This window comes from Plecotus auritus (genome assembly GCF_963455305.1).
Source record: "Plecotus auritus genome assembly, chromosome: 5".
Lineage (NCBI taxonomy): Eukaryota > Metazoa > Chordata > Mammalia > Chiroptera > Vespertilionidae > Plecotus > Plecotus auritus.
Window position 1 is genome coordinate 116,730,008 of NC_137776.1, and position 72,089 is coordinate 116,802,096.

The 72,089-nt window shown below is 41.8% G+C and overlaps 1 pseudogene across 1 annotated transcript; it reads right to left on the reverse strand.

The window, feature by feature from the left end:
* Nucleotides 1–5,211: 5,211 nt before the first annotated feature.
* LOC308248302 (glycine cleavage system H protein, mitochondrial-like) lies at nucleotides 5,212–5,674 on the reverse strand (annotated as a pseudogene). Its single transcript has 2 exons — nucleotides 5,646–5,674; nucleotides 5,212–5,542 (listed from the first exon to the last, which is right to left on the reverse strand). The product of its transcript is annotated as a glycine cleavage system H protein, mitochondrial-like (transcript).
* Nucleotides 5,675–72,089: the final 66,415 nt, after the last annotated feature.

Below are 72,089 nucleotides of genomic sequence, written 5' to 3' on the forward strand. Positions count from 1 at the left end.
AGGCATTTCAATCTTAGTATTGTTGGTCTGCCTGTTTGATGATGTAGGGGAGATGATTATTCTGTGACAACCTGAGTAAGAGGCTAAAACGTCATGTCTCCATCCTCTGGCAGTCACCTCTACCTTTGAGCTATCCTGGGAAGGCTCACACAAGGAGAATCAACACTTGCACGCTTCACTCCAGCACTGGTTCCTGCCTTCCTGGTAATGATGAGGTCTTGATCTTGACAGGTTCTTCTTTCAGGTCCATCTGACCTGTCACTCGATGGAATGAGTTAGAAGAGCAGGCAAAGCCCTCACTAACTAGGAACTGAGAGGGCACCAGTAGGTAGTGCCTTCATCATGGAAGTGGTGTCCAAGCATGCAGGATGGGGTCACTGAGGTCATTGTCCAGAGTGACCAGCCAGGGTCAGAGCAGTGATTTCACAGGTGCTCTTACCTCGATGTCTTCCTCTTCCTTGTGGGGCTCACTGGCTTTAAGGAAGTTTGTGGTGGAATTTTCCTTTTTTCAAGGAGGTAAATGTGTGATAGTCCCCTCCTAAAATGACTTGATATATTGTAGGCCACACCACCCATCATCATCTACCTCAACTGATGCAGTCTGTATCACTGGGTCTTTTCTTTTTGGTGTGTAACTAGGAAGGATGTGCAGAGGCCATAATTTGAGAAGCAAGTCAGAAAGATGAATTCCTCTTCTCCTTTGGGTTTGGATTTTGGGTATAGGCCGAATTCCCTAGTCAGCATAGGAACCTTCTCCCTATCTCAAAGTTTCTCAAGCAGGGAATAGCTAGTCTTTGAGATCAATTGGCCTCATATTTTTTGAGTGTCTATTATGTGTCAGGTACTATGTTTGGGCATTTTATTTGTGGAATTAACCTCCGGTGATCCTCATCATGCTTTAATTGCAAAGAATATTGGGGAGATGGTGCATTCTCTTCCATTCTCTGTGTTCAGTCTCCCATTATGGTGGTCTCCACCCTAGGAGCCTGGAACACTCTCCTTGGCACTACAGATATAATCACGAGGAACATTTCAATAGGCCCTTCAATGTGCTTTATTCTGGATGAAAGACAACCTCTTTCTCCCCTACCTCTCCCTTCTCCAACCATCAATTGTAGACCACCTGTTTTAATTCAGACATTTTTAATGCTCTTTGGGAGTGCTTCAGCCCTTCTTAGCATTTGTTTTTAAATGACTACTGCCCCTGTGTAGTTATGTTCCTCATTATCTAGCATAGAATTATCCTTTTTCTTGCCCATTCTCACCTATTACCTTTACCCTGGGATCCTCCAAGGCATCTACTCACAAACCAGTCTCCAGTGAAGCACTTTTCTCTCAAGAGAATACTGACCCCCTGAACTCTTAAGGCCAGTGCCCCATATCCATCTGTCCTCTGTAATGGTCTCCTATAAAAACTTAAGTTTTGATCAGGAAACATGAAGCTGCCAGAGCCCGTTAGTGATATTCACATTGTCCCTATTCCCCAACCACTTCTTGGGCTCTTCACTACCCTACTTCAATCTTCAGGACTTCCTACCAATGGGTCTTGATTTTTATCTTCTGAAACGTGAAGGACTGGATTTGATTATTAAATATTTCCCTGTTTGCTTCCTGGGTGGTCCCTGGCCATAATGGAATTTAAGGAAGCAGCCTAACAGCACCTTAGTTTCTGCTTGGTGCACACTATTGTACTGGCTGTGAATGTTAGGCACAAGCCCCTGATGTGTTCATTGCTGGAAAAGGGCCCTCAAGGAGCAGGTCTTGGAGGGTTTGTAAAGCTCTATAAATGCTCAGGCACAGTTAGTCTTTCTGAAGGACAACAATGGTCACCCTTATGGCCCTCTACATCACACTTTGAATGCCAAGATTTCCCCACTTCACCCTTTTCTTAGAAAACTTGGTCCAGCCCCCTGGTCCGAAGGTGTCTTAACTATTCCTTGTTGGCTTATGACTCAGCATCGTTTTTTTTCTGAGGCACTTCCTCTTGGCAGAGCTCTGTGAGCAGTGACATGAATGGCTTCTGGGAAGTCTCCTCACATGAGGGTCCACTTGTCCTTGTGGCTGGTGTGTTTTTGACTTTCAGACAATTATTTTGTAATGATCTACCTCCAACAAGGATGATTTTTACTTGACACACACATTTAGCAGTTTTCATGGGAATAAAATGAGGGGGAAATTCTCAAAGTTCATTCTATTCTGAAGGTTACCAGAACTGATCAAAGATTCTGTCTGCCCTCATGGGCTAATCCTGAGGATGCTGTGACTCAAATGAAGAAAACGAATTTTCCATATTTTGGGGGGAAGTTCCCTTTTACGAATGGTATACCTTCCATGAAGAACATTTGCATGCTCTAAACCATTGCTGAATATATACTTGGATAACTTCTTGGCATTAGGAAAGAAAGGCTTTTGACTTCCTCTCTCTACCTTCCCTCTAGTCCTTTGAGCTACATTGTGTGTGTCACGGTTCAGATGCTCTTCCCCTTCACTCTTGCCTCCGGAGTTTAGAGGGAATTAGAATCAAATTTATTTAGGAGCATTTATGCAGCCACTACTCTGGCTAGAAGATAGAGTGCCAGTGGGGTAGAGTTCAAATATGCATAGGAAATTGCCCATATTCGAGAACTTAGAAGCTGCAACATAAATGTTTTCAGGCTTCTGACAGTCCTTTCTTCCAGACTTTGTTGTAGGTCCTTGTTTCTGCTCAGTGGCTTTAGTTGCCGCAGAGCTGTTCGAAGTTCTCATCTCAACTTTCGCACTTTTCCTGGGTTGCCATAGGCACAACCTTGATGCTTCTATACACTTTGTGCTCAGTATCCTTGGGTCTTCTTTTTTTCTTCAGGTTGGGGTTTGATATTTTTTAATGTTTAAAGTGTGTAGTCATGTGTTCTTTTATTATAAGAGTAATATATTACCCTTTTGGAGAGATCAGAACATACAGATAAGCAAGGAATAAAATAAAATACTGACACCTATGTTTATGTTTTTCTAAACCTTTGTCCCCTCTCTTTAATGGTATTTCTCCAGAATTTTAGTGCACATCAACTACTGTTTGGTAGAAATGTAATCACAGCCATTTATCCAACCATTATCATTCGTCCTGGAAGGTACCTTGGGCATCTCACTTAAACTATCTGTGTTCAGTGTCTTGCTCCATTCACTCTCAGCTCAGCATTACCAAAGTCCTATATCAGGGACATCGCCATCTAATCAGCTCTTTAAGTCTGAGCCACCTGAGTGCAGTCTGAGAGTCAGACTGATAGCCTCTGCTCCAATGAGGCTATCAAGTTTTGCCAATTCTATGTCACAAACTTCTCTGGGGTTTACTCGGCATCCCATTGTCATTGCCTTATTTTAAGCCTTCACTAAATCTCACCTGGATGACCTTGACTCCAGCCCCTACTCTAAGCTACCCAGTTTTCACACCCTGTCAGAGTCATTTTTCTAAGGTGCAGAGATAATCCAGATAGTCCTCTGCTTAGAACCCTTCACAGGCTCCCCATTGTTTACAGGATAAAAATCCAGACTCCTTAGCAAAGCCTTTAATGATGTGACTCCTGCATCACTCTCCTTTCTTACCTCTTGTTCCGTCACTCCTCTTTCCGTGAACTTTGGACCCACACTTACCACACCATGTCTCCAGATTTTTGTGCCTTCTCTTCCCTTTCAGAAGGCACTTTTTACCTTTGTCCATCCTAGGCTAACGTCCATGTGCCCTTCTGCAGTCACTGTCCCTCCGCTACCCAGACCCCTTCTTGGTCTATCATTTATGTGATTATCTCCTTCACCGGGCTTGTAGCCCATTCTGCTGGAGGTGGCAAAATGACTTAGTGATTCACTCAGTAAAAGAAACAGACCAGGTTATTTTAGCCATTGCTAGCAAAAGCAGGAGGCTCCCCCACAGAGTGAACATAGGGCCCTGCATCACCAGAATGCAGGTGCATGGCCATCACCCTTTTCTAGGTATCCTCAGACTGTGTACCCCGTGGGCTTTATGACCTTAGGAAAAGCCACTGCCTTGTTCCAAAAAGAATTTAAAGTGTCACACAGAGATGAGGTACTATAACAGAATGATGTATGCATGAAACTTAAAAAAGAATATTTACAGAACTTGTGCCAAAGGGGAAACAAAGGTTATAATAACCTGAAGCCAAAAGATACCGCTAGGTAGAATGAATACCGCTGCCTCATTATAGGTTTACTTGAGGGAAGCCACATACAGGGGTGGGCAAAAATAAGTTTACAGTTGTTTGTATGGAAAAAGGCATGCTGGTTATGATTATTATAATAGCTTTATGAACTCAGAAGAATGTCACGTGGCACAGTACACTTAGGTACAATCTCGTAAGTGCTCAAATTGGTGGCCTTTATTATTTATATGTGTTTGGAGTCTGCTTGCTATATTCAAGCACACTTCAGCACGGAGTTCTTTGTCATCAATTTCTTTTTTTTAATGAAGAGGTCGAATGTTTTTATTATTAAACTTTTTTTATTTTCCTGCATGGCTGCTGCTTCGCTGTATAAAAACAGCACCAGCAAACTCAGTATATTGCAAAATTAAGGTAGTATTGTTTGTCATCTGACACCAACAACTAAGAAACTTTTCTCCACTGCCAGTTATTTCCAATGGAAAGATCATTAAGTATTTTGACCCAAATCCAGAGACTGATGTAAGCAAGGTGCAATGTTATATAAGGCTCAAGATAACAATGTTACCCTTGAGATACCTAATTTTTATAACTAGATTTTGCCACAGATAACTTCAGGAATTCTCGATACTATAACTGTAGTCTAGCTTCAAAATCATAGGGTGTTGTGAAGAAGACGCGTGTTGCATTTATCTGCAATCATTAAGAAGTCAAGGGGCATTTTCTTCCAATAGCATTGATGCAGTTTCTTTTTCCATTGGTATTACTAAAAGTTGCTATTTCAAATCTTCTATCCAGCCTTGGCCAGTGTGCTCAGTGGTTGGAGCACCAGCCTGCACACTCGATACCCGGTCAAGGGCACATACCTTGGTTGCAGGTTCATTCCCATGTGTGGGAGGCATTCAATCGATGTCTCTCTCATATCAATGTTTCTCTTTCTAAAAAAAAAAAAAATTAATGGGTTAACAACAACAACAAAAATTCTTCTATCCACCACTAATTTAAGATAAATAACTATGCTCAGTCAAGCTGTTTCATACTTTAGTATTTAGGGGTTCCATTTTCACTCCTCAATAGATTTTATGTATTTCTCATATGCCTCTTCACTCATTGGTGCATCTAATTCCGAGGGGTTACTCAGTGTCATCTTGATCAGCCAACCATCTTCCCAACAAGATTTGTTGACAACTCCTGGATTTTCTGCAAGAGCTTCATTAATTTCAGTAACTTCTCCTGATAGAGGAGAATAGAGTTCACTTGCAGCTTTCACACTTTCCAAAGCACCAAACTCATCTTGTTTGTTCAATGTTGTCCCAACTTCAGGCAGACGGCACTAAGTAACATCTCCCAAAGTTTCCTGTGCAAAATTGCTGACTCCCACTATTCTAATACCACTGCCGTGAATTTACCCATGGAAGGCACACTGGGGCCAGTGTGCAATGTCGACAGCATCTGCCCTCAGGTCTCAGGGCCTCAGTGCCCGAGGCGGGCACGTACGTGGTGTGCAGGCTGCAGGCCACAGCCATCACACTCAGCACCACTCAGAGCACCATGTTCGCAGGAACGCGACTCTCATCAGTGTCCTGGCTTGCTTTTCCAATGCAGTGAATCACATGGTGGTAGGCACTACTGTCCCACCGCAGCCCTGGGAGCAGCACAGCCATCCCTGGGACTGAGACCCTTTAGGAAGTGTCTGAGATGTTAATCTTGATCAAGTTTCATATATGTCAGTTAGATGGCGCTGGGCCTGGTGGGAGAAGTTGAAGGGATTTGTCCTGGGTCTTCAAAATCTTTTAGGTGCTTGGGTGTTTCCTGTTGAGTGGGTGGCTTTCCCATGCTCTGCAGTCTCCTATGCCTAGACTGGAGCTATTCTTGGACTTGTATTCTGTCCTGGTTGCAAAATCTCTGCCTCAATTGTCTTCTGAGTCTGAGTCCTCTTTCCCATGACCTGGTTTTGGCCATCTTGCAGGGGACATAGAAATTAGAGCCAAACTTGGAGTGGATTTCATTTATTCAACAATCCACTCCATGCCAGTGACTGACATATATACCAAAGATGGCATAAAGGGTACATGTGGGAAGAAAATCCTTCTGAGTAGGCATTTGCCCGAGTAGCTGTGTATACACATATCTTTCTCTGTGGTAACTTCATTCTAGTTTTTTCATAGTATAAAGATAGAAACCAAACCCCCAAAGGCAGTTCTGATCCATTAGTTGGATGTTTATGATTATAAAGGAAATTGCAGGTCTCTGGGATTCCAGACCCAGTATGTGAACCAGCTGGCCCTCAAGGCAGGTAGACGGGTTCCACTGGTGGGTGGTACAGATATTGGGGGAACTCATGGAGCCTCCTGCTGATGGACCTCCCTCCTTGCTCTGTCTAGGGCTTTTGGGCCTACGTGGAGGGTTTCATCTTGCTCCTGGTGCCTTTGTTTCTTGCTCACAAAGTAGGCAGCTCCCTGATCTGTGGAATGAAGATGGAAACAGTGACTTTGGTTCTTATAAAAGAGGACCTCACTGAGGGTTTGCTTCTCTCCAGGATGAGCTGGTATTTTCACCCTTTGTGAGGGCAGTGGGTAGTCTGAATGGAGATGTTTCAATCCTGGCATGACTGGTATGGCTGTTGGTGAAGGCATGGTGACTAAAGTGGCACCCCCTCCATTTCAGAGCACCCCCTTCTCTATTTTGGCTCAAGTACTTGGCAGTGACATGTTGTGAAGACTCTCCCAGTTATAATAGGCACTTGCAGAGCAAGGGCGATGGGACAGATACAGGTCACCAAGGCAGAAAGCCCACATGCCTAGCAACCAGCAAAACTGGAAAACAAGGACCTCCTCCCCAGAATGACCTTTCTTCCTGTAGGATATGGTTGGTTATGCAGATTAAACCCCCCAACCTTTCATATTGCTGGTCATGTGGCTCGGGCCATCTCCTGACTTTTCCTCCCCTGGCATATTGCTAGTCATGTAGTGCCGAGAACCAATTCCAGCATGTATTAATTACAAGAGTTTTACCAAAAGGTTGATGAAGTTTGGGGAGCTCAACAGGGTTGAGTCACATGTAGTTTACCTGTTGGAAACGGCTACAGGGCACTTCCCCCAAACCTGAATGGGATTGTTAGCTGCCAGATAGCTCCTGCCATGATGGCCACATGGCTTGTCACTCCCCTGGGGGCCACCATCTTGAAACAGCAAAGGCCCACCCATCCCTTGGAATAAGCCAATGTCTTTGTAAGCAATTTAAGTCTTCTAAGAAAGTTACTGAGACCTCCCATGATCCCTCTGTATATGCAAATTAGCCAAAAGGGATACTCTTTAAAAATTATAAATTTAATAAAAAGGATAAATTTAAAAATTTTGAAATCTCTTCACTAATATTTACAGGGTAAACCATAGATTGTTATTAAAATATTAAATCTGATTGGTACTAGTAGTCACCATAACCTTAAGAGAAGTTGTTTCATGTGACATAGCCTGGCAATATCTGCCAGCATTAAACAGCAGCCCTGTAGGTTGCTTAGTAAAAAAAAAGACAAAGAGTTTTAAGTAAAACTCTCTGTAGCCTGAAAATCATTTTGGAAGGAAGTAGAGAGATTTTTTCTTCAAACATCTGAAGGATTGCAATTAAAAGTCAATATATTTGGCCTCTTAAACTGAAGTACATAATTTGTGTTTTTGCCTCTCTGTCAAAGTTTATGTTAAGTTACTCAAAGACTAATTGCAAAAGTTTAATTAATATCATTTATTGTCCATAACCTAGGACAAGTAAAGTTAAAAAATAAACCCTATTTCAGATTAATTTAAATTGGCTAATTGAAATAAGTGAATATTAATAAAAACTTAATTGTACTGGACAAAAACCTTGTTACTGAAGTATTAACTAAAATTGTTATTGATAATTCATTTCATAGTAAAATTGCCAAACATGCAATGAATCCAAAGCAGTCATATTTCTGTGCAAAAATTAAATTAAAAGTTATCAAGACTGCATTGTAAAATTTTTAAAAGCCTTCTAATATTTAAATCAAAAAAGGGGGGGATAATAGAATAATATCCTGTAAGGAGAAATATCCTATAAGTAAATTACATCAAGAAATTTTTTATTTTGAAAATTATTTTTCATTTGTAATGATAATAGCAAGACACCCATGAAAAATCACATGGTGTCAAAATAAGCCAAAGGAAAATTGTTTGGGCAAAAAATGAAAAGGATCCCAAGTCAAATTTATAGAAAAGATTCCTTTAGAGAGGAGACAAAATGGCAGCGGAATAGACGGACATGTCCTGAGTCTTGTCCTGGAGCAAATAGAGGGAGCAGCTGAAACAAGTGGAATCCAGCCCAAATTGGCGAAGGAGGCGCAGCTGGTGAGACAGTTTGCAGCCGGGAAGGGCAGAGATCCCCCCAATAAAGGTAAAATCAAAGATCTAGGCAGTAGATTCTGCCGGACCTCTGTGCCCAGGAGGTCAGGGAGAAACTACACGGCACCAAGCCACATCCCTGAGCACAGGCAAAGCATCTGACTGAAAAAAAAAAAAGGGTCCACGGGACTGCGGGAGGTAGAGGATTTTAGACCTTGGAGTCTGGATTTGGGATCTGAGCTCAAAGGCAGCCCTGAAGAGCTGCCGGACCGTGCAGGGCCGACAAGAGAGGAACTTGCAGAGATGTGGTCCCTCCTCGCGCTGGGGCCTGCGCCTTTCTCCACTGAACCTAGTTCGTAGGACCTTTCGGTACAGACACTTACCTGTGGCTGAGGTGCAGAAGAAGGGGTGGAGTTGTGGAATCTGGGGAGAGTAGGCAGTGGACGGTCTAGGAGAGGGGGTAGCGAGTCTGGTTCTGAGTCATATCTAAGCCCCAGTTGCCATTTTCTCCTGAGAGATAGCCCCTCCCTCCAGTCTCCAGGCAACCAATATAGCCACACCCAGATCCCACCCTGAATAATACCATGGAATCTGATTACTCTCTGAGGCCATAGGATCTGCCCTAAAGAGAAATCTTTAGAAGCTAGGCACCTCAATTACACGGCTATACTGCCAGGGCCCTTCAGAGTGTTTCAGTGAGCCTCGCTGGCAAACTTACCGTGGGTGCTCCTGTGAGCCGCCACTGGGAGTAAGCACCTATCCACCACAGGTGCAACAGCGAAAGCTGAGTCTGTCCACCCCATAACTACAGAACTCTGGGCACCACAGTCACGCCTTTCCTGAGTGCAGACCCCATGAGCCACATCACCTTGACAGACAGTTCCTTGGTGCCACTGTGAGTCCCCACTGGGCACGCGTGATTTCAATTAAGGGTGCAAGACAGCAAAAATTGGGACACTCCCCTCCACGGCTGCTGACTTCTAGACACCACAGTTGTGCCTCTCAAGCTCACAGGCCTACATCAAGAAAACCCAAATAGCTCAAGTAGGGAGCTACCCTAGATTACCAAGCCCAGGAGAACTGAGAGATTACGCCAGTAGCACCATCCCCAAAAGAACCTGGGTAGCAAAGCAATTGGATCTACAATTAAAACATTACAGGAAAACATGGGGAGACAAAAAAGCAATCCCCAAAGGAAAGAAAAAGAGGAATCACCAGAACGGGAGTTAAATGAAATTGAGGCTAGCAGCTTAACAGAGAAAGAATTCAGAGTAATGGTTATAAGGATGTTTAAACGGATGGATGACAAATACACACAACTCAATGAGAACTATAAGGAGCTGAATGAGAATGTCACCAACATGAAAAGAAACCAAGAGGAGAGGAAGAATGACATAGCTGCAATAAAGAACACATTGGAAGGCTTAAACAGTAGACTAGAAGAGGCTGAGGACTGCATCAGCAAATTAGAAGACAAGGTAGGAAAAAACACACAAACACAGCAGCAACTGTAAAGAAGACTTAAAAAGCAAGAGGAGAGCCTAAGGGAGCTTTGGGACAACACAAAACAAAACATCATTTGCTTAATAGGGATACCAGAAGGAGAGGAGGAGAAGCAAGGAATAGAAAACCTGTTTGAAGAAATAATGACAGAAAACTTCCCTGATATTGGCAAGAAAAAAACTATGCAAGTCCAAGAAGTACATAGAGTCCCAAACAAGTTGAACCCCAAAAGACCGACACCAAGACACATCATAATTAAATTGGCAAACACCAATGACAAAGTAAGAATCTTAAAGGCTGCCAGAGAGAGACAGAAAGTTACCTACAAGGGATCTCCTATTAGAATATCAACTGATTTCTCAACAGAAACACACCAGGCCAGAAGGGAATGGAATGAAATATACAAAGATGCAAAGCAAGGGTCTGAATCCAAGAATACTATACCCAGCAAGGCTATCATTCAAAATTGAAGGTGGAATCAGGAGCTTCACAGACAAAAAAGGGCTAAGAGAGTTTATCACTACCAAGCCAGCAATGCAAGAAATGCTAAAGGGACTGCTGTAAAAAGAAGAAAGAGAAAGGCAAAAAGAAACACAAACACTAAGGAAAAATATGACAACAAACATGTACTTGTCAATAATAATATTAAACGTAAATGGATTAAATGCACCAATCAAAAGACATAGGGTAGCTGAATAGATAAGAAAACATGACCCATATGTTTGCTGTCTACAAGAGACCCACCTCAGAGCAAGGGATTCACACAGACTGAGAGTGAAGGGATGGAAAAATATTTTTCAGGCAAATGGAAATGTGAAAAAAGCTGGGGTTGTGATACTTATATCTGATAAAATAGACCTCAAAGTAAAGGCCATAACAAGAGATAAGGAAGGTCACTACATAATACTAAAGGGAGCAATTCAACAAGAAGATATAACTCTGGTAAACATATATGCACCCAATGCAGGAGCACCCAAATACATAAAAGAACTCCTAGAAGATATCAAGGGAGAGATCGACAACAATACAATCATAGTAGGAGACTTTAATACACCACTGACATCACTGGATAGATCCTCTAGACAAAAAATCAGCAAAAAAACAGCAATGCTAAATGATGCACTAGGTCAAATGGACCTAATTGACATCTTCAGAGCATTTCACCCCAAAGCCACGGAATATACGTTCTTCTCAAGTGCACATGGGACATTTTCAAAAATAGACCACATATTGGGTCACAAGCAAAGTTTCCTCAAATTCAAAAAGATTGAAATCATGTCAAGCATTTTTTCAGACCACAATGGCATAATATTAGAAATAAACTATAATAAAAACATTCCAAAAAATTCAAACACTTGGAAGCTGAATAGCATGCTATTAAATAATGATTGGGTGATCAACAAGATGAAAGAAGAAATTAAAAACATCCTGGAGACTAATGAAAATAAAAACACAACAATGCAAATGCTATGGGACATAATGAAAGCAGTCCTGAGAGGGAAGTTTATAGCTCTACAGGCCCACCTCAAAAAAACAAGAAAAAATGGTAATAAATCATCTAACTCAACAACTCAAAGAATTAGAAAGAAAGCAACAAGAAAAGCCCACAGTGAGCAGAAGGAAGGAAATAATAAAGATCAGAGCAGAAATGAATGACATAGAGACCAAAAAATCAGTACAAAAGATCAACAAAACCAAGAGCTGGTTCTTCGAAAGGATAAACAAGATTGATGAACCTCTAGCCAGGCTCACCAAGAAGCAAAGAGAGAGGACCCAAATACACAAAATCAGAAATGAAAGAGGTGAAATAACAACAGACCCCACAGAAATACAAAGGATTGTTAAAAAATACTATGAACAACTCTATTCTAACAAACAACACAACCTGGAGGAAATAGACATATTCCTAGAAAAATACAACCTTCCAAAACTCACTCAGGAAGATTCTAAAAATCTCAATAGGCTGATAACTATGGAAGAAATTGAAGCAGTCATCAAAAAGCTTCCAGCAAACAAAAGCCCAGGGCCAGACAGCTTCACAGGGGAGTTTTACCAAACATTCAAGGAAGAACTAAAACCTATCATCCTCAGACTATTCCAGAAAATTCATGAGGAAGGAACACTTCCAAGCTCCTTCTATGAAGCCAGCATCACCCTAATACCAAAACCAGATAAAGATAACACAATTAAAGAGAATTACAGGCCAATATCCCTCATGAACATAGATGCCAAAATCCTCAACAAAATTCTAGCAAATTGAATCCAGCAGTACATCAGAAAGATCATACACCATGACCAAGTAGGATTTATCCCAGGGATGCAAGGATGGTACAATATTCGCAAATCAATAAACGTGATACACCACATAAACAAATTGAGAGATAAAAACCACATAGTCATATCAATTGATGCAGAAAACGCATTTGGCAAAATCCAACACCCTTTCTTGATAAAAACTCTCAGCAAGGTAGGAATAGAAGGATCATACCTGAACATAATAAAAGCCATATATGACAAACCCACAGCCAACATCATACTCAATGGGCAAAAACTAAAACCATTTCCCCTAAGAACAGGAATAAGACAGGGATGCCCATTCTCACCACTCCTGTTCAATATAGTGCTGGAAGTACTAGCCATTGCGATCAGACAAGAAGGAGAAATAAAAGGCATCCAAATTGGAAAAGAAGAAGTAAAACTGTCCGTATTCGCAGATGACATGATACTGTACATAGAAAACCCTAAAGACTCCATCAAAAAATTACTAGACTTAATAAATGAATTCAGCAATGTAGCATGATACAAAATTAACGCCAAGAAATCTATGGCATTTCTATACACCAATAATGAACTTACAGAAAGAGAGACTAAAAAAGCAATCCCATTTACCATCGCACCAAAAAAATTAAGATACCTAGGAATAAACTTAACTAAGGAGGTAAAAGACCTATACGTGGAAAACTACATGACACTGAAAAAAGAGATAGGGGAAGACATAAACAGATGGAAGAACATACCGTGTTCATGGATGGGTAGAATCAACATCATCAAAATGTCCATACTACCCAAAGCAATCTATAGGGGGAAATAAGAGATCAACTGAAGGACTTATATGCATGTATATAAGAGTAACCAACGGATTCAAAACATTGGGGGGTGAGGCATGTATGGGAGTGGGGTGGGGGGGGCAATGGTAAGATATGTACACATATAATACCTTAATAAAAAAATTAAAAAAAAGCAATCTATAAATTCAATGCACTTCCCATTAAAATACCAACAACATATTTCACAGACCTAGAATGAACTTTCCAAAAATTTATCTGGAATAAAAAAAGACCCTGAATAGCTGCAGCAATCCTGAGAAAGAAGAACAAAGTAGGTGGGATCTCAATACCAGATATCAAGCTGTATTACAAAGCCACTGTTCTTAAAACAGCCTGGTACTGGCACAAGAACAGACATATAGATCAATGGAATAGACTAGAGAACCCAGAAAATGACCCAAATCACTATGCTCAATATTTGACAAAGGAGGCATGAACATACAATGGAGTCAAGACAGTCTCTTCAACAAATGGTGTTTTGGTTAAATTGAACAGATACATGCAAAAAAATGAAGCTAGATCACCAACTTACACCATACACAAAAATAAACTCAAAATGGATAAAGGACTTAAACATAAGTCGGGAAACCATAAAAATACTAGAGGAATCCACAGGCAGAAAAATCTCAGACATATGCCGAAGGAAATTCACTGATACTGCCCCTGGGCAATGGAAACTAAAGAGAAAATAAACAAATGGGACTACATGAAAATAAAAAGCTTTTGCAAAGCAAAGGAAACCATCAATAAAACAACAAGAAAGCCCACTGCATGGGAGAACATATTTGCCAATGATATCAATGATAAGGGTTTAATCTCCAACATTTACAGAGAACTCATACAACTTAACAAAAAGAAGATAAACAACCCAATCAAAAAATGGGCAACTGATCTAAATAGACACTTTTCAAAAGAAGACAGAAGGAAGGCCAGGAGACATATGAAAACCTGCTCAAAGTCACTAATCATCAGAGAGATGCAAATCAAAACAACAATGCAGTACCATCTTACACCTGTCAGAAGGGCTATCATCAACAAATCAACAAACGACAAGTGTTGGTGAGGATGCAGAGAAAAAGGAAATCTTTTGCACTGCTGGTGGGAATGCAGAATGGTGCAGCCACTATGGAGAACAGTATGGAGTTTCCTCAAAAAACTAAAAATGGAACTCCCATTTGACCCAGTGATCTCACTTGTAGGAATATATCCCAAGAAACTAGAAACATGAATCAGAAAGGATATATGCACCCCAATGTTCATAGCAGCACAATTCACCATAGCTAAGATTTGGAAACAGCCTAAATGCCCATCAGCAGATGAGTGGATTAAAAAACTGTGGTATATCTGCACAATGCAATACTAGGCTGCGGTAAAAAAGAAGGAGTTCCTACCATTTGCAACAACATGGATGGAGATGGAGAGTATTATGTTAAGTGAAATAAGCCAGGCAGAGAAAGATAAGTATCACATGATCTCACTCATTTGTGGAATATAATGTATGGCATAGACTGATGAACAAGAACAGATCCAGAGACTGAGAAACGTTGATCAGCATGTCATACCTCAGGGAAGGTAGGGGAGGGTGGGGATAAGGTGGAGAGATCAACCAAGGGACTTGTGTGCATGCATATGAGCCTAATCAATGGACACAGACAACAAGGGGGTGGGGCATAAGTGGGGGGTGGGAGGTTATGGGGGAATAAGGACACATATGTAAAAAATAAAAATTAAAAAAAAATTATAAAAAAATAAAATATTAAATCTAATCCATAGTAGTGGTCACCATAACCTTAAGAGAAATTGTTTCATGTGACAAAGATTTTTAAATGAAACTCTCTGTAGCCCAAAAATTATTTTGGAAGGAAACAAAGAGAAGTTTCCTTTGAAAGTCGTAAGGATTGTAATTGGAAGTCAATATATTTGGCCTCTTGAACTAAAGTAAGTAATTTGTGTTTTTGCCTCCCTGACAAAGTTTATATAAAGTTAAAAAAAGAAATTGACAGCCAGTTTGAAATTGAATTGCCATGGCCTAGAGCAAAGAATATCCTTACATGATATTATTCTACAATGTCATTATAATTTTAGATATTTTACAACAGCATATTGTACAATTATCCCAAACAAACTTACAAACTAATTCTTTAAATATTTGGCAGCAATTTTAAAAAAAAAGGACATGAAAGGATTTAATCCCTTTCAAAGGAATTAAGGCGCTGGGAAGGCACTTGAGCATTCTATATTGGCCCCTCTTGCCTTTTGTGCCAAGAGGGACCCTCTTCTCACAATCCAATTGCCCTCAGCTGTTGCCTGAGCTTTCTGTTCATGCTGAGCTTGAAGCCTCGTGGTGGATGGTACCATGGATCTGTCTCTCGCCCAGTCATGTGAGCTGGGCCCTCCCTGGAGAAGAAACCTGAGTTCCCTGAGATATGTGATCAGTGCTGGGGCCCCGCCAGCAGGAGAGGGGATCCCAAGGCAGGTGCTGGGCGTGGAGGCCACGGGGGCATAGGCTACCAAGGAGACAGAACTGAACCTCACATCACCCTGCTTGGCCCCGGAGGATGACTGGTTAGCCAGAGACGGGTAAGATTCCTCAGGGAAGGAACAACCTAAGACAGGCACAGTCGCAGAGGAGCCATCAGGAGAGAACTTGGGGGTCAACAGAGGTGGGGCACAGACCCTCACCCCCCCAACCTTGCAGGGGCCTGAACCCTCACCCCATCTGAGGAAGGTCTCCTGCCCCCATGGCTGCTTTGCTTCCCACACCCAGCTCAGATTGGGACACAGGTGACAGACAGTGACTTGGCCCAGCTCAGATTGGGACCCAGGTAACAGACAGAGACTTGGCTGACAGCAGCTGCCCTATATCTAAATCCAGCCTAGCACCAGGAATGCTTAGGGCCTACTCAAGAATGCAAATAATCCTTTCCACTAATATTTACAGGGTAAACTAAGATTGTTGGTAGAGTATTAAATTTGACAGTAAAATAATAATCAAGTTTTCAGATTAATTTAAATAGGCTAATTGAAATAAGTGACTATTCAAGAAAATTTAATTGTACTGGACAAAAAGCTGTTCCTAAAGTAGTAACTAAAATTTCTATTGGTAGTTCATCTCATGGTAAAATTCCTGAACATGCAAAGAACCTAAAGCAGTCATATTTTTGTGCAAAAAATTAAAATTTAAAGTTATCAAGACTGCATTATAAAATTTACAAAAGCCTCCATTAATCAAAAAAAGGGGGATAGTAGGGTAATATCATGTAAGGAAAAATATCCTGTAAGTAAATTACATCTAGAAAATTTTTACAAAATTAATTTTCATTTGTAATGCTAACAGCAAGACACCCATGAAAAACACACATGGTGTCTAAATAAGACAAAGGAAAATCGTTTGGGCAAAAATAAAAAGGATCCCAAATCAATTATATAGAAAAGATTCCTTTATTAACTTTTGGTTGAGAATATGTTTGTATATTTTCAGAAAACAACTCCAAGACCATATGGATTCCTGCAACAGAGAGGAACTGACAGGTCTGCTCCAACCACGAAGACAAGAGGAGAAACAGTCCAGAGGTGGGAGACGCTGACGACGCCTTGCCACGCTAGCAGTCAGCAGCTGTGCGATGCAGCAGGTTGCCTAGGACCAAACCAGAGAGGGTCGGACCTGCATTGCCACCATGTGCCCACCATCCAGATATCATTGCTGACATGTACACATAAGGAACTGTTTGACATTGAAATGGGGACTCAGAACTGTTGGATATTGAAATTGGGACTCAAACATTTTTTGTTATTATATGTTTATTTCTAGTCTGCAGAGGCAAGATTTTTTAAAGGAAAGAAATGGGGAAAAATAGATACAGAGGCAAAGAAGCATTGAACAGACAGTCAAACTACAGTGGCAAGGCAGGGGAGGTTGGGGGGGGTGGGCTGTAAGAGATCAACCGAAGGACTTGTACGCATGCATATAAGCATAACCAATGGATACAAGACACTGGGGAGGGGGTGGGTGTGCAGGTAAAGGCATGTACTGGGGGTAGGGGAGGCCGGGGGGAGGTTAATGGGGAAAAAAAAAAGGAGACATATGTACTACTATTTGTAATACTTTAAACAATAAATAAACAAACAAACAAACAAACAAGGCAATAGTTAGGGGCCCAGCATATTATCTCTTAGTTTTTTCTTTTCACTCTATATGGAGAAAAGAATTGAAGCAAAAAACAAAATTATTTCTGAAAATTCGAACATATAAATGTTACTGAGCGTTATCTAAATGGGTTATTACCTGTCTAAAGAAAGTGTTACTGTCTCATTCATCTCTGGTATATCATCAGCTTTGACAGTAATGTTGATTGTTGTGTCACTTTGGCCAGATAAAAATACAACAGAGCCATTAAAGGGACCTATATCTTCCAGGGTCACTGCTTTTGAATTAGAGCCAGAGGCCTTCAAACTCCAATAGACAGTTGCCTGGCCATCAGTTCCATCCCAATGTAAGGGAATGTATACCTTAAAAAGAAAAAAACAATTTCTTATATACTCACATACTATATATGCTTTTCAGTGATTGCGTTCACATGTTATTATATGAATATATGTATTCTTTATAGAAAAGTAAACCATTAAAGGGCATTAAAAACAAAACAAACAAACAAAAAGATTCCTTTATTAACCTTTGGTCAAGAATATGTTTGTATATTTCCAGAAAATTACAAGCCCATGTGGATTCCTGCAACAATGGATCCCAGAGAGGAATTGACAGGACTGCTCCAGCCACAGAATAAGCAGTGGCTCCCAAGAACAGAGGAGAAAGAGTCCAGAAATGAAGATGGTGAAGACGCCTTGCCATGCTAGCAGTCAGCAGCTGTGTGTCGCCGCAGGTTGCCCAGGACCAAACCAGAGAAGGTCGGACCTGCATTGCCACCATTTGTCCACCATCCAGAATTGAAATATCATTGCTGACATGTACACACAAGGAACTGTTGGACATTGAAATTGGGACTCAAAGAACTGTTGGCCCAGAAAGAAACTGACTGCAGGCTAATTCCTTCAATGCCTGACAGCAATTTAAAGGGACTTGATAGAACTCTGTCCTTTCCATTGAATTTAAAAATTTTAAAACATACTTTCTTGTTTAATTTAAAAAATCAAAAAGGGTGAGATGCCGAGAACCAATTCCAGCATGTATTAATTAAAAGAGTTTTACCAAAAGGTTGGTGAAGCTTGGGGAGCTCAACAGTCACATGTAGTTTACCTGTTGGAAACCGCTAAAAGGCACTCCCCCCAAACCTAAATGGGATTGTTAACTGCCAGACAGCTCAGGGCATTTTATTGCCTCCTGTTGGCCAAACACCTGAACAGCTGTAGGCTATTCCCCAAACTGACAATGTTTCTGTATACCCTTTGATACCATACCCTTTGAAGTGTATATTTCCGCCTTGCCTTGGGACAAATTGTACTAATAAAAGCAGGTTCCTTGGTCAAGGTGAGAGCCTTATAGCTCCTTCAGCTGGAAGCTCCTCTGACCCCCAATGCCTTTCAAAAATATCTTTCGTCCACGGACTCCTTCTTAATCATCTACGCACAGCCCTTTCTTCAGAATGCTGAACCCTTTGTAAGGCGGGGAAAAAGAACCCCGGAAATGTAGTTTTAGACCCCCTTAGAGGGGAAACAAGGAGTCAGAGAATAGATTCATATGATTCCCTTACGATTCCTTGCATGACACCCCCCTAAGCTTTGATTTCTCAGGACAGTAAAGTTCTGACCCACATCAAATAATCTTAGGAACAAAGCCTCAGGTCTGTTGACCACAGAGACGGAGTTTTGGTCAAACTAGGGATGGCATTTAGGATTCAGTTGTGTTTCAGCTCCAGGCCCAGAAAAGCAGCAAAACCATATGGAGTGACGCATGGCTGACATCAGGACCAGATGCATGACTGGTCACCCCTACCCTAGCACCGACCAATGAGTGGAAACCACAGCCCTGAAAGGACACGCCTGGAAAGCTTATAAATAATCTATTGAGACCACCCCCCCCCTTAAACATCCCCTAAAATTCCTGCCTTTAGAAAACAGATAAAACCCCTCAAGATAAAGAAAGCCAGTGGGGGCTCCCACTGGAGCACATGTCTTTCTTCCTCCTTTCTCAAGCACATATCTCTGCTCTATCTCTCTCTCTCTCAAATGCCAAGGGTCCCAGTGACACTCACAACCAGGGGAGGAGTGAGCAGTGGCAGCTTGTCCTGGGCTAACCCCCTCAACCTGTCTCCAAGGGACCCTTTTCTCTGACTTTCCATTGAGCTAACAGCAGCCCTGCCTTGGTTCACTTCTGTCCCTGTGACTTATTTCTCACTGAGTCTATGCAAACCTGCATGGCTCAATTCTCTTCTATATTTCTAGAGGGCCAAAGCATAGTATTGCCTAGGCGCTCTCCTTTTGCTTGTTCTATCCCAGCCGTGGGCAAACTACAGCCCACAGGCCGGATCCGGCCCGTTCGGCTGTTCTATCCGGCCCGCGGAGCCGAAAGAGGGAAGGGTTCTCTTGCTCTCCCCTCCGCTCCTTTACTTTGAATTTATATTAGTTCACACAAACACTCCATCCATGCTTTTGTTCCGGCCCTCCGGTCCAGTTTAAGAACCCATCGTGGCCCTCGAGTCAAAAAGTTTGCCCACCCATTATCCTAAGCCCTTTCTTTGTTTCTCTGTCCCCAGTGTTAATAAACATACTTTCAAAATCACCTGGACTTACGTTGTGAAATCTTTCCTGCATGAAGTCAAGAACCCCTTACACTATGGGCTGGCCCAAGGCAGACCCGCCCCCCCCTCCCACAGCCTGACCCTTTCTGACACCAGGAATTGGTCTCTTGAATGGAGCTATTTTACTTGTCTTCATCATCCTCTTGACATTGGTGGTGCCCTTTGTCCTGACACGTCCCAAACTGATATCGAATACTAGAGGTCCAGTCCACGTGTGGACTAGGGGGATGGGGGGGTGGTGGGGCTGGGGCCTCAGCCCAGCCTGTGCTCTCTCACAGTCTGGGACACCTTGGGGTATGTCAGACTGCCAGCTTAGGAGTGGGCCTAAGCCAACAGTCAGACATCCCTCTCACAGTCCAGGACCCATTGCTCCTTACCGCCCATCTGCAGTGGAGGCAGGAGAGGCTCCTGCCACCACTGCTGTGCTTACCAGCTGCAAGCTAAGCTTCTGGCTGAGTGGTGCTCCCCCTGTGGGAGTGCACTGACCACCAGGGGGCATCTCCTGCATTGAGCGTCTGCCCCCTGGTGGTCAGTGCATGTCATAGCAACCGGTCATTCTGCCGTTCGGTCGATTTGCATATTAGGGTTTTATTATATAGGATAGTTAAGCCTTGCCTTACCTTGTGCTATTTGCTCCAAAAGGATTGTACCTATAGGTTGGAGAACAGAGACCTACAGGTCCTGCTTAGAGGAATACTCTCACTAGGGATTATATAATTGGAGGTCCTGGCTCTGTATCTCTTTGGCATCATATTGGGTCATTAAGGGGGCTCCTCCAGTTGCTTCTTATTTGATAACTTTCAGTCTTCACTATTGGTGCAGAAATCTATGGTGGGCATGCTGATGATGGGAAATCAGATAATTACCATAGTCTCTTCAACATAAGTCAGTTACCACAGTCTCCTGTATAACTGTTTTATGTTTTCCTTCCTCTTCATTTGTAAATGCATGTATCACACATGCAGGCCCCATTCTCTAGAGACAGTTTAAAGGCGAGACATGAGACTTATATGCAGTAAAGAAAAGGTTTCTGAAGCCAAGGACTTCTCTATTTTGGCTCTGAATTTTAGTCACCTCTGAGAGTCTTGGATGGGTGGAATCCCTTTTCACCCTCAGGACCCCTAATAATGAAATTAAAAAACAAAACATTTGGAGTGCTTATTGTATAATAGGCTTTGTGATTTTGGATTTCTCATGCTGATCTCATCTATGGTGATTTCACTTCTGAATGGGAGACATTACTCACCTACCCAAGGGTTGTGAATGAGAGACATTAATCACCTACTATTCTGATGCTGTCCCCTGATTTCCCAAAAGAATCCTCTGGATGGATCCCTGCTTCTTTTGCATCTCAACTTTCCATTTCCCTGAGGGAAGGATTTAGGTTGGTCAGTGGGGTTGAAGTCCACCTGGAATTTGGCAATGCCTTGCTTGGTCTCCATGATCATTGTCTAGCCCTTCTCAGCTCTCTTTTGTCCCCTGCCTCTTTGGTCTCCCTAGCTCCAGTCTCAGCTTTTCTCCCATTTCCCTCCAGCACCATGGACTAGGAAGCTCCTAAGTACTGGGGAGCTATAATAAACAGTTTCCTTGGGAAAGGACAGAGATAGCCATAATTTCATTATATTGGGACTCTGGATAAGGACATTAACTCTTCTTCTGTTTTCTCTCTAAATTAAAAAGAAAAAGAAATCAGCATTAATTAGCTAATTAGCTTGGTGAGAGATTGCTAGCATCTGTCATATTGCACTCAGTCCCCTGACAGAGGCAGATGACTGTTGGCCATGGTCCTTGAGAGAGACGTGGTTTCCTTTCTCCTAGGACAGTTACCATTTCTGTGCCTCAGTTTCTTCTTTAAACACAAGAAAATGATATTAATGGGTGTATAGTTAGTCACCTTTGCTCTCCTTGTTGTCACTTAACTAAGCCATGCTCTTGCTTCTGTGTCTACACAGGCACGGATTTCAGATGCCACGTTAGGGCCATGTGTTGGTGGTTAGAGTGAAGTCGTTTGGGAGTTCCGTGCTTCCTCAGTTTGATCCCTTCCTGAAGATGAATGACAGCAGAGCTCCTGTGGCTCTCTTTTGCCTTCTGATGTGTTCTTCGAAGTCAGTTTGCAGTTGTGGGTTTTGCTCACTGTTATCTTCAGAGGGAAAACTCAACCTCTAATCATCTGTGTCTTTCTCTGCCTTGCCCCACCCTGCTGGACAGCTCCTTTAATTTCCTCTTGATCCAGACATTTCTTTAAATGACATCATGTTTGGGACCAAGTACATCTCGGGATGGTCCCTTAAGGCCAGGTGCTCTAGTTTCTTTGGCTGGTATGTCCTCAGTGTTCAGATACTTGGTTGACATTGAGATGAACTCAAATCAGCAGAGGGGGGAATCCTCTCTCACTGAACCAGGCACAGCAGCCCTCAGGAGGACCCATCTGGTCCCAGAAACACCTGGCTGGCCCTTTCTCTAGAGCGCTATCTTTCCCTGGATCTCCAGAGTAACCTCAGAAGTATAAGGTCCTCATTTCATACTTCCTAAAATATTCCCTCTCCCCCCAACCCAAAGGATCAGTCTCACATTGGTGCATTTTTAATGGCTTTCATTATATAACTGCATTTAGGGATAAGTAGCTTCCTTTCTTTTGGGAAGAGCAATCTGCCATTTTTCCACCTTCAAAGTTGTTCCAACTTCTTTTTGTCAAACAGGTGCAATGTTGAGTAGGGCAGATATTATCCCCATTAGTGCCATTTCCATAGATGTATAAATGAGTATCGATTTCATATTCTCCCAAATATTCAAGTTTTTATTTTTTTACTATTCTAACATGATAATAAAAGAGAGAAACAAAGGCAAAATGACTCATGGAAAAGTTTCCAACTTCATTTTTCCATAGTCTTTTCAGATATTTAATCAGATGTACATATGATCCTTATGTAATTATATTTAGAGTCTGGATACAATTTTGTTGTTATAAAATAGTAGAGGCCCAGTGCACGAAATTTGTGCATGGGGGGTGTCCCTCAGCCCAGCTGGCACCCTCTCCAATCTGGGACTCCTTGAGGGATGTCCGACCACCTGTTTAGGCCTGATGCCACTGGGATCAGGCCTAAACGGGCTGTTGCACATCCCTCTCACAATCCAGGACTGCTGGCTCCCAACCGCTTGCCTGCCTCTGCCTGATTGTCCCTAACCACTTCTGCCTGCCAGCCTGATCACCCCCTAACCACTCCACTGCCAGCCTGATCGACACCTCATTGCTCCCCGGCTGGCCCGATTGCCCCTAACTTCCCTCCCCTGCCGGCTTGGTCACCCCCAACTGCCCTCCCCTGCTGACCTGGTCTCCCCCAACTGCCCTCCTTTGCCTGCCCGGTCACCCCTAACTTCCCTCCCTGCTTGCCTGATTGCCCACAACTGCCCTCCCCTGCAGGCCTGCTCCCCCAAACTGCCCTCCCCTGCAGGCCTGGTCCCCCCAACTGCCCTCCTCTGCAGACCTGGTCACACCCAACTGCCCACAGCTTCACTCCCCTGCCAGCCATCTTGTGGCGGCCATCTTGTGTCCACACAAGGGCAGCCATCTTTGACCACATGGGGGCGGCCATCTCGTGTCTTGTAGTGATGATCAATTTGCATATTACTCTTTTATTAGATACGATTGCATTGAACATTTTCTGCATTGTCTTTTTTAAAAAAATCATTATTGTTGAAAGTATTACATATGCCCCCTTTTTTCTCCCATTGACTTCTTCTAATCCGCCTCCACCCCCCATGCCTGGCCTTCCCCACCCTATTGTCTGTGTCCATGGGTTATGCATATATGCATACAAGTTCCTTGGTTTATCTCTTCCCACCCACCTCTGCCTTCCTTCTGAGATTACACAGTCTATTCCATGCTTCTGTGTTTCTGGATCTATTCTGTTCATCAGTTTATTTTTTTGATTAGATTCCACATATGAGTGAGATCATGTGATACTTGTATTTCTCTGGCTGGCTTATTTCATTTAGCATAGTACTCTCCAGGTCCCTCCATACTGTCTCAAAGGGTAAGAAATCCTTTTTTTACTGCTGCATAATATTCCATGGTATAAATGTACCACAACTTTTTTATCCACTCATCTACTGATGGGCTATTTCCAGATCTTAGCTATTGTAAATTGTGCTGCTATGAACATAGGGGTGCATATATTTTTTCTGATTGGTGTTTTGGGTCTCTTAGGATATAGTCCTAAAATTGGGATCACTGGGTCAAATGGCAATTCCATGCTTAATTTTTTGAGGAAACTCCTTACTGTTTCCACAGTGGCTGCACCAGTCTGCATTCCCAAAAGCAGTGAACTAGGGTTCCCTTTTCTCCATATCCTTGCTAGCACTTGTCATTTTTTGATGGTAGCCATTCTGACAGGTGTGAGGTGATACCTCATTTTGTTTTGATTTGCACCTCTCTGATGATCAGTGACTTTGAGCATTTTTTCATATGTCTCTTGGTCATCTGTATGTCTGCTTTAAAGAAGTATCTATTTAGATCCTTTGTCCATTTTTTAATTGAACTGTTTGTCTTCCTTTTGTTAAGTTGTATGACTTTCTTATATATTTTGTATATTAATCCTTTATCATGTATGTCATTACCAAATGTTCTCCCATACAATGGGCTCCATTTTCATTTTGTTGGTGGTTTATTTTTTTTGCTGTGCAGAAGCTTTTTATTTTGATGTAGTCCCACTTGTTTACTTTCCTTTGCCTTAGGAGATATATCTGTAAACATATTGCTACAGAGATGTCTGAGATTTTGCTGCCTATGTTTTTTTCTAGCATTTTTATGGTTTGATGACTTGCATTTAATTATTTTATCCATTTTGAGTTTATTCTTGTGTATGGTATAAGTTGGTGGTCTAATTTAATTTTTTTGTATGTATCTGTCCAAGTTTCCCAAAAGTCTATTGAAAAGACTTTTTTTTTTTAAAGAATTTTTGTGAGTTTATTTGAGCCAAACTGTGGACAGTTGCTGGGAAGCAGAATCTCAATGAATTAAGATGATGCTCAAGAGAATGGTGGTTTTTCACCTTGTTTTATGCATTGTAATCAAAGGAGGAGATGTAAGTGGGTTACACAAAATTCATTGGTAACAGATTAGAGAGGTAGGAGAAAGCAAAGGGGGTGGGGTACCTCTGGGATTGGATAAAAAGTAAAATGATAGACACATGCTTCTTTTACTTAGGTAGGTACAGAATAGTTAAGAGGCAACAATTAACAGATAACAATAACAATGAGGGAATTTGTGGTCTCCGCCCTAGTGCCTTGGTTGTGCCCAGAAGGGTCTGGAAAAAGGGAAGTTACAAGTTACCCTGACATTCCACAGGTATGTTATCTTAGATGCAAAAATACAATAGGCTTAATAAAGATCAAAGTTAATTTTTGTCAGGGAAGATACTGGTCTAGGACATGACTACCCACCATAGACTGCTTTTTAATTAAAATTTTAATTTCAGACCATCCTTTGTGGTTACTTTAGGTCTCTTGAGTTTGCAAGGCCACCACATAGGCCTTTCCTGAGCTTGTCAGGTTAGCATGTGGCCCCTTTTCGTCCACATTCTCTACAGTAGTCCCAGGCAGTTTGCTATGCCTGTTACCCTTCCTGTTCTGCCTTCCCCATTCTAGGCTCCTTCGTACAAAATTATACTCTTGCCCTCCCTCCTTCTCCTCAATTTGATCCACTAATTCACACTCATCATTCCACAATCTGAACATCAATCTGAACTTACATAATCAAGCTTTACATTTATGACAACCTATTTCACATGGCTTCTCAGCACTGCTCAGCAATCCTTCCTCAACCCCCTTTAGTCTTGACTCTATTGTATGTTCTTGCCTCTTTTGTCAAATATTAATTGAGCTTAATGGCCTGGGTTGATTTCTGGGGTTTCTGTTCTGTTTCATTGATCTATATGCCTGTTCTTGTGCCAGTACTAGGCTGTTTTGAGTATAGTGGCTTTGTAGTATAATTTTATATCTAGTATTATGATCCCTCTGATTTGTTCTTCTTTCTCAAGATTGCAGCTATTTGGGGGTCTTTTTTGGTTCCATGTAAATTTTTGGAATATTTGTTCGAGATCTGTGAAATATGCTATTGGTATTTTAATAGGGATTGCATTGAATCTATAAATTGCTTTGTGTAATATAGACATTTTAATGATGTTAAATCTTCCTATCCATGAACATGGTATATTCTTCCAATTGTTTATATCTTCCTCTATCTCTTTTTTTAAGGTCCTGTAGTTTTCTGAGTGTAAGTCTTTTACCTCCTTGGTTAAGTTTATTGCTAAGTATCTTAATTTTTTTTGTTGCAGTGGTAAATGGGATTGTTTGTTTAGTTTCTTTTTCTGAGAATTCATTATTAGTATATAAATGCCACCAATTTCTGAGTGTTAATTTTGTATCCTGCTACATTGCCAAGTTCATTATTAAGTCTAGTAGTTTTTTGATGGCGTCTTCAGGGTTTTCTATGTACAATATCATGTCATCTGCGAGTAATGACAATTTTACTTCTTCTTTTCCAATTTGGATGCCTTTTATTTCTTCTTCTTGTCTGATTGCTGTGACTAGCACTTCCAGTATTATGTTGAATAAGAGTAGTGAAAGCAGACATCCCTGTCTTGTTCCTGTTCTTAGGGGAAATGGTTTTAGTTTTTGTTCATTGAGTATGATGTTGTCTGTATGTTTGTCATATATGGCCTTTATTATGTGGAGGTGTGATCTCTCTATTCCCACTTTGTTGAGAGTTTTTATCAGAAGTGGGTGTTGGATTTTGTCAAATGCTTTTTCTACATCTATTGATATGATCATGTGATTTTTGTCTTTCAATTTGTTTATGTGATGTATCACGTTTATTGATTTGCAAATATTGTATCAGCCTTGTATCCCTGAAATAAATCCCACATGGTGTATGATTTTTTAAATATATTGCTAGATCAAATTTGCTAATATTTTGTTGAGGATTTTAACATCTATGTTTATCAGGGATATTGGCCTGTGATTCTCTTTCTTTGGAGTGTCTTTATCTAGTTTTGGAATTAGGATAATGCTGGCCTCATTAAAAGAGGTTGGAAGTGTTCCTTCCTCTTGGAATTTTTGGAAGAGTTTCAGGAGGATAGGTGTTATTCTTTGAAGGTTTGGTAAAACTCCCCTGTAAAGCCATCCAAACCAGGGCTTTCATTTGCTGGGCGTTTTTATTTTATTTTATTTTATTTTATTTTATTTTATTGCTATTGCTTCAATTTCATCAGTTGTTAATGGCCTACTCAGGTTTTCTGATTCTTCCTGATTCAGTTTTGGAAGAATGTATTTTTCTAGAAATTTGTCCATTTCATTCACATTGTCCAGCTTGTTAGCATATAATTGTTCATTCCTTTGTATTACTGTGGTGTCAGTTGTTACTTCACTGCTTTCCTTTCTGGTTTTACTTATTTGGGTCCTCTCTCTTTGTTTCTTGATGAGTCAGGCTAACAGTTCATCAATCTTGTTTATCTTTTCAAAGAACCAGCTCTTTGTTTTCATTGATTTTTTTTGGGGGGGTATTGTTTTTTAGCCTCTATGTCATTTATTTCTACTCCAATCTTTATTATTTCCTTCTTTCTACTTACTCTGGGCTTATGTTGTTGTTCTCTTTCTAATTCTTTAAATTGTAGGGTGTAATAGTTCATTAATAATTTTTCTTGTTTTTTTGAGGTAGGCTGTAGTGCTATAAACTTCCCTCTCAGGCCTGCTTTTGCTGTGTCCCATAGATTTTGAGTTTTTGTGTGTTCATTTTCATTTGTTTCCAGAAAGTTTTTTATTTCTCTCTTGATCTTGTTTAATAACATTCAACCAGTACTTAGCCTCCTTGTATTTGAATGTTTTTGAGTGTTTTTACTGTAGTTGATTTCTAATTTCATTCCATGGTGATCTGAGAAGACACTTGATGTGATTTCAATCTTCTTAAACTTGTAGAGACTTGTTTTGTGTCCTATCATGAGGTCTATCTTTGAGAATGACCCATGTACACTTGAGAAGAAAGTATATTCTCCAGCTTTGGGTGAAATGTTCTGTAAATGTCAATTAAATCCATCTGATCCACTATGTCACTTGGAGTCACTGTTTCCCTGTTAATATTCTGTCTGTAAGATCTGTATAGTGAAGTCAGTGGGATGTTCAAGTCCCCTACTATGACTGTATTGCTGTCTATCTCTCCCTTAAAGTCCTCTAGAAGTTTTTTGGTTTTTTAAAAAAATATATTTAGGTGCTCCTATATTGGGTACATATATGTTTACCAGGGTTATATCCTCTTGTGCATAGATGCCTTTAGTATTATGTAGTGACTTTTATTGTCTCTTGTGCTGGCCTTCATTTTGAAATCTATTTTGTCTGATAAGACTCGCAGGCGTCCTCAAACTATGGCCCGCGGGCCACATGCGGCCTGCTGAGGACATTTATCCAGCCGGCCAGGTGCCGCTGCCTGTCCTGCTTAGCTGCCAACTCGTCCCGGGCCCACAGTGCGCATAGGAATTTGTTCATAGTTGTTTTTTTTTAAACTATAGTCCGGCCCTCCAACGGTCTGAGGGACAGTGAACTGACCCCCTGTTTAAAAAGTTTGAGGACCCCTGGATAAGAGTATTGCCACCCCAGCTTTTGTTTCCATTTGCATGGAAAATTTTTTTCCATCACTTCACTCTCATCCTGTGTGAGTATTTTGGTCTGAGGTGGATCTCTTGTAGACAGCACATATTTGGGTCATGTTTTTGTATCCAGTCAGCTATCCTATGCCTTTCAATTGGAACATTTAATCCATTTACCTATAAGGTTATTATTGATAGGTACTTATTTATTGCCATTTTAATTATTTATGCCTATGTTTCTCTCTCTATTTCTTCTCATTACAGCAGTACTTTAGCATTTCTTGTTTGGTGGTGATAAACTCCTTTAGTGTCCCCCCGCCCCCCCCCCCCCGGCCTTTTTTTTTATGTCTGGGAAGCTCTTTATTTCACTATCTATTTTGTATGATAGCCTTGTTGGCTACAGTAATCTTGGTTTCAGATCGTTGCTTTCCATTACCTTGAGTACTTCATGCCATTCCTTCCTGGTGTGTAGAGTTTCTGATGAAGGCCAGAAACCTGAAATCAAGGTGTTGGCAGGGTTGGTTCCTTTGGAGGCTCTGTGGGAAAAGCCGCTCCATACCTTTTTCCTAGCTTTTGGTGGCTGCTGGCCAACCTTCGTGTTCCTTGCCTTGTAGACATATGAATCCAATCTCTGTCTCCATCTTCACAGGGCCTCCTTCTCTTTGTTTAAAATTTCCTCTTTGCCTTTCTCTTATAACACCTGCCATTGGATTAAGGGCCCATCTTAGATCTAGAATGACCTCATCTCAGGATGCTTAATTTAATTCCGTTTGCAAAGAAACTTTTTATCCAAATAAATCACATTTACAGGTTCTGAGGTTTAGGACTTGGACATAAATTTTTTGTGGGGGGTTGGGGTGAACTATTCAACCTACTGTAGTGCCCGAGGTTTTTATTGGGGTGTGATCACATAGGCAACATCTGCCTAGCATACATCCAAATTCCAGACTCCCCAGTGAAAATCAGGTGTTGGCTATAAATTTCACTGATTGTATGAAAAGTCTAGGCACATTGAGCTTCCCTTGTCAGTAAGGGAGCTATTTGAGGGCCGAGTTCCCAGATATCAGCTCAGGGCCGATCCTGCAAGCAAGGCCCTTCGAAAGATGACAACCTCAGGCCTGCTATACTAGCTCTTTTCTGTACAGTCTTCTCCATTTGCCAGTACCCAAGGCATCTTGGGAGCCTATGATGCAGGACCAACCTGCAGTACTGACTTCAGTCATGCTCTCTAGGAGCCCCAGACTTAGCTCATTAAAACAAATCCCATTCATCATAAAGATCTGTGTTAGAAAGCTTGGTAGCTTCCTCAAGTGATGCACCTTCCTCACCTTGTAGCTGCTGGCAGGAACCACAAGTTATGAATGCAATTAGTCTCTGTATCAGCATTATACAGCCAGTCAGCTCAATTTCATATGGTCCCACGAGAAAACAAAGCTCTTTCTGTGGGCATCTGTATGTAACTCAGGCCTGCCAGCATCCACAGTGATTTACAGTTTACAGCCCCACTGAGGGCTGTTATGAATCTGTAACAGTCCCAGAGTCTGAGTCCTATTCATTGCGTAGTGAGATCCCTTCTGATTTCAGTTCAGCATACCTAGTACTAAGGCTAAAGAAGCACATAGTAGTTGGTATAAGATTTCACCTTAGAGTCGGGTCCAGGCAATTAGGATCTGGAATTCAGGATTCCAAAAATGCCAGCAACCAATTTTCTTTGCAGCAGCAAACTCAAATCACTGCAGGGCCAGACAAAAGTCCAAGTCACAAAGCTTTCTTAAGGCCCTTTTCACCTGGTCTGAGAGTTGAAATTGACCCACTGTAGAAGAAGCACATCAGACAGGAAAAATCATCAGCCTTTAAAGGTCAGGCATTTGATTTCAGCAAAAGCTCATTAGCAGACTAAGAACTGCTTTTTAAAACTATTTTCATCTGGAGGTTGCCTCTATGTTCATGCTGTTTCTTTTTTAAAGAGGCTCTAATAAACAAAAATCATAGCAGGAATGATCAGTGATGAAGGTTTGTTCTGTTTCCATTTCTCAGAGTTTAAATTTCAATTCACCCACCCATGGCAAAAAGCCAGGGAGTTGTGTGCCGCTACCTTTTTTTCCCCTTTGCAGCTTTCTCTGATTGTGATCTTTCCTTGCTAGCATTTATGAAATTATAAACTGAAAGAAAAGGGGGTGACCTGGCAGACCCAATGAGCTCAGGGAACTACCTGGAACGCCTGACAAGACAGTAACTGCAAGTAACAACAGGGGATGTTCTGATCATAAAAATTCTCAGCGGAGCGGGTTATAACGGGAAGTCACATCCTAAGGCCTATAGGATAGATTAATCTTTACCTTGAGCAAGCCTCGTCCATTGCTTTTGTGCATCTAGGACAACATAACACATCAGAATGCTCTCTTCTCCAGGCCTCTAGCATAAACACCCTGGTACTCAAGACAAAATGACTCTATCATTCCTCACAGTTGTCTTTTACATGCATATTTCTATAAACTGTATGCGTTATATGTTAACTATCCTGCAACCCACCAATGTAAAAGAAATCTGTATCTCTCCATTTTGCTTTTTACCCAACCCCAGGGATTTCCCTGCTTTACTATCTCCCACCTCCTTAATCTGCCACCAATGGATTTCATGTAAACTATATCATTGTGATGAATCTAGTTTATTACTAGCTGGAAAGGAGCAAAGGGAAGGCCAAATTTTATAGGCATGCCATTTGTGCAGCTTTGCCAGGAAGTTACAATTTAGACCCATGCCCAGGATGGTCTGGGTGACACAGGGAAGGTAGTTTCCTGTCAGTCACACCTGGGAACAGGTCATTGGCCAGAGTAGGCATGACCACTGCAAATTCAGGAAGATTTGAGATAAGCAAGCTCCTAAACAAAGGAATTTGCTCTCTTGGTTTGCGCGGTACTCTTGGGATTCTTGTTGCAGGGGTTGCACTCTCTGGCTCCCTTGCATTTTCCATGGGCCACGTGGACCCCCCACACAATGGACTGCAACCAGCCTAATGCTAAACTGGACCCAGTTCCACCCACCAACAGAAACGCTGGACTCGGACTCTGCTTCTAGCTCTGCTGAATCGCCAGCTGTACATCTTCCGGGACTGGATGAAGGAAAATGGGACTTTACAAACCAAGGGATGTAATTCCACACAAATAAAGCTTTCTACCACATCTCATCCTTCCATGGAGGCCTCTGGAAATTCTTATTCCAGCAGTGCCCTAAGAACCCCACTCCCACTAGCAACTGAGAAAGACCACCCATGCATTTCTCTGATAACACAACCTTCCTTAAGTCTTCTCCTTTGAGCCTAATGATGAAATAGGAACTGCAAAACTGCTACTCCTCAGAGCACAAGTTCTCAATCCTTTGAGATTTTGCTTTTGGGTTTGGCCCTCAACTCTGACTCAAACTCTTTAAAACTATTTTTAAGTGTTGAATTTCTTTCATTGACAAAGAATATGCTTTTAAAAATAAATGCTATCCTGAATTTCCCATGTTTTACACCTAGTTATTACTAAACTTCGCTCCTTACTTAAAAAAAAAATTAATAAATGCTAAACAGCCTGCCTGGTGTGGCTCAGTAGTTGAGTGTTGACCTATGAACCAGGAGATCATGGTTTGATTCCCTGTCAGGGCACATGTCCCGGTTGTGGGCTCAATCCCCAGTAGATGGTGTGCAGGAGGCAGCTAATCAATGATTCTCATCATTGATGTTTCTATCTCTCTCTCCTTCTCCCTTCCTCTCTGAAATCAGCAACTATATATATATATATATATATATATATATATATATATATATATTAAAAGCTAAACAAACTACCAAGCAAAACAGAGAACAGAGACAGACTCATAAATAGAATGCAGGCAGATAACTAGTGGTAGGGGGTGAAGGGATTGAGAAAAAAAAGAATTCATGTGTATGGACAATGTGGTGATTGTGGAGGGGAGGAGGATTTGGGAGGTCGAGGTGGAAGAGGGCACAGAGGGAATAAATGGGAAAAATAAATAAAATAAATGCTAATCATACATAGATGAAATAGCCCCAAAATACAGTCATTTAAATTTTTTTATTTTGTTATTGCAAGTTTTGTTCCATACCTAACAGTAAATTCAGCATTTATAGGGTTAAAATGATAGCTGCCAGGAGATCCCAGCTGGAATGCCAGGAAGGCAGGTGCTATAGCAGGGCCAAAGAGTGGCTTGTGTGCTCCACCCTTTAGTTTCTTCTGCCCAAAGGGGAGACCAGCTAAGCAGCTTATTTGTATTGTCCTTGGCCCATTCAAAGCCCACCCTTGGTTACATTTGCCCCTGTTCCCCTGCTACCAGGTGGATAGCACAAAAAAGCAAAAGCATCACCCGGGGTTCTCCTTTTTCTGCATTTTAGCCCTCATGGCCAAAAGGAGCCAGGGGATTCAAAGAGCCAAGTCTCCTGGGCTTGGATCTGTTTTCAAATTCCATAAGTAACTTTTACCTCTCACAAAAGATTGCAGTTCAGCTGCTGTTTTGTACTCTGGGATAACTCCATAATCACCCAGTCACAAGGATTTCGTTATCCCCAGCCATCTCTCCTCCCCCACTCCAAAAAGAACATTGTAAGCATATTTTAATGAGCTGGAGTTGTTCTAATGCAGTGGTTCTCAATCTTCCTAATGCCTCGACCCTTTAATACAGTTCCTCATGTTGTGGTGACTCCCAACCATAAAATTACTTTCGTTGCTACTTCATAACTGTAATTTTGCTACTGTTAATGAATCGTAATGTAAATATCTGTGTTTTCCGATGGTCTTAGGCTCTATAGCAGCGGCTCTCAACCTGTGGGACCCACAGGTTGAGAACCGCTAGCAGGGTCGCCTAAGACCATCGGAAAACACATATATGTATTAAAAACACAGAACTGTATTAAAGGGTGGCGGCATTAGGAAGGTTGAGAACCACTGTTCTAATGTATCCATGCCAGCGCTGCTTTATGGATCTTCAAGGCCACACTCATTTGGAGAATCTTTAGAAGCACTTATGGAACTCAGCATATAGTTGGACTCATGACAAAGGTCTCTTATAGTACAGTAAAAGGATATAATGACAGAATCATTAAGGGGAAAAATGTACTAGTGGATTCTGGAAAAATCTAGGCACAGGCTTCCTTACACTCTTTCCCTCTCATAAGGAGAAAGAACATAGCAATATATATATATATTTTTTTTTTGCAGCAAAATATGTAGAAATATGTGTGCAATATTTCTGCCCAGGAGAGCCTATTAGAGAATCCGATTTAAGACTTTTACTGGGAGCTGATCACATAGGTTTCTTCAGCTTAGCAAGTACCCAAGTTCCAGACTCCAAGAAGGAAAGTAGATGTCTACTCTAAATGACATTGTACAAAGGGTGTAGGTACCGGGAACCTTCTTTACGAGTTAGGGAATGATTTGGAAGCCAAATTCCCAGATGCCAGCCAAGGGCCAACCATGCAACAAGTAGGCCCTTCTGCAGTTGGCCGCCTCAGACCTGCTACGGTAACCCCCCTCTTCACAATTGCTGAACTGGAGGTGGGTTGTCCCAGATCATGACCGAGAGACTGTCTTTGCCTTGATGTCCCCTCCCCTCCTTGGTTATGCAGCTGCATTATAGAGCACATAGCCCAGTTCTGCACAGTAGCTTCTTCTTCTTCTTCTTTTTTTTTTTTTACCTTCTTTTCATGACAGGAAAGCCCCCCCCATAGCTGTTGATTTCATGCTGACAGACCAGTGTATGTCCCTGGTGGTGTGTGGAGAAGAGGGATTTTATTCTAACTTGCATCAGCCCCGGACAGACTTCCGACCCAGAGCCCAGGGGGCTACACCTTCAGCCTCACTGACTGCTTTGTGTCCTCGTTTACTTTTTCTTCTACAAAGATATGGCTGTGTGTTTTAGATTTTCTTTAAAAAAAAAAAAAAAGTCATCTGTCATTGCTGTTTGGAGCAAAGCATGATGGGTAGGGGGAGGCTTAGACTATAAACTTATAATGCCGTCTTAGTCAGCAGGTGCTCCTGTACTTTCTTTATATCTTATTTCAGCCTTCCCTACTAAGATTCAGGACTGAGCCCGGTGGGCTTAGCTGGCTTGGAGGATAAACTCATCGAAAGATACTGTGCTTTACTCAGAATTGCCTTTCACCTATACTTCTGGCCTCTTGTCCTTGTGTCTCTTGCTTTAGGATGAATTATTCCCCATGAGGCTCATTAGTGGGCCTGCCTAGCACTGCCTCTTTCGGAGAGGAAACCTAGCTTAGGTTGCTCAAACCAAGACTTCCCTTCTGCTAATGGATTTCAGTCAGACATACGACTCAACATGAAACCGGATCAGAGTCTGGGCAGTCCCATCATTTCCAGAAGTCATTCTGTTCCCTGAAGGGAAAGGCAAATGGCTAACCTGTAAGTCAGCTATGAGTTCATTTTCCCTATAGTAACCTAAGTGCTCATATTACATTCAGTAACAACAATACAGGGGTGGGGAAAAGTAGGTTAATAATAATTATAGCAATACCATAATACATACATACATACATACATATATAATAATACAAGAATCAACTCTGTGTTTCGCATACTCACAGCTGTAAACCTACTTTGCCCACCCCTGTATATTTTGATTACTCAGCATCCATTCCTCCAATTCCTTTTTGAGAAGTTATCTTGTTTCTGTTATGTGAGCAGTCTTGGCAGTACAATAAATATAGCCGTGTGCACTTTTACTACAGAAGTCAAAGGGGATTTGGAGCCTTTTTTTTTTTTTTTTTTTTTCAGATCCTTCCTGTCACCACTCCGGCCCATCGAAGGGTTTAAGGGATCTCAGCTCAGCCACGAGTTGCTCTCTCCTAGGATGGGTTGAGGCAAGGACTGAAGAAAAATGATGGCTTATTTTTGCAGCAGTGCTGGGTCAGCAGCTAAGCCATTCTTCCCACAGTGAACTTCTATATGGTCTATGTCAATGGTCGGCAAACTCATTAGTCAACAGAGCCAAATATCAACCATTGAAATTTCTTTTGAGAGCCAAAATTTTTAAACTTAAACTTCTTCTAATGCCACTTCTTCAAAATAGACTCGCCCAGGCCGTGATATTTTGTGAAGAGCCACACTCAAGGGGCCAAAGAGACGCATGTGGCTCGCGAGCCGCAGTTTGCTGACCACGGGTCTATGTTATTCTTAAAATTTGGCACTGAGAACCGAACATGGCACTTCAGGTAAGATGACACTGCTTAGTGGTTTCTACTACCGCTTCATGAGCTATACAGTACATTTCTCTGACATTAAGATATTTACCTTTTACCTATAGCCATTTAGAGTAATGATTTTGCTTCATACTATTGTTATGAATTCAAATATTTAACTATCCCTTCCTCCATCCCTCCTACTCTCTCTCTCTCCCTCTCTTTGTTAAGAAAAACTGCAAAGCACAATATACTGAAGCAGCTGATTTTTTAAAACCCCAACTCATGTGATAGAGAAACATCAATTGGTTGCCTCCCATATGCACCCCAAGCAGGGATCGAACCTACAACCTTTTGGTGCTCTGGATGGCGCTCCAAACAACTGAGCCACCTGATCAGGGCACAAGATGGTTTTGAACTTTGTTTCTGTCACCTGTCATCTTGGCCAGCTTTGTGTCATCTGAAATTTTGCCAGTGTGCCAAGTTTAGGTGTTAAGGTGATTGAAGTTGTCATGCTGCAAGTGACACACTGAATGGGTTTTCAATCAGATACTCCTCAGTATTTTCTTTTAAAATACAGAAACACCACTGGTGATATCTGGTTTTATATTCTACCTGTTGCTGTTTTTGTTTATTTGTTTGTTTTAATCCTCACCGGAAGATATGTTTTTCTGATTTTAGAGATGGGGAGAGAGAGAGAGAGAGAGAGAGAGAGAGAGAGAGAGAGAGAGAGAGAGAGAGAGAGAAACATTTATGTATGAGAGAAACATCAATCAATTGCCTTCCAAATGCACCCTGATTGGGGATCGAACCCTCAATCTAGGCATGTGCCCTGACTGGGAATTGAACCTGCAACTTTTTTGTGCACAGGATGACAGTCCAACCAACTGAGCCACACTGGCCGGGACTATTGCTATTTTTTATAAAAACATTTTAAAGGTTTAATTTTTTGAAACATTGTTCCTTCTAGTTTGTATGTTTTTACCATATCTATATCCACTGGCATGAGCCCACCTTGGAATTTTTTGATGCACAATAGTATAAAGTTCAAAAGAGCATAAAGTTCAAAACTATGAAGATACATTCTTGATGGCATTGCTTAACAAAGGATAGGAGCATAAAGCACTACTTATATAAGTGTTTGAAAGTGAGTACAATTTATTTCCACTCTAGACCTTCGCTGGGAGTTGGCTCCAAGAAGTTGCTGTGAAGGGAATAAAGTGATGTTCATTATACACCTGAGTTTGCAGACTACAACACATACCCAATGAACTCGACATAAACATCGTTTGGAATATTGATTTACTAAAAAGAGAACCTGCAAGCAAACTATATTGCAGGAAACTAGGGGTTAGGGAGCAAGCCAATATGTATTTTGTGCCTACAATGTACCAGGCCTGATGTACTGCATTTCATTAATTTCATTTGCAAGGGGCAGGCTTTTCCTGATGTTAGAGTTGAGGAAGCATGTTGTATTAGGGTTCTCTAGAGAAATAGAATCTATCATCTATCTATCATCTATCTATTATCTATCTATCTATCTATCTATCTATCTATCTATCTATCATCTATCTATCTTTTATCTGTCTATCATCTATCTACCTACCTATCTACCTACCTATCTACCTATCTATCAATCATCTATCCATCATCTATCAATCTGTCATCTATCATCTATAGGGTGTCCCAAAAAATGTATACATACTTTAATCGCAGATACTTAATTTTCACTCCTTTTCAGGTTTAACTGATTTGAAATAAGCTTTGAACAAAGAAAATTTATCCTAAAGTGCCACTAGAGGTTTTTGTTTTTTTTAATGGGGATACATAAAAGATAAACTTTATGGTACAAAACTGGCAATACTTGATGAATTGAGGGTGCAAACATACCGAAAGAAATGATTCTTGATGTTTGCGATTCCATTGCTTCGCATTATCAGCACTGCCTGGATCTGAACGGTCATCAGTTTAAAAACAGGCATTGACAACAAAAAAAAAATTATTCATTTCTGGAGATTCTTTTAAATTTTGAAAAGTGGACTGTATGTTAATAAACACTGATTTTATAATCACTCCAAGTGCATGTAGGTTTTTGGGGACACTCTGTAGATAACTAGATATGTTAAGATGGGGAAGCTGAGAAGTCCCAACCTCCGTAATCAGCAAGGTAATCTGGAGACCAGGAGAACTGGGGGTGCAGGCCCAGGCTGGGGCCAGAGGCCTAAGACCCAGGAGCCAAGGTCTAAGCCTGGGTCTGGAGGCAGAAAGGACCCATATCTGAGCTGCTGCGGAACCTTGTTTGTCTGTCCAGGTCTACAACTGATTGGGTGGGCCCCACCCACAATAAGGCGGGCAATCTGCTTTACTCAGCCAACTGATTCAAAAGTTAGTCTCATTCGGAAACACCCTCATAGACACACCCAGAAAAGTGTTTGACCAAATGTCTGGGCACCCAGTGGCCCAGTCGAGTTGACACAGAACATCCAGCATCACCTGGGGTAAGAATGGAGCATTTGGCACACACTTACAATCAGTAAGTGGTAGAGGATGAGTAAAACTGTAAGACTGGAGCATTCCAAAGCCTCCTTGTATAACGTGTAGATCCCCTGGCTTACAACTGGCAATTACTTAAGCTATTTTGAAGTCAATAAGCAGTTCACACGTGGTATTCTCCGATCTTCTCTCCTACCCTGTCTCTTCAAATTAGAGACCCTGGACTCCTTCATGTGCTCAGGGAAACCTAGGTTAGCTTCCTTTCACCTTCTACTGTGATAGCCACCCAGGCAGGTAAACACTCCAGGGAATGCACTTTACCTATCCACCCTGTTATTTCTGGGTGATCCTCAGCAGGTGGCTAGGATCTATTTTGTGTACAGACCTGGAGTGACCTCATCTCTTAGGCCGTGTGGGCCTGGACACAGGTTATATGGTATCAGCTACACTGCAGCCCATGTGGGAACAGGAAAATGACAGTTTACTGTGTTCTACAGCAAGTAACCTGAATAAAAAAGTACTTTCTTGAGGAGGAAAAAGAGGTGGTATAGAAGGAAAGGTAGCAGCAGCCTTTCCTTTTATTCCAAAGTGAATGAACTTGCCATCTATCAGGGCCATTTAAATTATGCAGCCGAAGGCCTTTTCTTGAAGAGCGTGACTTTCAAGTTCAGGTGACAGGCCTGGTGATAGTACATTCTCCTGCCACCACCCTGGCCCCCTACACACATGTTCATAGCCCAGAGGTGTGATGTTCTGATGCATTAATAAAAGGAGCCCTTGGTGTAGCCAGGAGAAGGCATGTCAGACCGTTTAAAATGTACTACCTGAAGACAGAAAAAAAGGAGACAGGGCTTTTTATTTTTTTTTTAATCCTCAACAGAGGATATATTTCCACTGATTTTAGAGAGAGTGGAAGAGAGAGGGAAAGACAGAGAGAAACATCGATGTGTTTTGATTGATGCCTCCTGCAAAAGCCCTGACCAGGGCCCGGGCTGCAACCAAGGTACATGCCCATAACTGGAATCAAACCCGGGACCCTTCAGTCCACAGGCTGTTCCTCTATCCACTGAGCCAAACTAGCTAGGGCAAGGCAGGGATTTTTAAAGCAGCATATATGTATTTAAGTGGAAAAACCTCCTGAGAGTCAGTTTTAAGTGTTTTAGATTGGGTTGGCAAAGTTGCCTTGTTTTGGGGACCAATTTCTTTTCCTCTTTGATCATCATCTAGGGCTTCATTCAAAGTTGCCCATTCAGTCCCAAGGGACTTACTTTTCCAGCCCCTTGAATCCCTCTGGTTGTAGTGACTATTTTAGAAAAGCACACTAGATGCTGGCATTGCTGCTGCCCCAGCACCTAATCCCTCCTGCACAGGGAGACTTCTTTTGTTTGCATTGTGTCCCTGGCCTTTAGGTGGCTACTCTGGAGAGAAAAGGGTGCTTACACTAAGTCAGTAACCAAGGGAGAGCCTGGGGCCTCCCTAAATTCTTTACCAAGGCATGAGCCCCGGGGGCTAGTCAAGTACAGCTGCTGCAGAATTATAAAACTGAAGGCCACCGATTCCATTAAACAGTGCCTGCTCTTTCTACTCCAGATGAAATGCATCTCAAAGAGTCTCCAGGCAATTTAGTTGTTTCCAGATCCTGTTTCCAAGCTCCCTGAAGCCAGAGGGCAGGATGACCCAACCTCATGCATGCATTCTTTCCATTTGATGTAAAGGTATTGATCACTGAAATGTATGTATTCTAATCGAAACTCCAGATGCATCAGATGTACCTTTTCCTTACTTTTCTGCCTGTAAAAGCATCACTCACTTTTCAATGACAGCATTCTTTTAAGGCTTCTAGAATTCGTGTTCCAGGGCTGCAGTTCTCAGGAAGGCCCAATTGAAACTCTTCAATCTATAGAAATTCATGTTTCATTGATACTAGAAAGAGCATAGGGGAAACAAGAAATCAGGAATGGGAGAGGATCCTCTTAGTGAGGCAGAATAGTAAGAAGCTAGAAAAATTTCTTTTCTTTTTTTTAAATAAATCTTTATTGTTCAGATTATTACAGGTGTTCCTCTTTTTTTTCCCCCCATAGCTCCCCTCCACCTGATTCCCCACCCCACCCCATGCTCTTACCCCCCGCCACTGTCTTCATCCATAGGTGTAAGATTTTTGTCCAATCTCTTCCTGAACCCCTCACACCCCCTTCCCCCAGAGAATTGTCAGTCCACTCCCTTTCTATGTCCCTGATTCTATTATATTCACCAGTCTATTCTGTTCTTCAGATTTTTTATTCACTTGATTTTTAGATTCACTTGTTGGTAGGTATGTATTTGATGTCATTTTGTTGTTCATAATTTTTATCTCCCCGTAGGAGTTTGGGTCCCCCGCGTCTCCCCAGAAACTGGAGTTTGGAGTAATCGGGAGCTTGTCTCCCTTTGGGTTGAAAAAAAGCAGCGCTCCCAGTCGCTCGTCGCCAGCCCGATTCGCACGCCTACGTACCTCAGCTTTTCAGTGCTTGTGCACCTCTCAATGCTCTTTTCTCTTTCCTTCTAGTTGTAGAACTTCCACTCAGCCAGCTTTTCCGTGGTTCTGGGTGATAAACGTTTTGTCTTTTAGTTGTAGTTTTGAAATTGTTGTGTGAGGCAGCAGTTTAGGTGTTTACCTACGCTGCCATCTTGGATCCTCTAGGAAAATTTCTTGGCAAGTGGAATGGGGACACTGAGACAGCTGACTCAAACTGGCCTGATCCAGCCCCCTGACTCACCTGCCTCCTTCTCCCTTGCTCAACCACTCCCTTAATCATTAAACCCTCAGGACAATGGGGTTCAGATCAGCATCAAATAATCTTAGGAACAAAGCCTAGAGTCTGTTGACCCCAGAGACAGAGTTTTGGTCAAACTAGAAATAATATGTAGGCCTCAGTTGTGTTTCAGCTCCAGGCTCAGAAAAGCAGCAAACCAGATAAAGTGACGCCATGGCTGACATCAGGACCAGATGCAATGACAAATGATGCCTACCCTAGCACCGACCAATCAGTAGAGCACATGACCCTGACCCTATACACTTATTTTGATGTATCACCATATTAAAGGACACACCTGGAAAGCTGATGAATATTCTATTGAGATCCTTCTCTGAGACCTCCCCTAACATTCCTGCCTTTAGAAAACAGATAAAAACCCTTCAGACAAGGGACCCAGTATGCCCTCTCTCTCTGGACCACGCTTCTGCCCACGCCCCCCTTTCTTTCCTCAGGTGTGTACCTTTGCTCTCTTTCTCCTCACCTCCAAGGGCCCTTCTTTTGCCTCTGTAACGTTTCCTGAGTCCGCACAACCCAGCTCGCTTCTTCTGCCTCTGTGATATTCTCAATAAACTTCATAAGCTAGAATTCTTGGCTCTGAATTCTTTCTTTGCCCAACTCAAGGACGGAGGTCCATTACTGCCGCTAATATTATGACACAACATGCCATGGTATATGTTTGAATATACTGCAGGTCAGTCCATTTTCTGGAAACACAACTACTACCAGAGATGGCCTGACAAGATCCTTTCTTCGACATTAAAATTTTAAAGAGAATCTTTTAATTTATTTTCCTTAAAGGCTTTAAAAATTATTTTAGCACTACACATTCAGTGGAGAAGAGTTAGAAAATTCTGATGAGCAAGAAAAAATAATAAAAATCACTCCTTATAGGTAACCTTTAAACATATTTTGGAGTATGCATTTAAAAAAAATTCCCAAATATATATGTGCACATCCACACATAAACACATCACAGAAATTGAATCATTATGTGCATACAGTTTTTAAAAATGCTGTTTTACTCAATTATTGAAAAATTCCTATCTCAATGTACTTTATTTTATTTTTAAAAAATCTTTATTGTTGAGAGTATTACAGATGTCCCCCTTTTCCCTTACAACAATGGCTCAGTATTGCAAAAATGTACCATAGGTTATTTAAACAATACCAAATTATTGGGCTTTTAAGATTTTAATTTTTGGAGAAACCAAGATGGCGGCATAGGTAAACACCTAACCTGCTGCCTCGCACAACAATTTCAAAACTACAACTAAAAGACAGAACGGACACCATCCAAAACCACAGGAAAGCTGGCTGAGTGAAAATTCTACAACTAGAAGGAAAGAGAAAAGCTCACAGAGAATTGGAAGTACGGCAAGGGGTCTTTGTGCGTGCAGAGAGGAAGGGCGGCTGAGATCCTGGCTGACTTTCTCTGAAGGAAGGGGGAAGGAAGCCCCCGACCGCACTGAACCCCAGTTCTGACTGCACTGAACCCCAGTTCCAGGCGAGCCCCTGGGGACCCACGCTCTTGTGGGGGGAGTCTGGACTCTCGGGCGGAGACTCGGGAGCCAGGGAAGCCGGAGGACTGAAAGCGCGCGCGCGCCAGTGCGCACAAAGGCTGCGGAGGTTGCCACAGGCTTTCCCTAGTGGAAGGGAGTCAGAGGCTCCTGACTGCACTGAGCCCCAGTTCTGACTACAGTGAACCCCAGTTCCAGGCGAGCCCCTGGGGACCCACGCTCTTGTCGGGGGAGTCTGGACTCTCGGGCGGAGACTCGGGAGCCGGGAAGGCAGAGGTCTGAAGGCACGCACGTGCACGCAAGGGCAAGGCTGACGGGAAGCCAAGACTGAGACTCCACCCCATCCAAGCTGAGCACAGAGGCTATTGCAATTTGGCAAGTCTAATCCTAGAAGGCTGTCTCCAGCACTGAACTTCTCCCAGCATAGACACAGCTGATCCTTACAGCCAGCTGGCCTGGAGGTCAATTCTTCCCAGTGATACCAACAACAATCAAGACTTAACTACAACAAGGCTGTACACACAGTCCACAAAGGGGTGCACCAAGAGTGTCCACCTCAGGTTAACTGGGGAGGCAGACCCACTGGGCCATATTGGAAACCTAGCACACAAATCTACCTTACCAACTCAGGGAAGCAGTGAAAATGCGGCGTCAAAGAATCAGATCACAAACGAAAGAAATGGAGGAAAACAAACGACTGGATATAGAATTCAAAACCACGGTTATAAGGCTTTTTAAGAATATCCTAGACAAGGCCGATAAATATAGCGAGACCCTTGAAGATATGAAAAAGGACCAACTAGAAATTAAACATATACTGACTGAAATAAAAAATATTATACAGAGACCCAAAAACAGACAAGAGGAACACAAAAATCAAGTCAAAGAATTGAATTACAAAGAAGCAAAAAACACTCAATCGAAAAAGCAAAAAACAAAACAAAAAATCCAAAAAGTTGAAGATAATGTAAGAAGACTCTGGGACAACTTCAAGCGTACCAACATCAGAATTATGGGGGTGCCAGAAGAAGAGAGAGAGCAAGATACTGAAAACCTATTTGAAGAAATAATGACCGAAAACTTCCCCCACCTGGTGAAAGAAATAGACTTATAAGTCCAGGAAGCCCACAGAACCCCAAACAAAAGGAATCCAAAGAGGACCACACCAGGCGGCTGGGTCCCCTCCCGGAGCTGCGGGCTTGGACGCGGAGTCTGCGCCATCTTGATCCGGAAAGTGGAGCTTATCTGAAGCCTGAGAATCCACAACGGCGGCACCCCAGGAACAGCTGCGAGCCCCAGAACAACGCTCCCCAACTGGCGCAAGCACACGGGTTCAGAGGAGCTCTACACTCCACCACGGAAAGGTCAGATTTCGCCTGGGATAAGGTGAGGTCTCTGGTCCCGGCGGGAGAGAGGAACGCGCGTTTTGCGGGAGCTGGAGGACCAGGGAAGTCTGTGCCTAGAAAAATCCGTGGCTGTAGGGGCTGGCGTGATCTGTGACTGTGGAAAGGGGTCCTCAGAGCTGCTAAGAGAAGGGCACTCTAAAAAGCAACCCATTTTGATCTGAAGTGCAGGGACACCCTAAGAATTTCAGGCAGTCCAGACTTACGCGCAGCCCGTGCGCTCCCTTTGTGCCTGGGTTTACTCGCAGTCCTGGAGTTCGCACACTTGGGCTTTTTCCTCTTCAAATCCTTGCTTCTGATTACTAAGCCCAATACATAGGATCACCCAGTTGGGGACACCCTGGGAGACTGCAGGGGAAAGTTGTTTTTCTGGAACCTGGGGATCGGAGCGGGGAGTGACCATCAGAGAGTCAGCTCTGAGGCAGACCACGCCCACAGGCCGGTGGCAGTGCCACAGGGAAAGAAGGCTCTAACACTGCCTAGAGAGGCCATAGATAGACCCGGAAGTCAATCCAGAAACACTGCCACCCAGGGGCTGAATCACAAATTGACTCTTGCGTAATCAAAAATAAAGGAATACGAGAAATTAAGACACACCGCCTGCTTAAAATCAGGACTGGCTTACAACACCGAAGAGCAGTGGATCGCAGGGAACTGCAATACTGTCTGGACTGAGAAACAGGCGTGCCAAACAGAAAAACAGAGGAAGTGAATGACCTTCACTACTTCACATTTTATTTTTACCTTTTATTTTTTTATTTTTTTATTTTTTTTTATTTTCATTTTTTGCATCCTTTAATCAAGAAACTTTTTTTTTCTTTTTTCATCACTTGATTTTACCTTTTTAATGATTACATTTTTATTTTCAATCCGTATTATTACTACTGCTATTTTATCTTTTTTTTTTTAAAGTGTCATTTTATTTTCTCTTCATTTTATTTTGGGATTAGGGTTCTACATTCTATTTTTTATCTTTCCTTTAGCATCGTTTTACTCTATCTCAACTCTACCTTTAGGCCATCACTCTCTTCCTAACCTCCCCCTTTTCAGTGTCCTGTTTGTCTTACCCTTTTACTGCTTTAGATTTTCCCTATTCTTTCTGTTTACCCCTTGTTAAAATTTCACCCTACTTACATATCTAATCTCTAATCCCCTGCTCCAAGTCCACATACACCTCTCCCTTCGCTGTCTGAGCTATCCATAAACTTGTCCTTCTCTCTGTCCTTTTGTTGTTGTTTGCTTGAATGTAGATTATATCCAATTTTTATGCTGTTTTTGTGAGATTGTTTTGCTTATTCTTCTTCTGTTTATTTTTTTGTTTGTTTTGTGCTTCAGCTTTCCCTTGCCTCAATCCATATTAGTTGGTGTTGTAGTTTGTATTAATCCCCAGGCACTTGTTGCTGGCATTTGCTGGGATTAGTGATTGTTCTATTGGAGTTTTATCCCCAATATATATAGTCTGTTCCCCTTTCTCTCTTAGTCACTTTCTTGTCTCTCTTACTTTTTTTTCTCTTTACTTTCCCTTTTCCCAATTTCATTTTCACACTCCTTTTTTCTTTTTTTCTTTCTTTCTTTCTTTTTTCCTCTTCTTCTTTCTCTCCTATCACCTAATTTGCCTTTCTCTGGTGGTCACCTTTATTGGAGGTTATTAATATCGTGAATACATTTCTGTTCAGTGCCTTGTGAGTTGTACCTGGTAGTGCTGTATTTTGTGCCTTTAAATCAACCCAGGAGAGAGAGAACTACATAACCAGACACCCAGAGAAGAGAGACCATGGGGAGACAAAGAAGCAGCCCGCATATGAAAGAAAAGCAGGCATCACCAGAAAAGGAAGTAAACGAAATGGAGGCAAGCAACCTTCCAGAAAAAGAATTCAGAGAAATGGTCATAAGGTGGCTGAAAAGAATGGAAGACAAATTCGACAATATGAGCAAGAACCAAGAGGAAATGAAGAAGAACCAAGAAGAAATGAAAAATGACATCGCTGCTGTAAAGAACTCAATAGAAAGCATCAAGAGTAGACTAGAAGAAGCAGAGGACCGCATCAGTGAGCTAGAGGACAAGATGGAAAAAAATACCCAAGAAAAGCAACTTCTAGAAAAAAAAATTAAAAGGCAGGAGGAGAGTCTAAGGGAACTTTGGGACAACACGAAACAAAACAACATCCGCATAATAGGGGTTCCAGAAGGAAAGGAAGCTGAGCAAGGAATAGAAAACCTCTTTGAAGAAATAATGACAGAAAATTTCCCAGATATAGGGAAGAAAAAACCCACACAAATCCAAGAAGCTCACAGAGTCCCAAGCAAAATGAACCCCAAAAGACCGACGCCAAGGCACATTATAATTAAATTGGCAAACACCAACGACAAAGTAAGAATCTTAAAAGCAGCAAGAGAGAGACAGAAAGTTACATACAAAGGAACCCCCATCAGACTAGCAACTGATTTCTCAACAGAAACTCATCAGGCCAGAAGGGAATGGAATGAAATATACAAAGTCATGCAAAGGAAGGGGCTGAATCCAAGAATACTGTACCCAGCAAGGCTGTCAATCAAAATTGAAGGTGAAATCAGGAGCTTCACAGACAAAAAAGGACTAAGGGAATTTATTACCACCAAACCAGCAATGCAAGAAATGCTAAAGGGTCTACTGTAAAAAAAAAAAAAAAAGAAAGAAAGAAACAGGAAGCGAAGAAGTAACACAGGGGTAAAGAATAGGAATGGCGACAAATAAGTACCTATCAATAATAACTTTAAATGTAAATGGATTAAATGCCCCAATCAAAAGACATAGGGTAACAGATTGGATAAGAAAACACGACCCATATATCTGCTGTCTACAAGAAACCCACCTCAGAAAAAAAGACGCACACAGACTGAGGGTGAAGGGATGGAAAAAGGTTTTCCAGGCAAATGGAACTGAAAAAAAAGCTGGGGTAGCAATACTTATTTCTGACAAATTAGATCTCAAACTGAAGGACATAACAAGAGATAAGGAAGGCCATTTCATAATACTAAAGGGAGCAATCCAACAAGAAGAAATAACTCTGGTAAACATATATGCACCCAATACAGGAGCACCCAAATACATAAAAAAACTCCTGGAGGATATTAAGGGAGACATTGACAGCAATACAATCATAGTAGGAGACTTTAATACCCCACTATCACCATTGGACAAATCCTCTAAACAAAACATCAGCAAAGAAACATCAATCCTAAATGACTCACTAGACCAGATGGAATTAATTGACATCTTCAGAACATTTCACCCCAAAGCCACAGAATATACATTCTTCTCAAGCGCACATGGGTCATTTTCAAAGATAGACCATATGTTGGGACATAGGCAAAGTCTCTTCAAATTCAAGAAGATAGAAATCATATCAAGCATCTTCTCAGACCACAGTGGCATAAAACTGGAAATCAACTACAATAAAAACAACCCAAAGAAATCAAACACATGGAGACTAAACAGCATGCTATTAAACCATGACTGGGTTACCAGAGAGATCAAAGAAGAAATAAAAAACATCATGACAACAAATGACAATGAAAACACTACAATCCAAAATCTATGGGACACAGCGAAAGCAGTCTTGAGAGGGAAGTTCATAGCTCTACAAGCCTACTGCAAAAAACAAGAAACAGGGGTAATAAATTACCTAACCCAACAACTCAAAGAGTTAGAAAAAGAGCAACAAGAAAAGCCCAGTGTAAGCAGAAGGAAGGAAATAATAAAGATCAGAGCACAGATAAACGACATAGAGACCAAAGAAACAATACAAAAGATCAACAAAACCAAGAGCTGGTTCTTTGAAAGGATAAACAAGATTGATGAACCTCTAGCCAGGCTCACCAAGAAGCAAAGGGAGAGGACCCAAATAAACAAGATCAGAAATGAAAGAGGTGAAATAACAACAGATCCCGCCGAAATACAAAGGATTGTTAAAAAATACTACGAACAACTCTATTCCAACAAACTGGACAACCTGGAGGAAATGGACATATTCCTAGAAAAATATAACCTTCCAAAACTCAATCAGGAAGAATCTAAACAGCTCAACATGCCAGTAACTATGGAAGAAATTGAAGCAGTCATCAAAGAGCTTCCGGCAAACAAAAGCCCGGGGCCAGACGGCTTCACAGGAGAGTTCTACCAAACATTCAAGGAAGAACTAAAACCTATCCTCCTCAGACTATTCCAAAAAATTCAAGAGGAAGGAACACTTCCAAGCTCCTTCTATGAAGCCAGCATCACCCTAATACAAAAACCAGATAAAGACAACACAATGAAGGAGAATTACAGGCCAATATCCCTCATGAATGTAGATGCCAAAATCCTCAATAAAATTCTAGCAAATAGGATCCAGCAGTACATCAGAAAGATCATACACCATGACCAAGTAGGATTTATCCCAGGAATGCAAGGATGGTTCAATATCCGCAAATCAATTAATGTGATACATCACATAAAGAAATTGAGAGATAAAAATCACATAGTCATATCAATTGATGCAGAAAAAGCATTTGACAAAATCCATCACCCTTTCTTGATATAAACTCTCAACAAGGTGGGAATAGAAGGATCATACCTCAACATCATAAAAGCTATATATGATAAACCCACAGCTAACATCATACTCAATGGGCAAAAACTAAAACCATTTCCCCTAAGAACAGGAACAAGACAGGGATGCCCACTCTCACCACTCCTGTTTGACATAGTACTGGAAGTATTAGCCACTGCAATTAGACAAGAAGAAGAAATAAAAGGCATCCAAATTGGAAAAGAAGAAGTAAAGCTGTCCTTATTTGCAGATGACATGATATTGTACATAAAAAACCCGAAAGACTCCATCAAAAAACTAACAGACTTAATAAATGAATTCGGCAATGTAGCAGGATACAAAATTAACACCAAGAAATCTATGGCATTTCTATACACCAACAATGAACTTACAGAAAGAGAGACTAAAAAAGCAATCCCATTTTCCATCGCACCAAAAAAATTAAGATACTTAGGAATAAACCTAACCAAGGAGGTAAAAGACCTATATGCGGAAAACTACAGGACACTGAAAAAAGAGATAGAGGAAGATGTAAACAGATGGAAGAACATACCATGTTCATGGATTGGTAGAATCAACATCATTAAAATGTCCATACTACCCAAAGCAATCTACAGATTCAATGCACTCCCCATTAAAATACCAACGGCATATTTCACAGACCTAGAAAGAACTCTCCAAAAATTCATCTGGAATAAAAAAAGACCCCGAATAGCCACAGCAATCCTGAGAAAGAAGAATAAAGTAGGAGGGATCTCAATACCAGATTTCAAGCTGTATTACAAAGCCACTGTCCTCAAAACAGCCTGGTACTGGCACAAGAACAGACATATAGATCAATGGAACAGAATAGAGAATCCAGATATCGACCCAAACCAATATGCGCATTTAATATTTGACAAAGGAGGCATGAGCATACAATGGAGTCAAGACAGTCTCTTTAATAAATGGTGTTGGGAAAATTGGACAGATACATGCAAAAAAATGAAACTAGATCACCAACTTACACCATACACAAAAATAAACTCAAAATGGGTACAGGACTTAAATATAAGACGGGAAACCATAAAAATACTAGAGGAATCCACAGGCAGCAAAATCTCAGACATATGCCAAAAGAACTTTTTCAGTGATACTGCCCCTAGGGTAATGGAAGCCAAACAGAAAATAAACAAATGGGACTACATCAAAATAAAAAGCTTTTGCACAGCAAAAGAAACCATCAACAAAACAACAAGAAACCCCACTGTATGGGAGAACATATTTGCAAATGGTATCACTGATAAAGGTTTAATTTCTAACATCTACAGGCAGCTTATACTACTTAATAAAAGGAAGATAAATGATCCAATAAAAAAATGGGCAATGGACCTAAATAGAAGCTTTTCGAAAGAAGACAGAAGGAAGGCCAAGAGACACATGAAAACATGCTCAAAGTCACTAATTATCCGAGAGATGCAAATCAAAACAACAATGCGATACCATCTCACACCTGTCAGAATGGCTATCATCAACAAATCAACAAACGACAAGTGTTGGCGAGGATGCGGAGAAAAAGGAACCCTCGTGCACTGCTGGTGGGAATGCAGACTGGTGCAGCCACTGTGGAGAACAGTATGGAGTTTCCTCAAAAAACTGAAAATGGAACTCCCATTTGACCCAGTAATCCCACTCCTAGGAATATATCCTAAGAAACCAGAAACACCAATCAGAAAGGATATATGCACCCCTATGTTCATAGCAGCACAATTTACAATAGCTAAGATTTGGAAACAGCCTAAATGCCCATCAGCAGATGACTGGATCAGAAAACTATGGTACATCTACACAATGGAATACTATGCTGCCGTAAAAAAGAAGGAATTACTACCATTTGTAGGCACTTGGATGGAATTAGAGAACATTATGCTAAGTGAAATAAGCCAGTCAATGAAAGAAAAATACCACATGATCCCACTCATTTGGGGATAATGAAAAACATTATAAACTGATGAACAAAAAGATAGTTACAGAGGCAGTAAAGCATCAAACAGACTGTCAAATTACAGTGGTAAGGTTAGGGAGAGGTGGGGGAAATAAGAGATCAACTGAAGGACTTATATGCATGTATATAAGAGTAACCAACGGATGCAAAACATTGGGGGGTGAGGGCATATATGGGAGTGGGGTGGGGGTCGGGGGCAATGATAAGATATGTACACATATAATACCTTAATAAAAATTTGAAAAAAAAAAAAAAAAAAAAAAGAATTATAAAAAAAAAAAAAAAAAAAAAAAACAAAGAGGACCACACCAAGACACATCATAATTAAAATGCCAAGAGCAAAAGACAAAGAGAGAATATTAAAAGCAGCAAGAGAAAAACAGTTAGTTACCTACAAGGGAGCACCCATACGACTGTCAGCTGACTTTTCAACAGAAACTATGCAGGCTAGACGGGAGTGGCAAGAAATTTTCAATGTGATGAATAGCAAGAACCTACAACCAAGATTACTCTACACAGAAAAGCTATCATTCAGAATTGAAGGGCAGATAAAGAGTTTCACAGACAAGAAAAAGCTAAAGGAGTTCATCACCACCAAACCAGTATTATATGAAATGCTGAAAGGTATTCTTAAAGAAGAGGAAGAAGAAAAAAGTAAAGAGAAAAATTATCAACAACAAATACATATCTATCAACAAGTGAACCTAAAAATCAAGTGAATTAAAAACCCGAGGGACAGAATAATCTGGTGAATATAATAGAATCAGGGGCATAGAAAGGGAGTGGACTGATAATTCTCAGGGGGAAAGGGGTATGGGGGGTTCATGAAGAGACTGGACAAAAATCATACACCTATGGATGAGGACAGTGGGGGGGAGGTAAGGGCAGAAGGTGGGGTGGGAAATGGGTGGAGGGGAGCTATGGGGGGAAAAAGGAGAAATAATTGTAATAATCTGAATAAAGATTTATTTAAAAAAAAGATTTTAATATTTTTTTAATATAAACAGTCCTATAATAAACACTATTTAAAAATATTTGCCTTGGTACTATCCAAGGGTATTACCTGGAGAAATTCCTAGAATTCATTATGTTTAAAACATACTTGCTATTTCTTGGAGTAATAAAATTTATATCAGTTATCTATTGCTACATATGGAACTAATAAAAAATTTAGTGGTTTTAAACAATAATTGTTTATTTTGCTTGCAAATCTGCAACTTGGGTAGAGTTTAAATGACCAATTCTTAGGCTTGTCTCTACTGTAATGGTGTCTGTTGAGGAGGTGCACTTGGGGAATGGAGGATTAATTTTCAAGATGGCTCAATGATGTATCTGGCCAGCAGTCGGTATTATCAACTGGGAGCTCAGACAGTTCTGTGGCCTCAGTCGGTATTAACAACTGGGAGCTCAGACAGTACTGAGTTCTTCTCCACATGCCACTCTTCATGGACTATTTGGGCTTCTTCAGAGCATGGTGACTGGGTTCCAAGAATGAGTATCCTGAAAGAACAACATTTTTTTTTTTTTGCATAACATTTTTTTGACCTACCCTTGAAAGTCACAAAGTGTCTCTTTCATTATATTCTATTGGTTGAAGCAGTCACAAAGGCCTGCCCATGAGAGGAGAGGGTGTGGATGGGGAAAGTGGCAAAGTTTTAGAAGAGCATGTGGGATGGGAGATATTGTATCCAACTTTAGAAAATACAATTTGCCCTAAAGTATCCTACATAATAAAAGCCTAATATGCTAAGTGTCTGGTCTACCAGTCAGCTGTTCAACCAATCAAAGTATAATATGCTAATGATATGCTAAGGCTGCTCAACTGCTCGCTATGATGTGCACTGACCACCAGGGAGCAGACAGTCGTCTGGTCAACCAGTTGCTATGACATGCACTGACCACCAGCGGGCAGATGCTCCAACCAGTAGGTTAGCTTGCTGCTGGGGTCTGGCCCATCAGGACTGAGCAAGATGGGCCAGACATGCCCTGGAGCCCTTCCACAGTCCCTCCCCTCTGGCCAACCTCCCATGTCCCTCCCTGACCCTGATTGTGCACCAGTAGGGTCCCTCAGCCTGGCCTGCGCCCTCTTATAATCTGGGACACCTCAGAGGGTTGATGGAGAGCCAGTTTCGGCCCAATCCCACAGGCCAGGCTGAGGGACCCCACTGGTGCACAAATTCGTGCACTGGGCCTCTAGTAATAAAAATACAACAATTTAGGATTTAGAATTTTGAATCAATCCAGACCACACACCTCTGTATATTTTACTACTAATGACAGGTTTCTTTGTTTTTATTCTTCATAAAGGAAAGATAAAGATTTGTAGGTTCACTCAGTGGTCAGTAAAAAGGTTGGAGTCTAAAAGAGACACTTGGTCTTCTCCCTGTGGGTCTTATGAGGTGAGAAGAATATGTGGGACAACACAAGTCAAAAGGCATGTGGGAGCCCTGGTCAGTGTTTCTCAGTGGTTAGAGGGTCAACCCTTGAACCAAAGAGTCACAGGTTTGATTCCCAGTCAAGGGCACTTACCTGGGTTGCAGGTTTGATCCCCGGCCCTGGTTGGGATGGGTGCAGGAGGCAACCAATCCAATTGATGGTGTCTCTTTCATCTCTCTCTCTCTCTCTCCCTCCCTCCTTTTCTCTCAAAAAAAAAAAAAATCAATGGAAAAAATATCCTCAGGTGAGGATTAATAGCAAAACAAAAAAAGGCATGTGGGAAAGAAGGCAGCCAAGGTGACCAATTGCAAATGCCGTTTCCAGTGACTGAGGTGCACCATCAAACTCAGGTTGTAGAATAAAGAACTCAGATTGTATTTGTTGCTTAATGTGTGATGTGTGGCTATGTATCAGAGGTAAGGTGGACAAGGACATTTAAATTAAAGGGGGACCTTGATGGTCCCAGGCTTCAACATCATAAAACACTGTTACTTGCTCATGTCATTCAAGACACAAAGAGCCTCTCAGGTGAGTTCACGTAAGTCTCATTCGGAATAGGGATAGCGAAATAACCTTGCGAGTCGTTTAGACTCAGATGTCCTTCAAAAACTCCTAGATAAGAGGTAGTGTCATAGAAACCCTGGAGGGAGTGTGAATGGCTACTTCCTCCACAGATTCTGCCATTCAGGAAACCATAATCACATTTCAATTTTTTTTTTTTTCTGAATGTCAAAAGGTAACTACTGGTATTCTGTCTTCTTGTAGGAATTCCTCTTTACAAGCCATTTTTTATCAAAAACACATGACGGGTAGTTGATCACTGAAAATGACTCTGCCATTAGGACAGTAAGTTTGGTATTTTTCTTTTTCCCTCCCTATTGGAACAGCTCTGGAAAGCAACAGAGAACCTGGATGAATCAATAAGTGATTAAGCCCAACTTTACACAGGCTCCAAGTGCTTTTACAAGTGCAGGCCCATCTCTTTCTTTATTAGTTTGAATTATTTCCAACAATTAATGAAATATTTGGCAGAGCGACAAGGGTAGATTGTAGTGTACCCTACAAAATGAGCAGGAAATGTTGTGTTTCCCACCCCCAACCAAAAGCACACAGATAGTAAAAACAACAAAAAGCAAACAAACAAAAGGTCATGCACTGCACTTCTTTCTCTTTCTTGTACCCACACATCTTTCATTTAATGGGAGGGAAATTTGGGAACTTTAGTTTAGCATTGACTGTTTAAATTTTACTTCAGTTAACTGCCTACATATAAATATGTAATGATAGTTGCAAAATCATGGACCCCTTTGAAAATTTGATCTGATGAAATTAATAAGCCCAAGAATTTAAACTTGAAATGCTCCATGATCATTATGTGAAGTAGCAATTATCACCATTATTTGCTGGGAAATGTTCAATATAGATTTAGATTTAGCCTCTTTGTTTTCAACCAGGGACAATTTAGCCTCCTGTTCTCCTTTCCCCTCACCCCCTCCCCGCGGCACCCCTCCCCGCCCCCCCCCCCCCCCCCCCCCCGCCTGTCACAGACTATGTGTGTGTGCTATTGGCCAGAGATGCTGCTAAATATTCTACAATGCACAGAGCAGCCCTCCACACACACACACAAAATTATTTAATCCAAAAAGGCAAAAGTACTGAGGTTGAAAAAATCCTGGTTTTTGTTCAGGTGCAGGAAATTTAATAGTGGAACTGTTATGAAAGATCTTGTCTCCTTTATTGCTGTCAAGGCACCAAAATCAGACTCATATATAGCTGCTTGGATTCTTTTACTTTTTTTTTTTTTCAATGTTTCTACTCTCACAGCTGAATAGGATCTTTTAACTTGAACTTGAGAACATAGACACAAAGGGATTAATTGAACAAAGCTTGACTGAAACAAAGGATGAACTATAAACAGGTCTTCAAATTGTTTGGTTAGGCCTATCGAGAGAAACATGACTTTTTTAAACTACCGGTTTCTCTTGTTAGAACCTGGTAAAATCTTTGGTTCACAGATAATGTATAAAGGCTCATTAGCGCCCTGGCCTGTGTGGCTCAGTTGGTTGAATATCGTCCTGTGCACCGAGAGGTCACGGGTTCAATTCCTGGTCAGGGAACATATCTGGGTTGCAGGTTCAATCCTTGGTTGGGGTGCATACAACCAATCAATGTTTCTCTCTCTCTCTCTCTCTCTCTCTCTCTCTCTCTCTCCATCTCCTTTTGTCTCTCTCTAAAGTAAATTAAAGAAAAAAGGCTATCATCACGTGCCTCAAAAAAAAAAAAAAAGGCCCATTAGATTCCCATTATATTTACACTTAATTTTAAATGTGAAGTTTCTCTACTTTTATTGATGTTGGTCTTTTTTCTTTTTCATCTTATTGTGAGTTTAAATTTCTATATTGCTTTACATATCAGCATGGATACCTTCTTAGAGTGCCAAACCCCTAAGTCCTCTAGATCCCTGGGGCGGGCTTTCTGATCTTTGTGTTCCATTACTGAGCTGATTCTTGTGTCTCTTTCAATACACTTATGGTTGTGCTATTTCATTGAGGGATTGCTCAGAACTCTCAGTTGTCTCATGGAAGCTGGATATTGGGTTAATGACCTCACTCATTAGTATTGCTCGTGGTTAATGAATTTGCTTATTATAATCTCTACTGTTTCAGAAGGGATTTGGCGCCACTTACTAGATACTTTAAAAAAATTTATCTTGCCTGGCCAATGTTACTCAGTGGTTAGCACTGACCTATGACCCAGGAGGTCACAGTTCAGTTCCCATTCAGGGCATATGCCAGGGTTGCAGGCTCCATCCCCAGTAGGGGGCATGCAGGAGGGAGCCAATCAATGATTCTCTCTCATCATGGATGTTTCTATCCCTCTCCTTTCCTCTCTGAAATTAATAAAAATATATAAAAAAATTGTAGAGAGCCCTGGGAAGGCACATGAGCATTTCTTTAATTATTGTCAGCTGAATCCAGTGGCATTGGCAAAGCCACTTCCTGGAAACACGCTTTGCCAGAGGCAGGAGTGTTGTCAGCTTGACCTTCAGCCCAGGTGCCAGGGCGTGGGTTTTGTTATTTAAATTCAGCCAAGCACCAGGAATGAATATGACTCAGGCCCACCCAAGAATCTGCATAATCTCCTTTGTCTTGACTTTTCGTAAAACTTGCTGGTTTTTGCTGTATGAAATAAACAGGCTGTATTGGCTCTGGGTTCCTGTTCCTGTCCTTGTCAGAGGACAGTGGTCCCACCCGGCCCAGCTTTTTCCTTCTATCTCTGTGTCTGTCTCTTTCATTTTCTCAATCCCCAGACTGCTCTCTGAGAAAATGAACCGGACTGCTCTCTAGCTGTACTGGATGCGGAAAAGACAGAAATATTCACAAAAAATAAAAGAACTTATCTTTATTGTTGAAAGTATTATAGATGTCCTCCTCTTTCCCCCCATTAACCCCTCCATCCTGCTCCCATTCCCTCAGATGCTTTTTATTACCTTTTTAAAAATTTACATTAATGTTGAAAGTATTACAGATGTCCCCTTTTTGCCCCATTAGTCCCCCTCCACCCCACACACACTCCCCCCCACCTTCACCACACTATATTGTCTCTGTTCACACATATCTATAATAATAAAAGGTTAATATGCTAATTAGACCGGACATCATTCCTGATGTCCTTCCTGAGGAAGCTGCGGCCAGAGGGAAGCCAGCCTGGGTCCGGGTGCCTGCAGGTGACCAGAGGGAAGCTAGCCCAGGTCCCAGGTGCTGAAGGGAAGCCGGTGCTGGCAGCTTGGGGAAGGAAGGCCTACTCTTGCACAAATTTTCATACATCGGGCCTCTAGTATGAATATTAGTTCTTTGGTTAATCTCTCCCTGCCATTCACACACCTTTTTAAGCTTTCTGATGAATTTGGCTACACTGCCTAGTAGCCACACTGACCAAAGACAGATCTGTGGACAAGCTGTTTTTGATCTTTGGATATTGACAACCCCTCTGTCTCAGGATCGGGAATTATTTGTCTATTCCTGAGAAATGAGGCTGAAAGAAACTGGTAAAGTGCCACTAGGAAGCCTATTTCTCTACAGATACCTTTCCATCAGGTTTCCTTGTTCCATATTTGCAAAACTTCTCTTTATCCCAGAAACTAGAAGAAGAGCTACACTTAACTTGTCAAACCTATGGCTCACCCTCAAACTACTGTTATCCCAGAAGGAAAATTATTTTATCTCTTCTGAATCTTTTAGCTCTTCCTCAAACCATTACAAGTGAGTCAACTACAAAAGTGTAGAAGTACTAGTTAAGTTTCTGGGATGTAGAGAACCCACAATCAGTTTTTACTGTGTAATAATAAATTGAATGGTTAAAATGGTAGAAAATCACTTACTCTTTTTACTTATTCTGGACTAAGAGATGGGACATTTGGCCAGACTCCCAGAACATTCCCCCACCACCCTGAGAGGAATAATAAGAGTCTGGGCTGTGGGTCCTTTATTGAATTTAAAGGTCAGTGACATACTGTTCCGTTGCAGTTCAGGCCCCAGCTCTGAAATCACTCCTGCAAGAACTTTCTCATTTTTAAAACCTACTTTATGTAAAACTGTCCACCGGCTCCAGTCTGAAATTCAATTTATTCAGAGATAAGGCAAAGGAAGATCTTCACTTCTCTGATGTGAGGGATCTGAAGAAATTAGGAGTGAGCAAGATAAACATCAGAGAGTTAGCACAACACACATTTCCTAATGGATAAGATCTTTGCTTTTATTTTAATTTTCTCTGCATGGAGTCAGATAGCCTATGTTCCTTCAATAATAACAATGCAACATTGCTAGTCTTCTAGGTCTCATCAAAAATTCTTAAATTAATTTTATAATTTATTTTGGCTACAAGGGAAGATAGATTCATAGTCACTTATTCATCCATTCAGCTCATTTAGTGAAAGCCTGTTGTTTGGAAATAAATGTTGCTGTAGGTTCTGGGTATAAAGAAAATAAGACAAGTTAACATTGGGAAACCATAACATAGTAAAAAAAAAATTTCAATGTAATGATAAAAGATCAAGAAACTACACACAGAAAGAACAGATGGTGAATACTTTTGGGGTGGTTTTTGAAGCCTTCCCAGAGGAGGCCCTTGAGCTGGCTCTTAAGGAATGAGTAGGGTCTCACCAGGCAGACGAGATGGGAAAAGGCACTCAAGGAAGGTCAAGTGCATGTGTGACGAAAGACCTAGAGATGAGAAATGACAGGGTGCTTCTGGAGAAACAAGTAATTTCGTGCAGCTTTTAGCCAGAGGATCAGCCTTGGATAAGGCTGCAGACGTAAGCAAGAGCCAGAATTGTGCTCTGCTCAGGAATGTGGACTCTGTCTTGCAGACGACATATTCCTCCTATGTCACACTGCAAGTTTCTTCCTCTCTTGGTAAAAGTGCACTTTGCAGACATGCATAATGGTTCTCTGGCAAGTGCAGAGTTGTATGAGGGAGTGGAGCAGTGGTTCTCAACCTTTCTAATGCCGCGACCCTTTAATACAGTTCCTCATGTTGTGGTGACCCCCAACCATAAAATTATTTTCGTTGCTACTTCATAACTGTAATTTTGCTACTGTTAATGAATCGTAATGTAAATATCTGTGTTTTCCAATTGTCTTAGGCTCTACAGCAGCTGTTTTCAACCTGTGGGTCATGACCCACAGGTTGAGAACCACTAGCAGGGTCATTAACAGTAGCAAAATCACAGTTATGAAGTAGCAACGAAAATAATTTTATGGTTGGGGGTCACCACAACATGAGGAACTGTATTAAAGGGTCGCGGCACTAGAAAGGTTGAGAACCACTGGAGTGGAGGGAAAAGAAAGAAAGAGAAAAATAATTTCTTTCCTTATAGCAGCAAGGAAAAGAAAACAAGAGAGACGATGATGAGACCATCCTGAATGGTTAAGTGTGAGGAACATGCTTGCACCCCTTTGCGTATTGGTTCCCATGAACAATGGCTCCTGATGCTGGTAGTGGGGAAGCTGCGGTACACTCAAGGAAATCAGAGCAGGTGAGCCAGTGGTTACGTGAGAGAAGGAATATTTTCACCCCCATCTCTTAGACTGTATTGTGCTGTTTGACTGTGAGGCTTCAGAGAATACAGAAATTCCAATCAGGCTCCTGACACCTGAAATTTCCTTGGGTTGTTTCCAGAACAATTCGAAACTGATTTGAACAGAGATGAAGAATACCCAGGGCAGTACATAAAAGAGATTATTTTCCTCTTATTGAGGCAAAAATAAATAGCAAAGGGCGTGTGTGTGTGTGTGTGTGTGTGTGTGTGTGTATGTGAGTAAATACATGTGCTTATATCTCAGTATATCCACAGTTGTACATCTTCATAACACAACTTTACATAAACCGACTGATCGAGAGTATATATTGACCCATCCTCCCAAAAAGTAGATTTTAATCAATTTTGCTAAAAAAAAAAAAAGGCTGCAGATGAGTTGGCTGGTGTTTGGCAAGAGAGAAAAGAAGAAGGGGTGAGGGTTAGCAAAGGCATGCTCAGCATTTTCCTGGTAGGTTGACTGCCATATGTTCCCATTCTAAAGACACCAGAGACAGAGAACTGAAAAATTCTTATCCTGGCTTCAGGGATATTCCTAAAGTCATGACCTTTCTGGGAGTTAAACAATGGAGATGTGACATGTTACTCTACAGGGGTTGGAGGTGGTTGACTTTGAAAATTGATGTCAAGAAGGGGAGGAAAGAAGAGGAGGCTTGGGGAAGGGGTCATGAAACGGGGTTCGTGAAGCGTTACTTCTGCTTCATTCTCCATTTGTTGTGTGACCTGAGTCAGCTCGTTAAGCCTCTGTGCCTGACTTTCCCTACTTGGAATGTGGGAGAAATAACTCTGAGAGAAGTTAGGTATCTGTGTTTTAAGAGTTTTAAACCACATTGAATTCCCCGGATTAAAGGTAGCAAATAAAAACAGTGTTTGGACCATTAGAATTCTGAACCAAAAATAGTCTGCCTTCAGTTTCATTGTTCCAACAAGTCCAGGTTGTTTATTTGTAGTCTCTTTCTCCCTTTTCCAATCTCCTCAATCTTGTTCATGGTTTCTGAGCTGTTACCTCCAAACCATCTAACTTCAAATTCCTATCCCTTCCTGAAGCTCAGCTTATTGGTTTCTTACCTCCTGAATCTTGTCTGCATCCTTAATTCCACTGTGGTGGTGGTGGAGGTGGTTGCAGTGGTGGTGGTGGTGGTAGTGGTGGTGTTGGTAGTGGTAGTGGTTGCAGTGTTGGTGGTTGCAGTGGTGGTGGTGGTGGTGGTGGTTGCAGTGTTGGTGGTTGCAGTGGTGGTGGTGGTGGTGGTGGTTGCAGTGGTGGTGGTTGCAGTGGTTGCAGTGGTGGTGGTTGCAGTGGTGGTAGTGGTGGTGGTGGTTGCAGTGATGGTGGTTGCAGTGGTGGTGGTCGCAGTGGTGGTGGTGGTGGTGGTGGTGGCAGTGGTGGTGGTGGTGGTGGTTTCAGTGGTGGTGGTTGCAGTGGTGGTGGTGGTAGTGGTGGTAGTGGTGGTGTTGGTGGTGGTAGTGGTTACAGTGGTGGTGGATGCAGTGGTGGTAGTGGTGGTGGTGGTTGCAGTGGTGGTGGTGGTTGCAGTGGTGGTGGTTGCAGTGGTGGTGGTGGTGGTGGTTGCAGTGGTGGTGGTGGTGGAATAGGAGTAGCCTTACACCCATTTGCACCTTTTTGGACCATCTATTGCTTTATTTGTTCCTCTAAATATCTTTCTTTTCAATTAAAAAAAATTTCTAGCTTATCTTTGGCTCCTTCCATTTCTCAAATACTTCTATGCATTATCCTGACTAGCAAAGTAAGAGGCCATGGGGACCAGCAGACATGGAATATTTCCCCCAAAGGAGGTGTGTTGGAGAGAAGAGTCTAGGACGGCGAAAGGCTAGAGGATGCTCACAAACAGTGCCTCACCTTGGGTGGAGGAGGCACGCTCTGCTCCAGCGCAGCAGTGAGGGGATGCATTGTCTCCATAAAATTGAATAACAGGAATAAAATGGACTAAAAATTGGCTTTATTATCAGACATCAGCAATTATAAACAATGTCAGTGATGAAAGACCCTCCACCCTTTGTACAGCACTGCTCACCGATGCATCATTCCTGTTCCTTCTCCACATTGATATCTTTTGTCCTTGTTATATTAAGTGGTCTCTATTCTTAGGTCATGGGTTTTTCTTCTGGCACTTGATTCTGAACCAATTTTGTGCCTAGCCCCTCTCTGAAAGAGAACACCATACAGTGGAAAGCATACTTTTCAAATAACATGGAGTTCCTACCTATGAAGATAATAACAATAACAGTACATGAATTGGTTTGTGATAAGAAAGGACAAAGAAGTAAAACTAGTCAGCCTCATTATCATTCACACTGTCCAGGATCAATGACACTTTGCAATTGTATTAACTAGTTAATTCAATTTTACAAATGGGTTCTCTCCATTGGCTGCTGCTGAGTTCAATGGTAACAATTGTATGCCTTAAGTACAATTATACTCAATTCTCAGAAAATAATGACTTCTTACAAGCTCCGTAGGCCATTTTGCCTTTAGAGTGCTCTTTGCAAAAAGTACATCTCCAATAGTCAATTTTTATGTAGCCAGACACCAATCTAACTTTCATTGCTTAAGTGATTATGTATATGGAGAAGCTAGCCAGAGCATTTAATTCTTGTTTTTGTTCAACTTCCAGGCAGATTAACCTGAAAGATAAATATTGACTAAAGCAAGGACTTATTGCTCTGATGTTTTGATTTGTAGAACTGGTGTCTCCTTGAAATCTACCTCACCAGCTTCCATCAAGGCTTGTTCTGCACTTCCTCTGTTCCTATTTGTAATCCGCCTGCCAGCGGATACTGTGCCTGCATCCAGCATATATCCATAGCTGGGCTGACGGAGCCCAGTGTGCCAACCCTTAGCTGATGCTGGAACCCCTTTTCACAAAATCTTGATCAATTGTTTCTTCAGTCCCTGCATGAATACTTCCAGGGATGAAGATAGCATCATAGCATCACTTTTAGGTACATCTTATTTCACTTTTTAAAAAATTCCTCACCTGAGGATATGTTTTTATTGATTTTTAGAGAGAGAAAGGGAGAGAGAGAGAGAGAGAGAGAGAGAGAGAGAGAGAGAGAGAGAGAGAGAGAGAGAAAACATAAATGTGTGAGAGAAATATCAATATCAATCAGTTGCCTCCCGGGGATTGAACCCGAAACCCAGGTATGTGCCCTGATCGAGAACTGAACCCACAACCTTTTGGTGTATAGGACGACACTCCAACCAACCGAGCCACCTGGCCAGGGCTTATTTCACATTTTATGGTATAATACTATAGGCATTCTTCTTTATTTTGATTTGGAATCAATTCCTTGCTTGTCTTCTTGAGTGACTAAACAAAGGAAAATGAACACTTTCCTGTTTGCTGGAAGGAGAAAGCTGTTTATTGGAATCAGCTGTTTCACTACAGTCCTTATGTTAGGATACCAGGTGAAGGTAATAATGACTCTAGAAAGAGTAGAAAAAATCAAATCTGGGCTTCAGAGAGGTTATAAAATATGGGGTATTTAATGGGAGTAAGATACTTGGAAGAAATGATACTATATTTTTGTTTTCCATCCCACCCTCAGATTAAGTGTGGAAATATATAGCAAAAGCACAAAATAATATGTGATTGGGCCAGGTAGTGGTTATTGTTGTCATTGTGTGTGTATGTGTGTGTGTAGGGGGATTGCAAGAAGGAACAGGGAAACCCCAGCCTTTTTATTTTTATGATTGAGGGAGAGAAAATTCTGCTGCCGCTGCCCTCCCACTCCCCACCCCCCAATTACATGGAGCAGCTAGACTACCTTTTGGCTTTCATTTCGGATATCAAGCTCCTCTATGAGCCAGTGGCTTTGGCAACATCTACACCCGCCTGCTCTTTCTGAGAAGGGGTGTAAGCCACTAGAAGCAGAGGCTGGTTTCTCAGCCTTTGCTGAAATTCCCCATCCCTACCTCCATGGCTCCTGCTCCCTGAGAGAGGCTTGAAGAAAGCTCTTCAGGTTTGAGGAAAGAGGCCAAAGTTAATCTTTTAAGGGGGATCTTGAATGGCACCTGGGCCAGGGAATCAGGCAAGACAGGTGTCACAGTGTGAGGGTGACTGCAATCCCTGCTGTTCAAAATCCTGAGACTTTTAGGGAAATAAATCTCAATCATGTCCAACGTCTCAAGGCCTTGAACAAATGCTTTCCTCTCTCCATGTCTCCATCTCCTTGGCTGAAAAATGAGTAGGTGGGAATGAGATGGAGACCAAGATTCTTTTCAGCTCTTGCAGTCTCAGAATCTAAGCTTGGCATTGAATTTAGAGTTCAAACCCAGGTTTGAGCTGAGGGTGGGGGGAAGAAAAACCGCAGTGTGATTAAAACCCTTTGTAAAATCCTTTTGAAAATAGTCACCCTGAACTTGAAAGTGATTTACTTTCTCAAACACTAGCAAAGCTTTCAAACCAAAGGACTTCCTCCCAATATATAAGGTGGAGGGAACAGTGTGTGACAGACGAAAGTGAATACTTGATGTTTACGTGGGTTTGAACACATCTAAGGTAACTGTTACTTTGATAGAAAAGTGTTTCGGGGGGAATTAGAGAGATGAAAGCACAATTTTGTATAGCATAAGCTTATGGAGTGGGCTTCACGAACTTGGATATTGTTTCAGAAGCAATATTGCTCAAAGGAACCATGGTCACTTAAAATAAAACCTGTGAAAGCTATACTACTGAGCTGTGAGGATATTAAAACATTATTAGTGACCAGGAAGAAAAAAAATCAAAGAATCATTGATCCTCTCTTTGGATGGATTAAATTTGACTATGAAATTCTTTTTATTGTTCTTTAATCCTCTGACCCTCAACACAGCCTGTAATTTTTCTGTTCACCAGCATTATTAAGCATAGGAAATTTTGGTGACTCAAATATTCCAGTCCAAAGGGCCCTGCCATATATATCACACATAGGTTACCAAATGATAATAAATTTTTAAAAAGAAAATACACATTGGCACATTCCATTCATTTAGCAAAATTAGGGTGCTGCCAACAAAAGAAGAGGTAATTGATGTTAGATATAAAAAGAAAAGAAAAGACCCCCCCAAACAAAAGATGTTCATTATAAGGGAGTTGATATTGGGTATAGTAGTTGAGGAACTATTGAGGGTTCAAACCAAGACCAGGGCAGTAGAAATGGAGGTGAAGAAACTGATTTGAAAGATATTTAGAAAATAAAATTCACCAGACCTAGTAATGTGGTAAAGAGGGCAGGTTGGGGGAAGTGGGAGAGGAGTCAGGATGTTTCTTAAGATTTTGGCTCGAAAGATGGAGTGAATGTTCGTGCCACTACAGAGGCAGAGACAATAGAAGAGGGAGCTTGCTTTGGGGAAAAGATGACAAATCTATTTTGACATTTTGCATTTGCAATGTATATGGGCGACGCTGAGATGAAATGCCTGGTAGGCAGATAAATATCTATTTATATGGATCTACAGCACATGAGTGATAGCGAAAGTTACAGGAGTGGATGGGATTTCCAAGGGACACTGCAGAATGGGAAAACAGGATAGAATCCCCATGATCACCCCATTAAGGAGATAAAATAGGGCAGACTACAGTATTAAGATGAAAATCTGGAAAAGGGGGTTTCTTGGAAGTTAAGGAGGAAAAGCTTTCTAGAGGAATGGAAGTGTAAATATCCCAGAAGGAACAATCATGAAAATATCCCAGAGAACTCAAGCAAATTAAAGACCTATAAAGTCACTCTTGGAGGGGCACACCTCTTTTCCAGTCCTCTCGTATCATGAGAGGCAATTTACCCATATACTTTTCACCTATTTCCACATATTTTTATTGGGTCCTATGTAATTGCTATGGGTCCTTTTTTTTCTTATCTATTAACAAGACTGGTGACTGGGGTAGAGTGGGATCTGTAGTTTCTCTTTCCTCTTCCTTCTATAATAGTGAAACAGAAACCTGGGTGAAGCGTGTCGGCCCTGAAGACTCCAAATTATCCTCAGATTGACTGGTCCTGAGGGCATACGGAGTTTATAGGTGTATTCGGCTGTCACAGCAAAGCCATATTTATTGAGTATTAGCTTCATCATTTTGCCTTTTTTCTCTTTTGTGATGGAACTCAAGCAGGGATGAAGAGTGCTTTTACTGTGCCTCTCCAAACCCTGCAACAACAAACAGAACATATTGGCAAATATGTTCTCCTTGTTCTTTGTGGGAGCAGTTCTGGCCAGATTTCAGAGCGCTGACAGAGGAGATGTGATGCCATGGGACAGCTTTTCTTTGTATAGGCCACATGTTTGATTACATCTTGGTAAAGGAACCAGGGTGGAGATTTAGGAGAGAAGTGGAGGGAATAGGGTTAAAGCAAAGTGTCTGAGACTTTGTGGTTGAAATTTAGGACAGAGCTTGGGAATGGGTCTTGGCTGGAGAGAGGGGTAATTCTTCCTTTGAGATAAAAAGGTCTAAGAAAAGGTTAGGCTTGGCTGAAATTAGTGGTCTGTGGTTTTTTGGGGCAGTTGATGGAGGCAAGAAAGTGGGTAACTGAAGAGTTGAGAGAGTTCACACATATTCACGAATCTGTGTAACAGAATTACAGAATGCAGGACTGCAGCATTGAAAAAGACCAGCAGTGTCATAGACTGGGTTATTGGTTTCAATTCTTCATTTCCCTGGGAAAGTACAGCCATGCCCTTTGTTATGTAATATTGCAATGCCTTTCCATTGTGGGTGGAGTTGTAAACTCCATTGATGTTGGCTTTGGTCATGTGACTTGCTGACAATGGGATGTTGGTAGCTGTGATGTGAGCAGAGGCCTTCTATGTACTTAGTTTGGCTTGATCACCATGAGGTAATTAATCATGCCCTGGATGGGGATTGTTTCTTCACCCTGGGCCACAGAATCAACATGTACTAAGCAGAGTGATCTCAACCCCAAGGTATGGATTCTAGTGAACATAACTTTAAGGGGATGAACCAGAGTAGATCAAGAGTTCCAGCATGCTCTCAGGCACTACTCATAACACATCTAATTATTCTTCTGAGAAGGTCCTTTTTATGTTTGAAGACTGATTCCTACAAGACAGCTCTTTTTCAGGTAACGTATAATTGATTACTATTTGATTTGTATTTCCATATTCTTCTACAAGTCTTATTCTTCAGGGGCTGAAAAGGACTTCCTTTGCCGGACTTCATTGAAGCTAGGATTTTGGTTGCAAGCTAGATTGTTTAAATGAGGTGCAATAGCGTGATATTTGGAAGGCAGAAGAGAGATGGAGGCATTTTCAGCTTGCGAGCAAGTTCATGAGTGTTAAAGGCTATTGCACTGACCAGAGTCAGCATTCCTCTACCTGGTTACCAGCTCCAGTTAAGCAGTGGTGGCAATGGCAGTAATAACTTTCTCATCTGTGGTTTCTGTTATCTGGGAGGTCTTCAACTTGGCTAAGTGGTACCTTCTTGACTTGATGCCCATGTTTTTTGCCTTTCAATATTTCTGTGTGCACCGAATTCCTTGCATTATTATTATTTTTTTTCTGCTTGAAATGTCTAGAGGGATTTACATTGTGGGCATTGAACCCTGACTGATTCACAATCTACTGCTTTCTCCTTTCAATACTTTTGGAGTATGTAGGCTTCAGTGCTAATCAGAGTGTGGTCTCTGGTTGCCCACCTGCTGGTGACCAGTATGCATCAGAATGTCAGTTACTAGTAATTGAGTCATTATGCACACTTTTCATCATTTTTAAAAAAATATATGCATATATTTACTGATTTCAGAGAGTAAGGGAGAGGGAGAGCTACATAGAAACATCAGTGATGACAGAGAACCATTGATTGGCTGCCTCCTGCACACCCCCTAATGGGAATCAAGCCAGCAACCTGGATGTGTGCCCCTGACCGGAATAAACCCAGGACCCCCAAGTCTGTAGGCCAATGCTCTATCCACTGAGACAACCAGCTAGGGCTATTTATGAGACTTTCTCATAGGAGGGAGCAGTATGTTAATTTATATTCTGGCACAGAATCCTCATCTTTTGGGGATGGGTACTTTGAGTACTACTGGTTTACTCAAAGGCCACAGCCACACTCTGTATTTTCTTCCTCTAGGCATTAAAACTGCTTCTTTTTTGTTTTTATTGGTAATTGCAATTTTACCCCAGGTGGCATGTGTCTCCTGGGGTTGCATTAGCCATCTGTAATGGAAAATTTCTTTAGAAATTGTGATTTTTCCCAAGTCATTTTTGTTTCTTTTGAAGTATTCCTTTTTTAAAAGTAATTACTTATTTTATTAACAAAGCAATGCATGCCCATGAGGAAATAAAAGTTTCAGCACTTTCCTTAAAGTTTAAGCATAGGATATAATATGTGAAAAACAAAAATTCCTTTATCTCTCAAACTTCTTAGCTAGCTTCTCTGAGGTAACCAACAACAGTATTTTTATTTAAAAAGTTATTTATTTTTCCAGTGGAAATAGCCTTAGTTAAACCTCACAACTATAGTTGTGCCATTTCGCTCTCATCCAAGGTAGATCATGTGAACTTTTGTATTGTATGACATTGAGGTCCCGTCACAATGACCTTTCCACGCTCATTTACCAATCACAGCACCAAGCAGATTTGGCCCTTATACTGTTGCCACAGGATGAGAATTTAATTTTAACATCAGTTTTTCAACAAATTGTGGGGTATCTATATTAACAAGGTACATATAATCTTTTTGTGAAAAAATGTTAAAACCATTCACATTATTGTACAGTATTGGTATTGAGGACCTGTATTCAAATTTTTATTTAAAATTTTGTCATGACTGGACATGAAATATAAATTATTTTAGCTGATTTTTCCTCTTCTCTTTTATTATTTTTTATTTTTTTGTTTTTGTTTTTTTTCTGTATTGTTTTTTTTTTAAATAAATCTTTATTCAGATTATTACAATTGTTTCTCCTTTTTCCCCCCATAGCTGCCCTCCACCCATTTCCCACCCCACCTTCTGCCCTTACCTCCCCCCCACTGTCCTCATCCATAGGTGTATGATTTTTGTCCAGTCTCTTCATGAACCCCCCATACCCCTTTCCCCCTGAGAATTATCAGTCCACTCCCTTTCTATGCCCCTGATTCTATTATATTCACCAGATTATTCTGTTCCTCAGGTTTTTAATTCACTTGATTTTTAGGTTCACTTGTTGATAGATATGTATTTGTTGTTCATAATTTTTCTCTTTACTTTTTTCTTCTTCCTCTTCTTTAAGAATACCTTTCAGCATTTCATATAATACTGGTTTGGTGGTGATGAACTCCTTCAGCTTTTTCTTATCTGTGAAGCTCTTTATCTGCCCTTCAATTCTGAATGATAGCTTTGTTGGGTAGAGTAATCTTGGTTGTAGGTTCTTGCTATTCATCACATTGAAAATTTCTTGCCATTCCCGACTGGCCTGCATAGTTTCTGTTGAGAAATCAGCTGACAGTCGTATGGGTGCTCCCTTGTAGGTAACTAACTGTTTTTCTCTTGCTGCTTTTAATATTCTCTCTCTGTCTTTTGCTCTTGGCATTTTAATTATGATGTGTCTTGGTGTGGTCCTCTTTGGATTCCTTTTCTTTGGGGTTCTGTGCGCTTCCTGGACTTGTAAGTCTATTTCTTTCACCAGGTGGGGGAAGTTTTCGGTCATTATTTCTTCAAATAGGTTTTCAGTATCTTGCTCTCTCTCTTCTTCTGGCACCCCCATAATTCTGATGTTGGTACGCTTGAAGTTGTCCCAGAGTCTTCTTACACTATCTTCAACTTTTTGGATTTTTTTTTGTTTTTTGCTTTTTCGGTTGAGTGTTTTTTGCTTCTTTGTAATTCAATTCTTTGACTTGATTTTTGTGTTCCTCTAGTCTGTTGTTGGGTCTCTGTATAATATTTTTTATTTCAGTCAGTGTATGTTTAATTTCTAGTTGGTCCTTTTTCATATCTTTGAGGGTCTGTTATATTTATTGGCCTTTTCTAGGATATTCTTGAAAAGCCTTATAACCGTGGTTTTGAATTCTATATCCAGTCGTTTGTTTTCCTCCATTTCTTTCGTTTGTGATCTGTTTCTTTGATGCCGCATTTTCACTGCTTCCCTGAGTTGGTAAGGTAGATTTGTGTGCTAGGTTTCCAATATGGCCCAGTGGGTCTGCCTCCCCAGTTAACCTGAGGTGGACACTCTTGGTGCACCCCTTTGTGGACTGTGTGTACAGCCTTGTTGTAGTTAAGTCTTGATTGTTGTTGGTATCACTGGGAAGAATTGACCTCCAGGCCAGTTGGCTGTAAGGATCAGCTGTGTCTATGCTGGGAGAAGTTCAGTGCTGGAGACAGCCTTATAGGATTAGACTTGCCAAATTGCAATAGCCTCTGTACTCAGCTTGGATGGGGTGGACTCTCAGTCTTGGCTTCCCGTCAGCCTTGCCCTTGCGCGCACGTGCACGCCTTCAGACCTCTGCCTTCCCCGGCTCCCGAGTCTCCGCCCGAGAGTCCAGACTCCCCCGACAAGAGCGTGGGTCCCCAGGGGCTCGCCTGGAACTGGGGTTCACTGCAGTCAGAACAGGGGTTCAGTGCAGTCAGGAGCCTCTGACTCCCTTCCACTAGGGAAAGCCTGTGGTAACCTCCGCAGCCTTTGTGCACACTGGCACGCGTGCGCCTTCAGTCCTCCGCCTTCCCTGGCTCCCGAGTCTCCACCCGAGAGTCCAGACTCCCCCCACAAGAGCGTGGGTCCCCAGGGGCTCGCCTGGAACTGGGGTTCAGTGCAGTCAGAACTGGGGTTCAGTGCGGTCGGGGGCTTCCTTCCCCCTTCCACCAGAGAAAGTCAGCCAGGCTCTCAGCCGCCCTTCCTCTCTGCGCGCACAAAGACCCTTTGCCGTACCTCCAATTCTCTGTGAGCTTTTCTCTTTCCTTCTAGTTGTAGAATTTTCACTCAGTCAGCTTTCCTGTGGTTCTGGATGGTGTCCATTCTGTCTTTTAGTTGTAGTTTTGAAATTGTTGTGCGAAGCAGCAGGTTAGGTGCTTACCTATGCCGCCATCTTGGTTTCTCCTCCTCTTCTCTTTTAAAAGATGGTAAAGTTCATTTAAATGCAAAAGAAGAAAAAAAGACAAATAAGCTCTGATGATTTCCCTTAATAATTTTTTAAAAAATGTGTGTGTGTCTGGCTGGTATGCTCAGGATTAGAGCGTCAGCCTGTGCACCAAAGGGTCATGGGTTCAATTCCCGGCCAATGACATGTACATGGGTTGCAAGTTCACCTCTGCCACAGTCAAGGTGGGGGTGGCAACCAACCCATGTGTCTCTCTCACCTCTCTCTCTCTCTCTCTCTCTCTCCTCTCTCCCCACCCCCTTCCTTCCTCCCTTCCACTCTCTCTAAAAAGCAATGGAAAAAATATCCTCAGGTAAGGATTAAAAATAAATAAAAATTGTGTGGGTGTATTTTTAAATATACTACTTCTGCTTTCTGTAGGTTTTCTCAACTGAAAAGATGCATTTTGAACTTTTGAACTTCAGATATATATTTTTTAAGTTGATGGTGTTGGTTTGGGTGACTCCAGGGGAATATCAGCTGCAAACATGTAGTCATAACCATAGAAACTACCAAAGACAAAATGCCCACTCTTGCTTTCAGAGGTTTGGAATAAAAGGAATGTATGTTCTTAGAGTTTGCCACTTTTTAGCAGAGAACGTTATAAAACAACATAATACAAAATGCCATCAGGCATTTGAATAAAAAAGAACCTAAAGAAATCAGGGGGGAAATATCTACCTTCAGTACCTATGTAAAATACAATGGGTGGGGGTCACCTACCCTTTGAGAGCGCCTTAAAGATTTCCACCTCCCTAATTCATACCATCTTAAGCAACAACGTGCTATTGAAGTTTATTTAACCCATGTTCATTCAAAGGCATAATGAATGCCTTTGAATCCTCTCCTGACCCTCCAACATGCCTCTCTAAAAGAGACACCACAAAATATCAATTTATGTAAGAAAAGCTGGATTTTAAATATAACTTATATAGTATGTATATCATCTTAAGCAAGTTATTTCACTTTTAAATGCTTCAGTTTTCTTCACTGTCAAATGTTTGGATTGGAATGCCTAGCACGTTTATTATAAAAACTAGTGGCCCGGTGCACAAAATTTATGCACTTTAAAAGGGGATTAATTAGAGGAAATAATTTAATATTGCTGTTTGTCCTTTCTCTATAATAGAAGTGTCAGATATGAAAGAAAATTAGTAAAATGTATATGAAACCCTTTCTCCTGTCAGAGTCTGGGGCACACCACAGGACCCAGAGTCAAGTCCCCGCCCACCACATGTGCCTCAAAATTGCATGAGACCCAGACCCGGCCAGCCCCCGTCCCCATTGGGCTAGATCCAGACCTGGCCAGTCCCACCCTTGTCAAGCCCCGCCAGGCAGGGGACATAGCCTCAGGTCCCCTGGCCCGGTGCCAGGACGGGGGCATGGCCTGAGGTCCCCCAGCCCAGACTGGTGTGGGGGGCATGCCTTGTGGTCTCCCGTCAAGCCCCACCAGGTGGGGGACATGGCCTGAGATCCCCCGTCAAGCCCCGCTGGGCAGGGGGCATGGCCTGAGTTCCCCCGACCCAGCACTGGGGGTGCACCTTGAGGTCCCCTGTCAAGCCCCACTGGGTGGGGATCATGGCCTCAGGTCCCCTGTCAAGCCTCGCCAGGTAGGGGGGCACAGCCTCAGGTCCCCTGGCCTGGTGCTGGGGTGGGGGTGCAGCCTGAGGTCCCCCAGCCTAGTGCCAGCATGGGGGTGTGGCCTGAAGTCCCCTGTCAAGCCCCCACCTGGTGGGGGGGGTGCGGCCTGAGGTCCCCCGACCCAGCACTGGGGGTGCACCTTGAGCTCCCCTGTCAAGCCCTGCTGGATGGTGGGCACGGCCTGAGGTCCCCTGTCAAGCCCAGCCAGGCAGAGGGGTGCAGCCTCAGGTCCCCTGGCCCAGTACTGGGGCGGGGGGCATGGCCTGAGGTCCCCCGTCAAGCCCCGCTGGGCGGGGGGTGTGGTCTGAGGTCCCCCAGCCTGGTGCCAGGGTGGGGGGCATGGCCTGAGGTCCCCCAGCCTGGCGCTGGGGTGCGGGGAGCAACC